The sequence below is a fragment of the Lolium rigidum genome, chromosome 2 (assembly GCF_022539505.1).
Source record: "Lolium rigidum isolate FL_2022 chromosome 2, APGP_CSIRO_Lrig_0.1, whole genome shotgun sequence".
Classification (NCBI taxonomy): domain Eukaryota; kingdom Viridiplantae; phylum Streptophyta; class Magnoliopsida; order Poales; family Poaceae; genus Lolium; species Lolium rigidum.
The window spans coordinates 57,514,549-57,586,267 of NC_061509.1; the positions used below are offsets into that span (position 1 = coordinate 57,514,549).

The window sequence follows — 71,719 nt, forward strand, 5'->3', positions numbered from 1 at the left end:
TAGGACCAAAGTTAACTATAAAAAGAACTATAACCAATTTAGTTAATTTAACAATAGATTAAGGATATAATAGAAGTCTATTGGTATAAGACAAACACTAATTCTCAATTCCTCAGCAATTAAAGGAGAACGAAACAATTAAGCAAGTAACCACCTTATCATGATAGGGGAGAATGAACCCTAGTTGGTGCATCATTTGGGTGATCACAAATATAAACCTAGTTTACAATTGAGTTTAAAACCATGTGCCATTAGGTGAATATAATTAGAAACCTAGAATTGTTCACTAGTGAAATCTTATGTTTCAACTATTGAACATAAGAGACCCTAGTGCTAAATCCTATAATTAAAACCATGTATGGTGATCAACCACTTACTCTCATAAACCAACACCAAACCTGGAGGGAGACAATACCTATCTTAGGTAATTTCAAAGATAATAACAGTGTCAACTTTACGGGGGATTGTAATAGAAATCATAAACCCTAATTGGTTGGTGCTCACATAAAATCATATGTGAACAATCAACTTCTCAAACAAGATAACAAGTCCTAATATTAACAATCTCTCAAATACTTTGAGTTCAAAGTATCAACTCTAGTCCTTCCAAAGGATTTGATTCATAATAAAAAGGCAATTAAAATGAGGATATCAATTCATGCCTATTTGCTATTTTGAATAATTCACAAGTATGTAATATAATCCAATATAAAATACATGTTCAAATAGAAGAGTGGTGTAATAGTCATTTCACTACATCTTAATGAATTAACATAATAAAAACCTGCAAGAAATACTAGAATTCAAATCTGAATTAAAACTAGACTTCAAAATAGAAAAGTAAACCAGAAAATGAAAAACAGAAATAGAAAAAAATGGGAAAGGGACTTACCTGGCCATGAAGCCCGTGGAGAAGCCTAACACTGGCCCAAGCCGGAGCCCAAGACCAGCCCAACAGCCAGGACCCAGAGCAGCCCACCGTATCGATTCACAGGGGGGACGTCGTCTTCTTCCTACGCATGGTCGACACGGCGAAGACGTGATTGAGTTCGCCGGCCACGTCCTCGTCGTCGATAAGGGCAAGCCCCGGACGCCAGCAACCATTCCAGAGCCGAGGTGAATGCCATTGGCATCCATTGCCAGTAGATGCGCCAAGATTCGCGCCCAAAACCCACACCGACATGGCCGTGTATCTCCGCCGGCCATCACAGTCGTGTCGTCGTTCCCGTCTACCTCCAGGTGCTATAAAACCGTCGGGAGAACCGCCGTGCTGCCCTAGTTCATCGCCCTCTTCTCACTACCTTCCCGGACCTCTCCATCTCTCACAACTCTCTGTGAATGTTCGCCGGTGTCGAGGACGAATCTGGCGGTAGAAGCCACCCCACGGTCCGGCGCACAGTCGTGGAGATGCGCCCGAGTCTGGTGAGCATCCTGGTGGTAGGAATCGGGAAGAGGGGATCCCAGAAGCCACCAATCCTCTATTCCCTTCCGCCGGCAATCCGCCGGAAAATGGAAATCGCCGTCGACCTCGTCTCCAATCGACTCCGGCGACCCTCTAGGAAGAATCGGGGTGAGCCCCCGCATCTCCAGCACCTCTTATTTTGTCCTAGGAGCGCCGGTAACTCTAGTTCGGAACCTCACCGGAGTTGCTCCGCCGCGGGTTGGTTTTCCGGCAATGCTCCGTTGGTCCATTCGGAAAACCACCACCACCACGGTAGTCCACGTGTAGAGGGGGTTTGGAAAAGCCTATCCGCGCGTCCCGGGGAGCCTTAAAACGGCGGCGCCGTTATCTCCTGCCCGCCGGCGTTGAGCCGCCGGCAAGGCCGACGTGGCCGGTGGGGCCCTTTCGCGTTCTTTGACCGGTCGTTGCCTGAGTGGCAACTGACCTGGTCAATGACCCCACCAGTCAGCCCCTGTAGACAGATATGAACCGGTACGTTTAGTTTTATTTTCATTTGACTGAAAATCCAGAAAATAATTTAAACTTTGCAAAATCATAGAAAATTCATTTTAACTCAGAAAAATACAAATGAGATATCAAAATGTTCCTAAAAATAAGATCTATCCAATAAAAATATAATATGAAATTTTTATTTTTAATAAAAATTTAATTATTTAATACTTATTAATTAAGTCTTTTCTTTTATTCTTAATTGAATTAAAAATTCATTAATTAGGACAACTTTCCAAATTAAATAAAAACCAGTAAATAAATAAAGAAAACATTAAAATTAATTTTATTTATTTAATATATTATTAAATCCTTATTAGAAGGATTTAAACCCTAATTAATAATTACCTTAATTATTAATTCTTTAAAAAAAACAATAAAATGTCCAATCCAATATTATTTCTAATTCAAAGTTATTAATAACTTAAACTTGATAATGAAGTTAGTAATCATAGAACTTTATGGTATATGGTAAACCCTAATTCCATATTGAATGATATTACAACCCTATCATCTCATGAGATTCCTAAAACACTAATTCCATTTAGGAACCTTAGCTCCACTAATTCTTGTGAACCTAAATTTGCTTCTAACCTAAACCCTAGGTTGGATCATGAGATCATGATATTTTCTTCCAAATCATAGAACCATAATTAGCAACTAAAGACATATCCATGTCCACTTAAAATGTAGAACCCTATCACTACAAAATTAGTATTCCATTTATACATACCCATCAAACCTAGATAATCAAATAGGGTCAATTAAGTCTAAACCCTAGTTCCTAGCATAAAGATTGTCAACCTTACTCATACCTATATAGCATCACACCAATGTGATGAACCTCATGAACAACTATACCAACTCTTGAGCATTACCTAACCATATTCCACTAAACCCTACTAGTGTTGGATACTTATCCACCATCCTATTTAGGAGTCAATTATTTCTTACTTAATAGAACCAATAGTAAAACCTAAACCACCGCAACCCTAATTGATATACTCCTTATTATTTAAGAAGTATGTTCTTCAAAAGTTATTCTTTTGAAGTAAATAAAGAATCATCATCAACCCTCGCTTATAAGGACCTATAAACCCTAGCTAGCTATCACCAATGAGATGAACCAATCTTGATAGCAACCTTGTATGAATAAGTGCTTAGGATACCTAGGCTAAACTCAACCTTACAAACCCTAGATGTCAATGAATCCAACCTTGTTAGGATCCATCTAATATCTACTCTAGAAACTAATTGAAACCATAGTACACCATAGAATCCCACAAACCTAATTATCATACTTGTTCTTTATTAAAGAACATGTTCTTCAAAAGTTATTCTTTTGAACTATATAATAAGTAACCATCAACCATGAACTATAAGACTTAAAATTGACAACTGCTCTTTACTTATTATACCACCATTTTTCCTTGATGTGTATGATTGTTACTATGCATTTTACCACTTGCTTATGATTCTAAACCAACACTAACCCGAATAAGAACCTTGTTTGTAAATCACTCTAAAAGTGCAACACACCCCGAAATAATCATTACCACCCACTAATCCTAAGTCATCGGGGTTAGGTCACGCTTAGAGCGATTGCATCTCATACTTATGCATTATTGCATATTTTCCAATCTTTTAAACATCGTCCTTACGGACGATGATGCTATTTCAGAATTTGGAGTTATTGCGCACCGAAGACCTTGACTGCATAATCTTGCAGTCAAGAAAGGCAAGTTCATCGCTTGCTCATGTCATTTGAGTATTTTTACCAAATTACTTGCAAAGTACTATGTTTATCACTATTGCATAAAAAGCAAAAACCACTATTTTCATAACTATGAATATGACTATGTGGTGGGCAATGGAACCATGGATTGTGTTGATATGGTGGAGGTTCCATTGCAAGGGTTTATATCCATCTAGGATTAAACAACAAATGTCGTCCAGATGATTCTTGTGCCGTAATACCCGTGTTAACCATAAGATCCGGAATGGGACGGAGTAGTCAAAAGTGTTTCCACCTCTCGTTCATCAACGGATGCGCTTTACCGTAGACACTTGTTTCGTCGGTGGCAAGCGGTAGGTCGGGAAGCCTTAAGTCCCCACGGCATAGTCCGTAGACACTTGTCGCTCGAAGAACAAGCGGTAGGCCGGGGAAGCCTTAAGTTCCCCACGGTATTGCGGTCTATGATGGGTTGCAGCTACCGGCGAAGGAGTTTGGTTCGATCCCAAACCGTTGTCGTGGTCGGGGTCCACCCGTGAGTGGGAATAATGGGACCGACGAGGACCCGTGGTCGGGGTATGCAACAAAGGGTGGGTGTTCGAGGTAGCGGAGGAACATGATTGACTAGGACCTTATACCGGGCCTCACACCAAAGGAAGTGTGGACGGGTTGCGCGCCCGGTTGGCACCAAGGTTAAGATCTCTTATGGGTAAAGCAACACACCTCTGCAGAGTGTAACGAATCGTGACCAGCCACTCCCGTTCCGGGTTTTGGAACTCGCGAACGCCGTCGGAAAGGAACTCCATGAAGTTCTAGTCAACCGGTGAAGGCCGACGGACATAGCTCTTCCGAATAAAAGCAACCTTTTGAAGAAATGATTACAAAAACTTGCATTGCCTATGACTTTCCGGTCTATGGCCGTAGCTAGTGCATTAAACACCTCTTTCCTAAAATGAACTTGTTGAGTACGCTCGTACTCATCCCACTCTTAAATCCCCCGCTTAGATATGGAGGCATCGAAGGAGGATCTACGAGTCAACTCGAAGACCGAGGAGTCAACAACTACTTCAAGAGACAGGACCATGTCGGGAGAGTCAAATACCACATTCAACAAGGAGAAAACCTAGATTAGCAATAGAAAGGAATTAGCTTCCTAAACCTAGCTCCTATTTAGCTAGAATCTATTCTTAGCCTCTATAGCTAGTTAAATACTCTACAAATAGAGTTCGTGATAGGCTTGGACTACGAGTCGTTCTTCTGGAGTTTATTTGCAGATTTACCTCATTGTAAAGTAGGAGGTCATGTGCTGATCTTCTCGTAATAGAGTCGGAGTTGTAATTCTATAGACATGCCTTGGACCCGCATATGTTTCTGTTGTACCACTCTGAGCGATATAATACTAGTGGAACGGTGTTTCATTGGTGTTATATCAGACTTGCATACTACACCATGCAGTGGTATGCTGGGTCACCACACCGTCCGCCGAATGGCAGGGAGGCCGGCAGCCGAAACCATGCGCCGGGGGGTGTGGAGGCCGACGGTGAGTGGCTCGGCGCCGGAGGATGGGATGGACGTGAGAGAGCTAGCCGTGGACGGGCGCCAAACAGCGAGTGACCTTGGCGGCGTGTGTGGCCACATGCGGCATGAGTAACCCATGCGGTGGTGTCGGGAGAATGTGAAATTGAGAAAAGTTTGTTATTTTAAAATTAAAGTTGAGGAAATTTGGGTGAGGAAGAAAGCTGGATTGTCCGACTTTTCTCAGTACTCCAATACCAAGAAGCACTGACATGTGGTTTTCTGTGGTTATCATTACAAAAAAAGTATTATCATCCTAATGACCAAGAGATAATAATATTTTCCATTTATTTGCAAAAAAATTGTTTGGTTACTTAGTATTTTCTTTTATGCTTTCATGCGATAAATGATTTGTTCATCCAATTTGCACCGGGAGTACTTTATGTTCACATTCTTATATTTTTATGAAAATAAAACTTCATGCTAACTCGATAGATTGATTGTGCAGGATGGCTACGAGTTGACAAAGAGATTTTTGATACACATACTCAAGTACCTTGCTAATGACATTGAAAATAACATACAGGATGTTGTGCGAGCATATATTATTCACGATCAAGAGAGCATGGATTTAATAAATAATATAAGAAATAATATGTCGGTCTCGTTGCCTTTTATAATTATTACACTAAATTATGTGATATGATCTTATGATATTTGAAATATTATGTGGTTATTTTTATATACTTAAATGTTTTTGCGCATCATTTACACTTGTAATATTTGTGAAACTACATAAAGTAGAGATCCATGTAATATTGTGACTGGCATAAGGTAGGGAGCCGTAGCGAAGCACGGGCATTCCACTAGTTTTCTTAGTACTCCTTCCTACTCATATTAAGGAGAGCTATTTTGACCCTGATGCTTATTATGGAGTGAGAGTAAAATTTCCAATTTTGAAATTGTATGTAAATTCTTCTTCTTTTTTAGAGAAGTATGTAAATTCTTCTACAGTAGGCTGTAACATATCGGAGAAATGACAAACATGGCCCGGCCCGGAAGGTCCAGTCGCACCTGCCTCCGTTGGACCAGTAGATAGACCGCCGGAATCTTTCCGCTGCCACCGGCGCCGCCGCGCCGCCATGTTCCGCCTCCGAAGCACCATGCTCAGCCGTCTCCTCTCTCCATCCTCCGCCTGCCCCGTCTCCTCTATCCAGCGCTTCCTCTCCGCCGAGGCCCCCCTCATTAGCCCAAAACCTAGCTTCGCCGTCGAGGATTACCTTGTCACCACCTGCGGCCTCACCCGAGCGCAAGCTCTCAAGGCCTCCGCGAAGCTCTCCCACCTCAAATCCCCCGCCAATCCCGACGCTGTCCTTGCCTTCCTCGACGGCGTCGGCCTCTCCAGCGCAGACGTCGCCGCCCTCGTCGCCAAAGACCCGCACTTCCTCTGCGCCAGTGTAGAGAGAACCCTGGCCCCCGTCGTCTTCCGGCTCACTAGCCACGGCCTCTCACATGCTGAGATCGCGCGCTTCGTCTCGCTCGGCCTCTCCATCTTCCGTTCTAGATCCGCCGTCTCCAATCTACCATACTACCTGTCGCTCTTCGGCTCCACCGAGAACCTCGTCCTGTTTCTCAAGCGAAGCTCCAGCCTCCTCGGAAGCAGCCTTGAGAAGGTGGTCAAGCCCAATGTCGCGTTCCTGCGGGAGTGCGGGCTAGGTGATTGTGATATTTCCAAGTTGTGCCTCTCTTCCCCATGGCTGTTCAAAATGAACCCAGAGCGCGTCCAAGCGATGGTGGAGCGCACCCAAGAGCTTGGTGCGCACCGTGGGTCGGTGATGTTCAGGCACGTGCTGAAGGCTGTTGCATTCCTTGGCGAGGAGAAGATCACGGCCAAAATGGAGTACTTGAAGAACACATTCAGGTGGTCGGATGCTGAGGTGGGCACTGCTGTTTCTGCTCTTCCAGCGATGCTGGCGAGATCTAAGGACATGCTGCGGAGGAGGTCAGAATTCCTCATCTCTGAGGTGGGGTTGGAACCAGCCTACATTGCTCGTCGCCCGGCATTGCTCTCTTATAGCTTGGAGGGCCGGCAGAGACCCCGCTTTTATGCTGTGAAGTTTCTCAAGGAAAATGGACTGCTCAAGCGTGACCCGAGCTACTATGCAATAGTCAAGGTCACCGAGAAGGTATTCATGGAGAGGTACATATTCCCTCACAAGGAAGCCGCACCACATCTCCCTGAAGACTATGCAACCGCTTGTAGAGGGGAGGTGCCTGCTAGACTCATGTTTGCATGAACCAAGAACTGGCATGGAAACTGGTAGCTGCGTATGGCACATCAAATTTCACTCTGCGTATTAGCCTGACAATTCCTGATTCGGTATTCTTGGCCTAACAGAGTGGTGGATGTTTGCTTAGTACCTTAGTTACATGTTGGTTTTGTGTTGGTAATCCAGGATGAAACCGATAAACTGATTTATGATTTCTGGTATATATATGTTCATGACAACATCCAGTGGAGAAGAAAGCATCGCACTGCTATCTTGTCCATCCTCAGGTCATATTGAAACACATATTGGAAGTAAGAGAGTGAGATCCCAGATATGGGCATTCTGCAAATGCTTTCAAGTTTCAATGAGTAGCATATCTGCACACTATATCTTTATGTTCTCAAATGGCCATTGCAGATTTGGGTGCAAAACTCAATACATTTTCCCATGAAATAAGATTTTAATTATCGCCATGAAGATGATATGAAAGTCTCCTTATGCTTTGATTCCATAGTTTCTGGCCTTCTGAACTTATGTGCTTCACAACTCAATACTTTGTTATGCTATTTGTTAACTTATGAGATGGCACCAAAATTATATCTTCTTGTTATCTACAAAATCCAGTGTTTTCATATATGGTTGTTGATTGATCTACCATAATGCTTGAGAGCTCTGGTTAGTGATATGTTGATTTGATTGGTGTTTGCAAAATCAACCTCTGTTGTTATATTAGTATTCTCATTATCTGTGGGATTTTTGGAATCTGCGGGCATGCACCTTCACTTCTTCTTGATAATTAAAGCTTCCCTGTTTTACTAGGTGCTGATTTTCTTATCTATAATTCCAAGTATTTATTCAAGTTTGTGTCCTTTTTATGTGTCAGGCTGTGGCAGCATGCATTCTGAAATCCTGAGCATTTTGTCCAGTAAGAGATAAACACTTAATAATCAAATTCTATTTGGAGATATTTCATTTTGATTCTGTTTCAACATGCAAATAACTGATAACAAAAAGTTTTGTAGATGCGACCTTTCATGCATGACATTGGAACATGGTTCGGAACGTAAGTATGCATGAGAAGATTGTGTATGAGCTGTCTATCAATTATTACTACTAGTTAGAATAGTGGAGGCATTTTATTGACTCTTGCCCAATATTAACTGTTGATATCACTGGATGCTGTCATAGTGTATAATAAGCTCCTTTTTTTTATCAAACGGTCCTGCATTGCTGCCATTGCACATTTTGCCATTTTCATTTGCACCTTGTAGCTTCATGAGATGAGACCTCCTTTTCAACCATTCCAGCTTGTCAAATTCAGCACCTATAGTTGCTAGCTTGTTCCATATGGTCATGCTGGATCTATGTGTTTTGGCACGCGTGCTCCACCTTTTTGTTGGCACATACATCTGTTACTAATAATAATTTGGCACATTTACTGATTTGCAAGGGTGAAAAAAAAAAAATCCTTGAGTCCATTTCTCAGCGACAACTTCTGGTACAGCAATCCCATCACATATCCTCTTTTGTTCTTTCTAACCCGGTCAGCAGCTTAGGCCTTTGAGAGGCCGACCAATGAGTAAACTTACAAACAAACAATAATAAACTCTAGAAGACATTAGTAGTTTTCTGTTGCTAAATAAGTAGTATCTGTGGAATCTGGTAAGCTGATCTTCTAGAATCAGCGGCAGGGGCGGACCCAGACCAAATGTTCACTGGGGGCAATTCAGCTGAGTGGGGGCAGTTCTAGTGCAAATTCCATTTTTTGCAACTTTTCCTTCAAATGCAAACAAATAACACGGGAATTTCAAAAATTTAGTGGGGGCCACTGCCTCCACTCAGCTATACATGGGTCCACCCCTGATCAGCGGTGTGCCTGCCTATCATCTGGAACCTGGAGTTTTCCTTCCATGGAATAGTAGAGAGTTGATGATAGCTGTTGGAGTTAGCTTGGTTGTTCCGGACCATTTGGAAGACGACAAATTTAGCTTGTTTTCGGCAAACTATCCTGATTATTCTAGCTACTAACTTGGTTTTACATTTTTTTCTACTGGATCACCTACTTGGTTGGGAGCCAAGCTGCGGCAGCTAGTGGCAAGTGATGTCGTTCATGGCTGGAACGTTTGTTGCTATGCTGTGCTTGGAGAATGGCTGAAGAACAATTTGGCTTTCTGCCTGCTATATGTGTATCTCTGAACTTCTTTGGACGTGGTTTGGTGAGTGCCCCTGTATGGCTGACGTTGTACCAGGAAAGCAGCTTCTGTTGGGGCAGTGGTTCAGAAATATGGAACGTGGTTTGACCTTCCAAGCTATAATAGTATGTGCTTGCAATCTTGTGAAAAATGAAACAGCATAGCGGCAGATGTTGACGTGCAGCAGTAGCAGAGGAAATTAAGAAAGAAAACACAAAAAAAAATCTGTATGGCTTGTTGCTGTACCGTTCCCATAGCAAATTAGTGTCTCCATATTGTCTTTGCCAATTTGGTATAAGGGTACATTAGTTTCATGCTACTATCAGTTGAGAACCATACCGAGCTCAAGGGCCAAATAACTGAATAAGTAGCACTAGAAGCAAAGGGCTCAGAGTTTAACCCTTCCTGGACTTGGGCCTGAGCCTTTAATTATACCTTTTCTATACCATGTCTCCATTGATGTGCCCTGCACTGGGTATGTCCATAGGAATTTTTCTTTTGTCTGAATATCTCCTTTCTTCAGTCTAATAAGTGATCCATATACATACTGGGATATTTGATCTCTATTACTCCGTATTACTTTTCATTATTGACAATGGCTGTTACACTCCATCTCGAAGATATGGCTGCTGCAATCTTATGTCAGCTTTGTTTTCCTACTGCTTTCCATTTCCCACTGATATATACTCTACTGTAACTCTTCATCCATGTGGTTCTCACTTGAGAGTTTACAACAAAGAGGTGGTTGACTGTCGGAAGTTGAAGCAACCAAGTGACCAACCACCAGCTCTCTTTGCAGGCTGGTTCTTATCATCGACATACTGATGCTTGCATTGTGTTGCCTGGACTGCCAACTAAACCAACCTGTACAAACAGTTTGGCTGGAACGTCCCTCTGTGCCCTTGGTAGCTATGTGCTCTGCCGCACCCTGATTTTGTAGCATCGCTCAAGCATGGTCCCTCTGTCCCCGACAAGGAAGACTCATACCTACAGCTTTCAAAATTTAATTAACCCTGATCGGACATTTTGACTAGTAGTAGAAAGCCGGCGGGTTATGCGCCTCGGAGATTCTACCGTTTCAAACTTGTTTGGAATATGAATCTAGCGACATCAACAACTTATATACTCACTCTGTTTGGTTTTATAAAACGTTTAGAGTCTTTTGAATAATCACTCACTTTTGTGTATCTGCGCATTTGTTTAGATCGCGCGGTTAAAAAATAGGGTTGTACCCCAATCCAGCGGCCTAAGAGCAGGTCTAACAGACCCCGTAAAAGGGGCAAACCCGTATAATAACCGCCGATTTGAGGGTTTCGCGTCTACCCGGCCGTCTAGCACGCCCCGTAAAAACGGCCCCCGCATCGATTTTTGCTGTTTTCGACTACGGGGCGGGTCGTCGCCCCCTACTTGTGCGGGGTGGGAGCGGGGATAGTGGGTGAAACCAGCATCGCCCACTCCACAGCGCGCGAAGCATTTCGCTGAAGCCAACCGCCGCCGCCGCCGACCGATCTCCTCCCCCGCGCCCTTCCCGGCCGGATCCCGCTTCCATGGACCATCCGCAAGAGCCGCCTGCCGCCGGCGATGCATCTCCTCCGCCCGCGGTGGTCGATGTCACCGTCGGAGCTGCGCCGAACGCCGGGGCGGTGTCGGCCATGATCTCCGCCACCATCCCGTCGAAGAGGAAGAGGATCCCGAAGGTATTCTTCGAAGCACCTGCGCCGGCGGCCGCGCGCAGCGCCGGCCGCGCCTTCGCCGGCCCAAGCCCCGCCGGCTGCCAAGAAGGGGGCCGAGGATGAAGACCAAGGCGGCCGGGCCGAGGGCGTCGCGCCGGCCAAGGTGCGGACAAAGGCCATCAACCGCATCGGCCTCGCGCCTCCACCGCCCTACAAGGCCACGCCCTCTCCTCCCTCCGTTCCGTCCGATGCGCCGCTCGCGCCGCCGCCATCCACCATTGACGTAGACAAGGTGTTCGATGTTGAGTCCACAACATCCTACATGGACATGCTCAACGATTCCGCGGTGAATTTGGACGCAACAAGAAGGCCAAGGAGAGGGTCAAGGTAGAACAAGAAGCAGCTAGCTTCCGGGAGAAGTTGGATCAACTCATGAAGTCCAAGGAGGCATTGACGATGAAGACGTTGGAGACCAAGCTCCTCATCACCGACAAGAAGAGTGTGGTGAAGCTTGCCAAGGTGCAAGCAAGGAAGGAGCTTGACATGAAGATGATCGCAGCCAAAGAAGCCAAGGCCATGAAGGAGCTCTTGGCCGAGGAGAGGGAAATCATGATGATGCGCACCGACGGCATGGACGAGGATCAGCTGGCGTGGTGGAAGGAGACCAAGGCGGACATCATTGCGAGGAAGAAGGCTGCGCGTCAAGCTCGTGATCAAGGTGAGTCTCCGGCGAGCGGTGGCGCCGGTGGTGATGGATCCGTTGATGGTTGATCACATTTGGGAATTCCGTGGCTTGAACATTGCCTATGATCGTGTTGTGATGTTAAAACTATGAATTATGCATCACATATTTTGGATGTGCTATGTTTGATGTGAAATTGTTGTGCAAATTGCTGTCTAAAACCCTGTTTCGAGGGGCCGGAAACTCGGACGAGCTAGCAGAGCCCGTATCTCCACCCCGTAAAACAGAATATTCTGTTTTACGGGGTGGGGATACGGGCTCTGCTAGCTCGTCCGAGTTTTTGGCCGGCGAAAACTGGATACAGGGCCCTTTACTCGTGTTATACGGGGCGAAAATATACGGGGCCTGTTAGACTTGCTCTAACGTAAGTTTTCCGGGCTGCTCACAGAGATGCAAACGCAGCTTAAATATGTGTCACGAATGTGTCTCCACGAAGACCGCACGCGTCCGCTAAAATCCAGTCTACCGCTGGAAGAGCCCTTTGCACTTGGGCACGGATGTTTGGTCTTTCTGCCGGCTAGTTGTGGGGCGGGCGGCGCTGGACAGCTTTCTACACCGCGTTAATGGCAGCGAGGCTGCGGCTTCTGCGCCAAGGCCTTGCAGACGAAGCACGCCTTAACGATAGGTTCTGGCTAGCCTTTTTCCTAGCCATTTCCTAGCCCACACTATTGCCATCGCCCTAGTAGTCACCGCCCCCTTTTTTCGACCTACACCATGGGCAAAAGGTTGGCTCTTCTGCAAAAAGAATCAAGATGGTGAGGCTAGCTCCTCATGTGGCAGCAAGAAGCCGCGACTGTACATGGCGCCTCCCATTCCTCGGGCGGAACAAGAGTGGCGCGACGAGGTCATGGACCGGCGGTTCATATTGCAACCGAATATATGCGAAGATCTGACATTCGATCTCAACTCGTATAGTTGGATCACGTTCAGGACATGGGAGTTTGACCCGCGCTGCCGAGCGGGATACCTCGTCGATGTCGGGTTCTTCAAGCGAGAAATCTTGAACGCCCTCACGGATGACGACCCTCACGGATGACGACGAGGACGACGATGAGGATTTCGGCTTCACGAGTCGGCGTTGGCTCAGTGAGATCGACTAGAACGAGATTGAGCGAGAGACGACCTCGGCTTCCGGCTTCACGAGTCGGCGCTGGCACAGGGGACACCGGTGAAACCTCCGGTGACTCCGAAGCGGGTGCAGCCCGTCTCCTGTTCCTACCCTGGCGTGGGATCCCTGGCCAGAGCCGCCGCTGGTCGCTACCATTCCTCCTCCTGCGTCGGCGGTATACCATCTGCCACCCCTGGTGCCGCACATGCCATGGGAGATAACGGAGGTCATCGACCTCATCGGTGGCGACGACCAGACGCAAGCAGATTTCGCTATGTTTTTAGATTTTCGTATTTTTTCACCAACTATGTACTCTATTGTCAATAAACATAAAAAAATATGTCGGAGGCACCCCAGACATAAACATACAATCATTTTCAAAGATCATTTCTTGAGGGCATCTCTAACGCAAAGAGGACATTGAGCGGCCGTTTGTGACCGCGCGGTCGAAAAAGCGTCTGTACCCAGACTGAGCGGCCCGACGCATAGTGTCCGACCCGTCCGTCCAGACGCAAACGTGGCCAAAATATGCGACAAGTTTGCGTCTGCGCAGTCGCGCTCGCTTCTCCCACGGGCCCGCCTGCCAGCGACCCTAGCTCGATGCGTGTTCTTAGCCGGCGAATTTAATCATATCAACTGCCGGGAATAGCCGAAATGGAGCGCAAACTCATAAATCGCCGCGTCCCTCTTCGATTTCTGCGCCGACATTCATCCCCGCTCAGTAATAACCTACGTCTGCGCATGCGGATCTCCAACCGGCCGCCTCCATTCATCCTTAACTAGCGGCGCCACGATCAACCTCTCTTTGCAATCGGACCCCGGTAGTGAGCGGAAGACGCCGGGATGGCGACATTGGTGGGATAGAACTGTCTCGCCGAGCAGCTCTAGCTCCCTACCGACGGATGACCGGGAGGTGGAGGGGGACGCCGTCACCGACGACGAGGAGGAGGAAGATGAAGAGGATGAAGAGGCCATGTTTTTCAAAATTAGTTTGAACATCTTCTTCGCAGGTTCTACGTTAAACGTTAAACGTGTTTCGAAATATCGCACTACTTTGAGTTTCAAAATCTCGGTCATTTCTATATGATGACCTGGATCAATAAAAATAGAGCACGTGGCCGGCATCGCGGGACAAAATGCGTCGGGCCGCCCCAGACGCAAACGGACAAGCTTAGCCTAGTGACTATTTCGGTGTCCGCAGCCGACGCAAACGGATGGGTAGCCGGTCGATTTTCGCGTCTCGGAGATGCCCTCGTGCGCAATCCGCAAAGAGACGTGTAAGATGAGTTTGAGCGTCCAAAATGCATCGGACGACGGCTGATAGATCGACGCACACTCGAACTGTCCCCGTACTCCCGTAGTTAGGAGACGTGTCGTCGAAGGGCTCTGCTGCGCCCATCTACAGACGTCGGGAGGTTCTAGAGCAAAGCATGAGCGAAGCAAAGCGACATCGACACACCGAGCAAAATAAACGTCGAGAGTGGTATTGGGTGGGGAGGAAGAGGAAGAGGACAAAGCAGCCAACTCGGCCAAGTGCGTCACCTGACTCGGACGCGTCCCGTCCCGTCCCGTCGCGACACCCACCACAGCACGCACCACACGGGATCCTCTGCGGCTGCGCCAAACCCGGCGACCTGCACCACGAACGTCGTTTCGCGCCACTAGCCTCGCAACACGCGTGCGCGCGCACCAGGGTGGTCGCCGCAGAGGATCCGGCGACGCTGACGCGGACGTATTTCCCTGACTGCCGGTGGTGGTGGCCCTGCTGCTCTCAAAGACCGTACGTGCTCGTGTCGCTGTACGAGTGGCCCCACGTATTCTGACCCCACCTGTCATTGGGTGTTCGGGTAGGTAATTGGGTGTCCTGTGGAGTGGATGTCCACGTGCACGGCCCGGAGGTTCCCGGAGGTCGGTGCGGATCCGAGTCAGCGCCCATTCCTCTGCGCCCGCGAATTGCCCAGAATGCCCCCGGGCTGACGTCGTGGTCCTCCTCCTCGTGCTGTCCAGCTCGCCCCGCCGACCTCGCCTTTCCCTTTGGTTCGCTCTGGTCTTTTTTTTTGAGAGAAACCACATATTTCATTAATCAAAAACCAAGTTACATAAAGCAACATATGTGGAAACTAAAAGACAAACCGGGATAAAATGATTATCCTGAATTTGCAGAGAAAATCCTAAAAGATCGGAAATACAAAACGATCCTCGAGCTTCCCGCAACCACCATAGCCGCTGGCCGCCGTCTAAATCCACCGCCGCCGAGACGAACGTAAGAAGAGACGCCGAGCCTCCACCATTGCAAGATCCAAAAAGCACCATCGCCAAAGAGGCTTTGTGAGTCGATGAACGAGCTCGCCGCAAGCAGCCGAGGCACATGTCGCCGTGGCACGTCGACCGGGGACGTCCCCGTGCCGTCTTGGACCAAGATACGCCGCCTCCCATCGACGAAGTCGGAGAAGAACGGCATATCCACCACCTCCGGACCAACATCTTCGCTCCGAAGAACCACCTCGCCTCGGCCCCGGCCGTCGTCGTGGACAACGACAAACGCCGACGACACGTCGAGAAACAGATCTCGCCAGATCTGAAGAACGGCGAGAAGACCAAGCTGCCGACCTGAAAGATCGACAAGCACACTTTGCCAACAACTCCGAGACGTCGCCGTGAAGGTCGCCGCCGGTGTGGGAGTGGAGTTGGTTCGCTCTGGTCTTGTGGCGATCAGATGCGGGTATCCGTCGTGTTCCCAAAATGCCCCTCGATCGATTGGTGGTTTATTTTCTGCCGATCGATCGTATCTGCGTCAGTGTGAACATGTACAACGGAGGGGATACGTGGGGCGTAAAAGATACACGTCGGTCCTGCGTGGTGTCGAGCGTGACATGCAGGGAAGATACGCCGGCGCTTCGTCGTGGAATCTGACGGTAGGAGGAGCAGACGGGTTTATTTGCCATGAACCTGCGGGACATTGAGGTCTCGATCTCTGTAGCCAAAGTGTCGAGGTCAGATATTGTTGGCACTACGTAGCATTGTAAGTACAAATTACCAAATCTTTCCGTAGACTTATTTGACTAACCACAATGTCTTATAATATGGAACCAAGATACTACGTAATGCCCAGGACCGTCCCGTAAAATTTGTCTTAACTTCACATTAAGCCAAGTTTCATGGGACGGAGCACAAAAAGTTTCCCCGTCATCCCATTTTGAGGACTCGCATAAATTACCCTGGATAATGCCACAATCTCTTCCACGACACAATAATATGTTGAACTACTTCAACAAGTCTACGTGTAACATATCCAACATTAGTTGTTCGTACAACAGTATCTACAACCCCTTTGCGAGCTCCATATCAAAGAAAAACCCTTGCATACATTGCTTTGAATAGGTAAATCAATCATTTGTCCTTGAGGGTCCGCCATTAATCCTGTCATACCTACTAATTGGTGTACCTGAGATGCATTTTCTCTAGCTCATAAAAAATACATTAGATAGACTGGATTAGAAGGACCTGTTATCCAAAAAATTCAAATTCATTTCTTGCTTCAAATATCCGGCACGAAGACAAATGCAAACACCTTCTTCTTTCATAACCCACTACCCTCCGACTTCTGAAAGGAGGCAACATTAATTAGTTATTGTCCCGCGTTCGATTAATTGTGATCAGAGGTAGTACTTTCTAGAATGATTTATCCAATCAGCCAGAGATGAGCATGCATTGTGTTTGCGATAACTTCTCTGCTTAATTTACCACATGACATATTTCTTGCACAATTGTCCAACCGTACATGCTACACAACATGTACATCCACGTCATGCATACTAGTTCTTGTAGGGAATTTGATAGAGCCGTGTTCTTTTTACTGAGGAAAATGTGCTAATGTTTTTTGTGCTTTCATCAAATTTAAATTTTAAATCATGATGAATTTCTTGAATTGAGGAGCTCCCCGCACCCAATTACACCCAATTAGAGATGAAACGGAAACAGGCGAAACATAGCCGTGTCACACTTGTTAGGCAAAAACATTATAAAACCCAACACAAATATGGAAACAAACGATAGCAAAAGATAAAGACAAAGAATTTCTAACAAGCGAACGTTCAGATTTTAGAACAAGCGAAGAGTTACCAGCCATTCGATTTTGAAAGTGACAGTGGATGACAACTGCTAGATCTCACACCGCCAAATACCAGGCGGCAATTCCTGACTGGTCACGCTCAACAGAACGTTCGCCTAAAATTGCAGTCTAGAATGAAAGGAGAGATTTCATACCGTTTTCATCTTCACTCCCAATTTCATACGAAGTGACAAGTGAATAATTCCACACAATGCGCGCATGATGAATGTTCATTTCGAGATATATCCATATACCGTTACTACTCCCTCTGTTTGATGAAACTTATCTAAAACATATCCAGATACTATTTACTATCTGAATAGATTTAAATTTAGATAAATCTCAAACATGTTGGAGGGATAGGACGGAGGGAGTATTACACTTTCTCCTCCACTGCCCAGAAATTTCGTGATGACGAGGATCAGGAGTAAAGAAAACCGTGGTCCAGCGTCCATGGATACGGCGGCACGCACGCTGCCGATCGAAATGGCAAACCCGTAGATATCTCCAAAAACATGTCCGAGAGACGAGCCAAACCGCTTTCCACGCCCGACTTCCTCCTTCCAGGCCAGCCACCTTTCATCCCTTCCCTTTCCTTCTTTTTCTGATTGATCGATCGACCGCCGAAAAGAGCTTTTCTTCCTTGTAGCGTCCCGCTGCACTTCACCGCCGCGGCATCTCCCTCTAAAAGCACCGCTCGCCGACGCCCACGCACGCACGTACCGGAGCTAGCCAAGCACCCACCAGACCCCGCGCGCACCGCAGCTCAGCTACCTACGATCGACCGGCGATGAAGAAGTGCGCGTCGGAGCTGGAGCTGGAGGCCTTCATCCGCTGCCGGGGCGCGCTGGCCGCCGCCGAGCAGAAGCCCGGGCACGCCGACGGCGGCGCGGACTTCGGCATCTTCTCCGCCGCCGACCTCGCTGGCTTCGGCTTCGGCGACTCGGTCAGTGTTCTTCATCGATCTTTCTCTTAAACATCCGTGTTACGAAGCACAGGAACTTTTTTTTTTTTTGAGATTCGAAGCACAGGAACTGATAGAGTTACTAGAGCTACTGTGCTACGTATTCAATTGCACAAGATAATAGTAGATGGTTTTTTTCCTTTGATGTTAGTATGCGATATGGCATCTGCAGCTTGCGTGATTCGTTCTGTATGCCAGGAATTCATTTAATCTCCTGTGATCTGTGGATCAGATGCGGCCTAGTCTTTCCTATCAGCAACATGCTTAGTAATGAAACTATATTAGGAGGTGGCGTAAGGTTCTCATGGCAAAGTTAGGTGTTGGTTTCACTATTTTTTCTTTCAGTCAAATTTTAGCCACCAACTGGAATCGTATGTTGGCTTTTCGATTCGGCCAAACACCAAAAGTTTTTTTTTTTTGAATCGCACTGAAATCAACGAAACAATTGGGCCTAGTCTTTCCTATCAGCAACATGCTTAGTAATGAAACTATATTAGGAGGTGGCGTAAGGTTCTCATGGCAAAGTTAGGTGTTGGTTTCACTATTTTTTCTTTCAGTCAAATTTTAGCCACCAACTGGAATCGTATGTTGGCTTTTCGATTCGGCCAAACACCAAAAGTTTTTTTTTTTTGAATCGCACTGAAATCAACGAAACAATTGGCAATTAATCTGAATTCTAATATATGCCATAACCAAAATCAGGTGCCGCCAAACCTTTTGTCAATTGAACCAATAATTAACTACCTGAATTTGACAAACAGTTAAATTTTGCTTGAATCTTCCATACTGCCCAGTGTCACCGGTTTTTTTTACTGAAATACAATGAATCTTCCATAGCAGGTGTCATGGATTAGTTGTAATGCTATTGTCCGAGACTTTTTTGTTGTTGTTGTAGAGCTCCACATGCAGGCGTGATTGATGACTCTAGTGAATTTGCTTTAAGCAGAACACCCTCAACGGAAGCATTCAGAACCACCTCTGGTCCCAGTCACCCAATCTCGGCGCCCGGCACCCCGCGGTCTCCACCACAATCGAGTCTCAATCTTCAATCTACGGTACATAGTTCCTCTTCCACAGTTTTTACTTAGTAGGTCCATATGGCAACTACATGAAAAGTACATTGATGTGTGCCATGCTTAAGTTGCTACTACTGAACTGCACACTGAACCAGTTGATATCAAATTTTTTGGTAGAGATCAGTGCTGCTGTATCGAAACCGGAGTTCACATGATTGCTATTTCTTGCTGATGCTCTGTTCGATATGTGTATGTTGTAGCAGCAGCGAGTCCCACGTCCGCGACCAATCTAAGTATGAAGGAGAACCAGGCTTTCGGCGGCACGAGCGGTTCGGACTCCGACAGCGAGTCGATGTTCGACATGGAGGGTGGCATGTGCGACCAGGGCACGAACCCAACGGACGTGAAGAGGATGAGACGGTACGTCAAGAAACATGAACACTTCTTTGTTCCTGATTTTTTTTTTTTTTGAGGGATCACTTGTTGTTGCTGAACTTAACTGTTAACCTTTTGAAACAATAACGGCTGTTTTGAAATGACAGGATGGTGTCGAACCGCGAATCGGCTCGGCGATCCAGGAAGAGGAAGCAAGCTCACTTGGTTGAGCTGGAGACACAGGTAAACGCTATGACTCGTGCTATTCGGAACAAAGATCCTAGTAGCAAATGTTCTTGAGTTCGTACGTTCTGAATTGCGAGTGAAATGCAGGTTGATCAGCTCCGGGGCGACAACGCGTCCATCTTCAAGCAGCTGACTGACGCCAACCAGCAGTTCACCACCGCGGTCACCGACAACCGGATCCTCAAGTCGGACGTGGAGGCCCTCAGGATGAAGGTAATCCATCAGCTCAGCTCGCGTCTCAAAAGAAATTACAGTGATCAAGCATCACACTCATCAGGTAGCCTTTATATCCGATTATCCTGTCGGTCGTTTGCAGGTGAAGCTGGCGGAGGAGATGGTGGCGCGTGGCGCGCTGTCGTGCGGGCTGGGCCACCTGGGCCTGTCCCCGGCGTCGATGAACCCGTGCCGCGTCCCGGACGTGCTGGCCGGGCTGGACTTCCTGCCCGGCGGCGCCGACGACTTCGGTAGCCTGTCCCCGGCGGAGCAGGTGCAGAGCTCGCCGATGCAGAGCATGGCCAGCTTGGAGAGTCTCGAGCACAGCAGCCGGATGCCCGGCGGCGACTCAGTCGACGTCTGGGGCTGGGACTCCCACTCCAACGGCGCCATGTCCAAGTGATCAAGCCGTCGAGATGCCGCTGTCTCGCACATCGCCAAGTTACCGGAGGAGAATATGGTCGTAGTATCCGTACTATCTCAGTATCTGTATCATCAGACTGGGAGGTGTCGTCGTGTTCTAGCTGATGAAAACTCTTGATGGACTTGAGTTTTTCAGAGTCCTCTCGTGTCGTGTCAGTGACTCTATTACCGTGCCTAGTTATTTATGTAATGGAACTTTATACTAGTACTATGTTCATGCGAAGAGACTAAACTCCGAAGCATTAATATTATGGTATTTACAAGTCGTATTTGCGAAGAGACTGAATCTACATTTTCTGAACAATTCTGCGCCACTGAACGGGAGCAAATCCGTGGCTCGTCTCATTTCAGTGTTGTGCAGCCTGATTTACAATACATCCTGGGATGCTACTGTGGATTGTTTTGAATTGACGACTCCTCGTTGTCCCTTCCCGCCATTTCGATCTCCCGTGCCCTCTGCTCCATCTCGGCCACCAGCTCGCCGTACGCCGCGGAGGCCATGCCGCCTGCCTCCGCGATGGCGCCCAACGCCGCCGCCAGCCCGACGCAGACCCTCCTCTTCCCTTCCTCCTCGTTCGGCTCCTCCTCTCCGTTGTTGCTGTTGCGCCGCCTCGCGGCTGTCGCGATGGCCGAGGCCTCCGCCGCGACGACCTCCACGGCCCGGGTCACCGCCTCGACGTCCACGGCCTCGACGGCACGCGCCCAGGACACGAGCAGGCGCGGCATGTCCTCGCCGTCCTTGACGCAGCTCCGCGCCCAGCCCCAGAGCGCCGCGGCGTAACCGCGCTGCGACTCGGCCCAGGCCTCGAACGCCGCTCGCCACCCGCGGAGCTCGGTCGCGAGCGCGCCGGCGGCCGTGGCAGCCCGCGTCGGCCCCGGTGGCGGGCCACCGACGCCTCCCTCCGCCCGGGCGGCCGACGCGGAGAGGAGCGCGCTCGCCTCGTCCGCCGTGCGCTTCATCACCCGGTGCGCGTCGCCGATCACCCGCCACATCCTCGCCAGCCCTCGGATGAGCTGCGCGAGCTGCGGCAGAAGCTCGTCGTCGCGGACGGCGGCGACTCGCCGGGACACGGCATCGACGGAGGCCAGGGAGATATTGAGCTTGGTCCGGAGGTCCCTCATGGCGGCCCTAGTCCGCTCGATCGCGAACGGCTCCGCGCCGTTGGCGTCCTGGCTCCGCAGCTGCGCGCACTTCTTCTCGTACGACAGCCGCACGCGCTCCCCTGCCTGGAAACATTTGATTTTTTAGTTCATATCTTACCTTAACTGGTTCTGAATTTCTGCTGGTTTTAGAGTTCAAATTAGAGAAGAGTGTGTCCTCGGATCCATCGTACCCTGACTTCGTCGTAGAGCTTCTTCTCCCACTCGTAGAGTCTGTCAAGGCTCTCCTTGTGGCTCTGGAAGAGCTCGAATGGCTCCGGCGAGGCTTCCCGGCCGCCGACTTGCTCGTCACCGTCCTCACCGTCGACATCCCCTCTCGGAGCAGGTGTTCGAACTGTCTACGTGCAAGATAGCAATGATCAACGCTACAGCTCTATGACATGTCCTCAATGTGTTGCTCTAGTCTGAACTCTGAAGCAGAGCAATTGACATGACAGGGGATAGTTCTTCAGAAGTTCAGATAGGAGGATCGTACCTTTCTTTTGGTAGGGGACGACCTCCAGCAGCACCGACACCTCGCCGGCGATCTCCGCGACCTTGGAGAAATGGGCCTTGATGTCCCTCATGGCCTCCGCCACGCTCGACGGCGGCCTGTCGACGTACACGGTGAAGCGGCCGGGGCTGCTCTGCTGCTCGATCTCGGCGCTGGTCATCACTCTCAGCTTGTGGATCGCATCCACCACCTTCTTCTCTTCTTCCTTCCTTGCGGCCCCTGCCTGCTCATGACCAGCCTCCTCCTTTTCTTCCTCCGACTCCTCTTCTCGATCGCCGCCATCGTTGTCATCCTCGCTTGCTTCTTCCAGCTCCGGTATCTCCTCATGTTCTTGATCAGCGTTCGCCTCTTCGACGCCGTGATTCATGTAGCGGTGGTCACGATCGGTCGGAAGGGAAGAGAAAGGGTCAATCCAGAACAAGTCCCATCCCGGAGGCAGCGGATGTGGCGATGACGGCGGCACATTGTTCGCCGGTGGATGGAAGAGCCGAGGATCCACGCCGAAGAACCCATCCACGACAGCGGTCTCGGCAGCTCCTTCCTCACCGTCCCATTGCTCAACCAGCGGATGCACCGGCGCCCCTCCTTGCATCAGGCAATTCAGGACGAAGACCTTGTTCTCCGGCGAGCACGGGTGGTGCATGCATGACGACTCATGCAGGAAGTAGAGGTGCTCGTCCTCGGCGAGGTAGTAGAAGAGCGCGAGCGAGACGCGGCGGAGGGACTGGAGGTAGGCGACGTGGGAGGAGGCCAGCAGGTTCCGCTGCGCGATCGCCTTCTTCACGAAGCTACGCCGGTCGTGGCACGCCTTCACGGCCTCCTCCTCGTCGAGCTTCTTCGACGACGAGCAGCCCATCGCTCTTGGCCGGCCAGATCGCTGCTGCCGCTGCCTTGGACGTGTGGGCGAGATCGCAAGAACAAGATTTTGTAGGAATCCATTGATGTCAGTTTCTCAAGATGCTTTGGTTCTCTTGAGCGTGTGGAAGAAACGAAGAATTTCTTGGGGAGGTAAACTGAAGTTGAAGGAAACTTGAATGAGATGAGGTTTGCAAAGAATCTCTCGCTGAGAAGAAATGGACGCAACGCTTGAAACACTGCTTCTTTCCTTAGATGCCTGTGAAATCGTACACGAGTAATATTCGAGCTTGTAGTTAATAATTCTTATTTTCATGCCGTGGCTAACCAAAGGAGGAAAAAAAACTTATCTGTTTTAGTCTTTTAGATGGTTCTAATGGTCCTGTAGAAGAAACTGATGAGATGTTTGTGGTTGCTTCTGATTTTTATAAGAAACTCTTCTCCAAAGAGGATAAAAAAATTTATCTCTTGATTCCAACTTCTGATTTTTATTTTAAATGAATTGAATATTCAAGAATCCATTATTAGTTACAGTACGAAAATTGGCATATACCATTTAAATGTTGGAACACTTCCACTCAAGTGGTAAAATACACAAAGAAATTAAATGCATGTCATTAGTATACATCATAGTATCACTTGGTTCTTTAAAGATTGTCTTACTAGATAATGATGTTATGTTTTCTGAACTCAAGGTCCCGAGTCACACCGAAGAACTCAACTACACTACCTCGTGGTTTTGGGGCAAGTCCAACGCTTCCACATGTCATTGATCACTTTCTATCAAATGTGTACAAATTACTATTAGTATCATTCCTCCGCTACACAACAAATTATTACTTTCATAATCTATGAATTGACTCTGTGATGGGCAATGGAACCATGGTATGTGTTGGTGGTGGAGGTTACATTGCAAGTGGGTATATGATCACATAGGACTAATAATACATATCGTATAGTGATTCTACCACCATATATTACGCGTTAACCATGAGATCTACCATGGCACTAGGGAAGTCAGCTCTATCTTCTTTCTTTCACATACCAAGGTACTTAATAGAGGCTAAATGTGAGTTCGGCGGTTCCACATGTGTTGAGATTGTCTTAAATTCCCCGTCTTATAGAAGAAGGGTGCTCTATTGTCTATGATGGATTGTATTGCTTACGGCCAATGGTTATGCTTGGTAATCGTAATGGTACAAAAGCGTGGGTATGCAGGATCGCGAAGAAGGGATGATTGGTTTGTATGTCATACTAGGCCTCACAGCGAGGAAATGTGGATGGGAAAGTACGTTCGGTTGGTAACAAGTATAAATATCTCTTATGGGAAAGTAACACATCTCTACACAGTGTACTGAATTGTGGCTTTTCACTATCTATTCATGGAACTACGCGAAGTTCTAGACACCCTCTGAAGACCGACGGACATATCTTTTCAAAAGAAAATCAAACTTTTTAAGAAGTTTCAACGAAAACATGCATTGGCTGGCCTAGTGCATCAGCCACCCTTTTCTTTAGTTGAAACTGTTGAATACGCCCGTACTCATCCTTTTATTCTAAACCCTTTGCTAGACTGTGATAACAATAGTGGAGACTACACCGAAGAACCCAAAGGCAGCTATGAAGTCTACTACGAGGAGCCGAATCTATCAAGAGGAGTTGAAGACATGGACTACGATGTAGTCTACGTTGTTGACAAGGGCGAGACCGAGAAGTAGAGAAAATCTCAAGTAGACGTAGATATGCCGAGCAACCTAGATCCTTACTTAAATAAGTTGTTAAGCTTCAATGGTACTTAATTTGGGTTTTCCGATGGTTTGTAAGATGTTTATACCCAAAGTTAAGTATGGGTGGTATCCTCACCGGACGGATGAGGATATCAAAGTATTTGTACACTTTTGGCTTGTAATAATACGTGTACATTTGGACCCATAATATTTCTGTTGTACCACATTGAAGAATATAATAATTTTGAAATGGTACTTTCATAAGTACTATGCCAATGACTTGCGTACTGCAACATGTAGTGGTATATGTGTTCACAGCATCGTTCACATGGAGAGAAAGGGATGTCACAAAAGTTAACAGTAGCTCGGACCTTAGACTGCGGCGGCATGCACAACCATGGCACCACAGTGGGGAGGAGGGCTAGGCGCGGCACCAAGCACGGTGCAGGGGCAGGGAGAGGGCTTTCTTAAGAATAAGAAAGAAGAATCTTATGGAAATAGCATGGAATAAGGTTTGATCCTATTCATGGGGATTCCCTAAATATCCCATTCAAAAAATCGAAATAATCGGGACTTTTTGGAGATTGGATGCAGTTACTAATTCATGATCTGGCATGTACATAATGAAAACTTCATTCTCGATTCTACGAGAATTTTTATGAAAGCGTTTCATTTGCTTCTCTTCAATGAAAGTTTCATTTTTCCAGAATGTATCCTAATTTTTGGCCTAATTCTTCTTCTGATGATTGATTCAACCTCTGATAAAAAAGATAGACCTTGGTTCTATTTCATCTCTTCAACAATTTTAGTAATAAGCATAACACCCCTATTGTTCCGATGGAGAGAAGAACCTATAATTAGCTTATCGGGAAATTTCCAAAACATTTTAATTTTTTAGATATTTTTTAATTTGGCCGACGTGTGGGTTATTTCTCAGGTTTCCATTAGCCTTAAATGTGGGTTCCATATGTTAGTTATGTGTGTATTAATTCACGATCAATTTTCCTTTGGTTTTTTTGTTGCCAATAACTATAAAAAGGCGGTGCATTTTTGTCTCATAAACGTAAAACGATACTGAACGATAAATTTGACTATCAATGTGGCGGCTTTGTGCTACACACTCCACTTTGACCAAGAATACAATAGATATGGTTGTAGAAATAAAAGCAAAATAAGTTTGATATTAAGTTGTGGAATATTTGAAATCATGGTTAAACATTAGGCTCAGTGTGATTAAATCAATAGAAAATTACACTAAACTAGAGTAGCATGTCTAAGTTAATTAATGCATACAATTTGATTTTCTTTGTCATTTTAGTGGAGGAGTTTTGACATATTTTTTTATTGGATGATGACAATTTGATAAGCTAAATATAATAGCACAATAACTAGTTTAGAAAGATTAAGAGTACTGAGCAGAAGGAAGAAATGAGTGACTGAGTCATGGGCCCGTGGGCGGAGAAATCGGTTTGTTTTCTGGCCCACCAAACCACAAAACCCTAGGGCCACCTCACAAGACTACCGCCGCGCCCACTATCCACTTCTTGTGATCTTGGCATTCACACTCACACTCTTCTCTCTCTAATGGCGCCACGCCGAGGCCCCAAATCCGGGAAACCCTCGCCGGCGGGGTCGTGGGCCATGAGCGGGCAGAAGCCACCCACCAACGTGGACTCCGCGACGGCGGCCGACGTGTGGCGCGGGTGCTGCAACCCGGACGGAGACCCGGAGCATCTGCGTACGTACATCCGCACCGAGCTCCTCCCCGCCTTCCCCGCCGTCGAGGCCGCGCGGTTCGCCTCCCTCCCCGCCCGCGACGCCGTCGACCGCATCAGCCTCCTCCCCGACGCGCTCCTGCGCAACATCGTCTCCCGCCTCTTCGTCACGGAGGCCGCCGCCACCGCCCTCCTCGCCTCGCGCTGGCGCCGGGTCTGGCTCTCCGCGCCTCTCGTCCTCAGCGACGCCTACATCAGTCCCAGCGCCGGCTCGCCGCCCATCACCGCCTCCGTCTCCTACATCCTCGAAGCGCACCCGGGGCCCTTCCGCTGCGTCCACCTCGTCTCCAGCAAGATGGGCGCGCACCGGGCCCAGCTCGCCCGCTGGCTCGACCTCCTCGCCGCCAAGGGCGTCCAAGAACTCGTCCTCCTCAATCGCCCGCTGCCGCTCGATGTGCCCCTCCCTGCCACGCTCTTCAGCGTCACCACCCTCACCCGCCTCTACATCGGCCTCTGGAAGTTCCCGGACGTGGGCATGATACCGCGCGGCACCTCCTTCCCCTATCTCCGCGAGCTCGGCATCTGCAGCGTCGTCATGGAGGACGGAGACATCGAGTCCGTCATCGCCAGAAGCCCCGTCCTGGAGGTCCTGAGCATCCAGGGAAACAACAAGGGGCTGCGCCTTCGCATCGTCAGCCAGAGCATCCGGTGCGTGCAAATTTGCGGCTCCGTTCTGGAGAGCATCACCGTGGTGAAGGCTCCACTTCTCGACAGACTCATCCTGGAGGGACCTCGGGGCAACACCGGTGGCTTCAGCACCAGAGTCCTGATTGGTGATGCCCCCAAGCTCCACGCTTTGGGGATCTTGGAGCCAGGAAATCACATTCTAGAGACCCGAGACATCGTGGTACATCTCCTGTCTAACTCTATCCATTTGTTCGTCCAACTGGTGGCGGTTCATGACTAAATGTGCGATCTTTCTTCAACTGGGATTTGGGTGCAGGCTGGGATAAAACCAACCTCACGCACCATGCTCACCAGCGTCAAGACCCTGAGTTTGAAGGTGCGTTTCGGAAACCACAATGACGTCAAGATGCTGCCCACCTTCCTCAGATGTTTTCCCAATCTGGAGAAACTCCATATTACAGTATGTGCTTTCTTACGTTTGTTCCAGTTTCCTGCAGATATTACATGAATTGTCTGTAGCCAGACTACAGATTTTATTCCATTACAGATGGTGTGTTCTGAATTTCTTATCAATAGACCTTTAGGTCAATTATCATTGACATTCTTTATCGTCTTCCTAAATTTTCCTCCTGCAAAATGTTAATCTTTCTTTGTAGTTATGCAAGCTAGTGTAAGTAGTATTTCCATCTGTTAACTTGATGATAAGACCAGCTACATGTCTAGGAATACTTGACCTTGTCAGGGGTGATCAATTATTGCTTTACAAGCTAAGCATTGTCATTTTTTCTCAGCCATCAGGTTTTCTCTTCAAAACATAAACTAGAGTACACCATTAGAGTTCTGAGTGGCAGCTACATGGCTAGTAATACTTGGCCTTGACAGGGGTGTTCAATTATAGCTTTACAAGCTAAGCATTATCATTTTTTCTCAGCCATCAGGTTTTCTCTCAAAACATAAACTAGAGTACACCATTAGAGTTCTGAGTGGCCATCTATTTCTGTTTATGTTATGCTGTTCCTCTTGGGCCACAGTGTTTACTCTGCTATTATCTTGATTTCTAATGCTTTTCTTCTTCACATCTTGTATTAAGCCTTTCTTCTTGTTGTAGTGTTTCTCATTGTGTTCATACATAGTATTAGTTAGCAGCATTTGTGCTTGTTGTAACTTGTAATAGGCAGGCAGTTCTCATTTTAGAGAGTTGCACATAAATTAGCACATTGCTACCTACAGTTTCTTGGAGGTCTGTGTGGTATACAATAATACCATATTGATGGTACTGAACAAATTGCCGAAAACCCCCAGCAGCACCCATGCTCCTTTTTTTGAAAAAAAATTAAAAACATATTTCTGTGAGTTCAAAAAATCTGAAAACAAATACACTAATACCAAATTTCGGGGGAAAATAAGTTGGATTTTGAGCTATACAAAAAAGACAAATTTCTGACAAAAATCTGAGTTTTCTTTCCCTACATACAGCGAAACTTCTACCGAAACTTCGCACAAGTATTCTGGACATGCGTATGTGTTCACGGAAGAAATTTTGTGATTTTTTGAAACACAAAAGTACATTTTTCAAACTTTTCAAAAACAGGAGCTCTAGTGCTCGGGTGTTGCAAATCTACTCTCACCAATTGCATCATATTAATTATTACAAGGTACTTGTCATGAATTACATCTGGAATTTGGTCTAGGAGAACATGTCTGGCGAAAGGTACACATGGTTAAGACCTCGACATTAGATTGTTTGTGTGATTTCTTCAAATCGGTTTCGATTGATTAGTCATTGGACCATGTTTTAGTCGCGACCGACAACAGTAGTAGGCTGAGATTTTCAGCAGTACACTGTAACTTGTTCATGTGAATGATAATCATGAGGATGTTTAGGGCACACACCAACACATCACTCCAGTTCTAGTATTTTTTTCTTGCATTATTAGGCTACTTGGCAGATGGTATACTTTTTCAGCAAGTTTCGCACTTGGAAATGTTGATTTGCCACTTGCCCACAAATCAGATACAGCTTTTATAGTGTGATACCATAATGTACAATTTTTTTTATACCAGCAGCGTTTAGTGTTGACCAACGATTGTAATTCTGAATCTCAGCTTCACAGAAAACTCTGTTGACAATATAAAGTTCTTAATAATGTTACCTTTTATAACCTGTTATTTTCAAATAGCTAATGGCAAACAACCGACCATTGTATCTGAGCTAATTCATGTGACTTTTTATTGATTTCTTGCAGTCTGGAAAATGTGATTTTGAAGCTGGCAGTGCCAGGCTCAACCTCAAGTTCTGGGAGTTGGCTAAACCCACCGAAAATGTCAAGTCGTGCATTAAGGTGTTGTCTTTCCGTGAATTCCGGGGGGAGATAGGTGAGGTTGCTTTCATCAAGTTCTTCTTCCGGAATGCGAGGGTCCTCGAGAGTGCATCGATTAGTATGGCCAATCCCAGCGTCACACCATTTTGTACTGACGAGGCATTTTCCAAAGCGTCAAAAGCTTCTGATAAAACAGCCAGTAAATCCGAGATCAATATGGTGGTTCTTGGTAGCACAGGTCCTGAAGGAGGTAGCCTCTGGAACTTTAAGAAGGGAGCCGATTACACTTTTGATGACCCTTTCTCAGCAGTGCAGATGCGTGTCACTAAAGATGGAGAGTAATCCTGCAATATCCGTGGCACTGTGGAAGTTTTCTGGATGTCAATGATGAAGCATTATCCGTGGCACGGTGGAAGTTTTTTGGATGTCAATGATAAAATAGAAATCCTGCAATATCTGATTCGCTTGCTACCCATGTCCTGACTTTGGTTGTATTGCATTGCAGACTTTGTGTTAAATTCGTGCCCTGATGTCTGGTGCGTATTAGAAATACTACTGACTGATGGTTTGCTTGTGGTGCCTGTGTCTTCTAACTTCTCGGTATATGTTTCTTCCAGCATTTTTGTCGTGGCAGCATATTTCAGCTTTGTGTTTTTTTTTTTTGTCGCATCTCGTCGTCCTGGTTGCCATTCAGATTAATCATCATCACTCATCAGAGCACTCTATAGTCTTTAGGCGTTCCCTACACAGCTGAAACAGTACTTTTGCATGTAAGTTTAGACTACAACAATTCCAACAGGCATAATCTTATGAGTTGCATGATTTTCTCTGCTGCAACGTAATGGTGAGTGTTTTGTTCTTTGCACAAAACTATAATGCCGTTTCTTTAATCTACAGTCGATTATGTTTTAAGTTAGAGATGTGGTTCATGCTGTGTTCTCATTCCGTTTACTTTTTGGAATTTAGAGGCATGTTCTCATACATCCGTTTGAGCTAGTCTTCATCTCGGTTTTGTTCCTGGAAGTTCAAATCATGTAGTGTTCATATATTTGGACCGTGAACTCTAGCCTATATTTTATTCTTGGAAATGGAGGATGGGCCCTCCACCTATGCATTGAAAATATGCATATGGATTTCTCTATTAATTTACGGGACATATAGAGAGCATACATAAAAAAAAAATCCAGATCTCCACAATAACTACAAAACATCATGTCAACGGAGCCTTATGCTCTGAAAACAACAAAATCAATACACCAACTAGAAATCAGAAACATTACATACTCGAGATGTTTTTTAAATAAAAAGAGAGTGCTCATCTAGTTTAGCAAACTCTTAGCAAGCATCTCATGTATTACCTCTGTCCATAAATAGATGTCAAAAGTTTATCTAAATTTGAATGTATCTAGACACGATTTAGTATATAGATACATCCGAATTTAAATAAATCTTTGGCATCTATTATGGACGGAGGGAGTATTTAAGTGAAAAGAGAGTGCTCATCTAGTTTAGCAGACTCTTAGCAAGCATCTCATGTATACGCTAAAATAGTTATCACCATTGTCGGTTGACGAAAATTTTCATGGTTAATATTCGTAGTATTCATCCCGCCAACGCTACCATGATGCTAAACAGCGCATCGGCCTTACGCGAGTCTATCATGTCACTTCTGCCCCTACCTTACGCGAGTCTATCATGTCACATATGACACCGAGAATCCGTTGCGCCACACCATTGAGATTGGCCGTGGTTAACAAGCCAGATGCAAACCAGTCCACCTCACAACCCCTTCAGACAATATCAGTTTCGAAAACAATACCACCAAAGGGGAGAAACGATGCTCCACGCTGCCATAATCCGATCTGAGTGATCCAGGTCTATGGTTTTCCCCAGAGCTTCCTGGACTAGGAGATGAGGATCGACATCAACAAAGAAGCTCCTATGTGATGCCTCCAAGAAGGGTATGATGCTGAGAGCGCCACCATCGACTGATCCAAGGTTCTAGGGTTTCCCCTGGAGACTCTACTTTGCGCGAAACCGATAGTCGTCCCACGCGCCGCCATGGCCTCCATCACCAACGAAGGCACCGACAACGAGACGAAGGAAGACAACCAGCCCCATTAGGAGGCACGCCGCCACCACCAAATCCAGGGCCACCGCCCTGGGAACGAACCTCCACTGCAGAAACTGTAGAGGGCTGCCATCCTCCGCGCATCATCTACCCCACACGCCGCTCCCGTTGGGGTGCTCACCCAGCATCGTGCCCACACAAGATGTGCACGGGGAAGGATAAGTGCCCGCCGCCGCAAGCGACGACTAGGCTTTGCCTAGCCGCGAGGCATGGCGACGGTGAGGTAGAGGAGGCGGGAGGGTGGGGGCTGGTTGGCTGGAATCTATGCCCAAAGCTAATGGTGAGTGTTGGGACTTCTTATGAGTTGCATGCGTTTCTCTACTGCGACGTTTTTTTTTATAAAGGGTGCTTTATTATATAAAAGGTTTAAGTATTGCATCTAGCATCTGCATAAATGAGATGCACACAGCTGACCCAATTCATGAAAGACAGTAAAAGAAAATAACTTAGGCTTTCCATAAGTAATTAATCATGGCCGAGAAACTATGAGAACACCTATGGACATGGAAGACCAATTCATAGATTATGCTGCCATTAGTGTAGGGTAAATGTATTCTCCAACTTTGTAAACACCTTCACAAAAAGGTCGCGATGCTGAGATGACCATAAACGGAATGTAGCTGTGCACCGATAGATAACCTGCATAAAAGAAGCATTTTTATATCTTGTTATTTTTATATAGCCAAAAACGACTAAATAACAGTGAGTGTTTTGTCCCTGTTATCACCAGAATTTGGCCGGATCAGAGGTGGGCCGCGATTAAGATGGGCTTGAAGAATATACCTGGAAGAAATACATGAATCGGCCTTGTATACAAAGTTTGGGCTAGTTTGCCCGTGTATCCGTAAATATAGTAGGATACGTGTTCTGCTAGATAGAATTTGGAGGGTGCACGGTTGGGATTACTCCCACGTTAGAAAGTCTACGGACTATAAATATGTATCTAGAGTTATTGAGAAAAACAACAATCACGTTCATCACAAACCAATCTAGGCGCATCGCCAACCCCTTGTTTCGAGGGTTTCTTTCGGGTAAGCATCATGCTGCCTAGATCCCATCTTGCGATCTAGGCAGTACACATTTATTCGTTGTTCATGCGCTGCTCGTGCTGAAGCCTTGTTGATGGCGAGCAACGTAGTTATCATAGATGTGTTAGGGTTAGCATTGTTTCATCGTGTCACATGCTTTCGTCCATGCAACCCTTAGATGTCTAGCCGCCCTTACACCTATCTTAGGTGTAAGGGCGGCACCTCGCTTGATCATTATTTAGTAGATCCGATCCGTTATGATTGCTCCTTGTTCTTCAAGGATTAGTTTAATATCTGCATAGTTAGGCCTTGCAAACGGGTTGAAGGATCCAGTAGCACGTAGGGTGTAGTTTGCTAGCCCTAGATGAGATGTTCCGGAGATCAACTTCATGTTGGTTTTTAGGCCTTGTCTAGGATCGGTTTATTATCACCGTGCGTGGCTGCCGTGCTCAATCACGCGTAGGATGTTCCGATTATGTGGTGAAAACCCTAAATCGTCGTAGGTCGTTTTAGCTTTATATTGATCAAGCAGGACCACCATGTGATCGTATACCTCATACGGATCATGGGTGGATCGGCTCCTTGAGCCGATTCATAGGACAACCTGAGAGCCGATCGAGGCTCGTATTTAATGTTTACGTGTATGCCATGCAGGAAACTAAGCGAAGCAAATCCATCACCTTCCTGACCAGGTATAGGTCGGTGGCACGCCCTTGCACCAAGCATCGGACGTGCGTGCCGAGGCTTTGCGGGCCGTCGCTCGAGGGACCAGGGCCAGCCGCAGCCCTCGGAGCCTCCCGGCTCTACTGTGTTGCCCGTCGCTGCTCGCCGGTGGGTTTCTGACCGCAACACATTCTGGCACGCCCGGTGGGACAGTCTTCGACATCAACCGCATCGCCATCTACATCTCGAGATGGCGGAAGGTACTCCGACCACGTACGAAGATCCGACCGAGGAGCTCAAGAAGAAGTATGACGAGGTCAAAGCTATCCTCGAAGCCGACCTCATCGGCTCTTTCCAGCAGAACCCGCTCACACGACATCAGGTGGAAAGGGTTCTCACCGAAGGCGCGCTCGATGGAGTGGACCTGTCCACCCCTTCGAAGAACGCACCAGTGTCTCGCGTCAGAGATTAATTTCATGGTAGCTCATTCGCTGCACCGCCATTCTGAGAGCCTGGTGAACACTTTGGAGCGTGTCGCCCTTCGGGTGATCCAGGAAATCATGAGGCATCAGCACTCTCCGTCAGGACCAGCTCTAGGGACTCACCAAGGAGAGATACCACTCCAGTCCCGACCACCGCTGCCGTTCGCGTTGGCAGCACCAGAAGTGCCGAGTTCACCGGCGTACGTCGTCTACAAGATCGGTGGTGACCCTAGTGATTACCAGTTCTCTTATGAGGCGCCTAAGGAGATCCCTCACGGATACACGTGCACATACGTGCCGCACCGCAAGAATCGGGCACTCATGAACCGGACCGCAACAAGCAGGGACTTCCGTAACAGCAGGAGGAACTTCCGGAACAGATCTTGAGAAGCGGACGTGGCTAGCTAAGTATGCCACTCCGACGAACCTCCGCAGCTCAACTCCCGCAGCTTGGCTCGTAGCTTGAGAAGCAAGCGTGGCTGGCTAAGTATGCCACTCCAGCGAATCTTCGTAGTTCGACTCCCGCAGCCAGCACCGCGGATCGGATCAGTACAATCTTGAGAGACCAGTTCGGCATGGTGCCGAAAACGAGGGCAATCGGCTATTCCAAGCCGTACCCCAATGAGTACGATTTGATCCCACTACCACCCAAATATCGGCTCCCTGAATTCTCCAAGTTTAGTGTGTCAGATGGCTCCAGTTCAATCGAACACGTGAGCCGATATTTGGCGCAGCTGGGCACGATCTCAGCATCAGATGAACTACGTGTGAGGTTCTTCGCACAGTCCCTCACGGGATCGGCTTTCGGGTGGTACACATCGCTGCCACCAGACTCAATCCGGACTTGGAAGCGCTTGGAAGAACAGTTCCACATGCAGTATCACTCGCAGGCTTCCGAGGCCGGCATTGCCGATCTAGCACAAGTACGACGAAGCGCGGAGAAATAGTGTCAAAATACATCCAGCCGCTTCAGACCGTTAGGAACCGATGCTATTCGGCTCGTGTGACTGAAAAAGAAGCAGTCGAGTTGGCGGTGGTGGGTCTCGCAACACCGATCAAGGATGTGGCCTCCCAAGCAGACTACCCTTCACTGGCGCATATGGTGCAGAAGCTGTCATTATATGAACAGCGCTGATGACCCACAAGTATAGGGGATCCAAGTACTAATCAATCAATAGGCATGTGTTCCATATATAGTCGTACGTGCTCGCAATGAGAAACTTGCACAACATCTTTTGTCCTACCAGCCGGTGGCAACCGGGCCTCAAGGGAAACTACTGGATATTAAGGTACTCCTTTTAATAGAGTACCGGAGCAAAGCATTAACACTCCGTGAACACATGTGATCCTCACATCACTACCATCCCCTCCGGTTGTCCCGATTTCGTCACTTCGGGGCCATTGGTTCCGGACAGACGACATGTGTATACAACTTGCAGGTAAGATCATAAACAACGAATATCTTCATGAATCAATAACATGTTCAGATCTGAGATCATGGCACTCGGGCCCTAGTGACAAGCATTAAGCATAACAAGTTGCAACAATATCATAAAAGTACCATCTACTGACACTAGGCACTATGCCCTAACAATCTTATGCTATTACATGACCAATCACATCCAATCCCTACCATCCCCTTCAGAGCTACAGCAGGAATTACTCACACATGGATGGGGGAAACATGGCTGGTCGATGGAGAGGCGTCGGTGGTGATGGTGGCGATGATCTCCTCCAATTCCCGTCCCGGTGGAGTGGCAGAACGGAGACTTCTGGCTCCCGAGACGGAGTTTCGCGATGTGGCGGCGTTCTGGAGGGTTTCTGGCGACTTCGACTTCTCTCCGTGTTTTAGGTCGAGGCCGATAAGTAGTCCGAAGGAGGGCGTCGGAGGCCGGCCGAGGGGGCCACACCATAGGGCCGCGCGGCCCCCCTAGGCCGCGCCGCCTTATGGTGTGGGGCCCTCGGGCCTCCACTTGATTTGTCCTTCTGGCTCCGTCAGTATTCTGGGAAAATAGGGTGATATGGGCACGGAGGCCTATGTGGAGCCCCGATTCAGAACTCCACCAGCTTAGTTATTTTATTTTATGTCTATGGTCATATGTGGGCCAATTAGGGTTTTTAATAATTTGAGTCGGTTTGGTTTGGGCCTGTCCAAACCAATGTAGAGAGGCCCACTAGGGCTGGCCGGCCACCCCACCTCTCATATAAGTGGAGGCACGGCTAGGGTTTAGAGTAGAACAAGTTTAGTCTAAAAGTTAGGTTATACCTAGTTGCGTGTGTTCACGTGTATCATCCCTCCGGGGGTACGGCGCTGCCGTTTATCTATACTATTATCCGCTGCGAAGGTTCTTGTGTTGATCAAGGATTGTCTAGCTCTTGGTTTGAGGCGTATCGTTCATCGATCCGTTGCTTGCTGGATTCGTTCCCTCTTCTCCAGGCTGCGTTCATCGCGTTGTTGGGAGGATTTACTACCCCAGGTTCTCGCTGTGAAAGATCGGGCATCAATCTAGGTGGATCGGCTTGGATCCACCGTATCATGTGGTATCAGCTTTCTGGGTTGCTCACGGCGAGGTGTTGTTGATCGATCTCTTTGATCGGTTTGCATCGGAGAAGTTTGGCTCTAAGATCGGAGGAGTTTGGCTCTCGGTCGAAGGAGGTTGGTTGGAGGAAGTTTGGCATTGTTTGGTGGAGTTTGGAGGTCATCCATGGCTGTTTCGGAGGTCGAAATCGCGAAAAATCGCGATCAGAATCGGGAAGAAGACGAAAATTCGCGACCAGGAAAAATCCGGTCGGAAATCCACCAACCGGGCCGATGACCGGCAGCTCGGCGTAAGCTCCGGTCCAACCGGCCGTTGACCGGGCAGCCTGGCGTAAACTCCGGTCCAACCGGGCCAGTGACCGGGCAGCCTGGCGTAAAATCCGGTCCAACCGGGCCAGTGACCGGGCAGCCTGGCGTAGAACCCGGTCAACCGGGCGCCCAACCGGGAAGTTCGCAAATTCGCAGATTTCCGGTTTTGCTCCGGTACGAGGCAGCCGATCCGGTTGGCGACCGGTCAACCGGGCCAGTGACCGGACTGGCCGGTCTGGAGGCCGGTCCAACCGGGCCCTGGGCCGGGACGGCGTCTGTTCCTGCGGTTGTTTCTCCGGCGGTTTCTCCTGCTACTGCGGTTGCTTCTTCAGCAATACTAGCTACTGCTGCTCTTGTTTCTCCGGCGATGCTCCTTGATGCTACTACTGTTGTTGCTTCCTTTGGAGACGATGTGCGTGGCATACGGTGTTCACGTGGCACGAAATCCGGTGATGTTTTCAATGATTACCTTGATATCCGCCGTTGGGAGGACGTATCGCATTCTGTGTCAGGACTACAGTGGTATTTACGTCGTTCCGCGACAAGTGAGCAGTACGAGGATTGGGAGAAGTACATGGAGTTGGGTTTCCAACGATGTCGTCGCTACAAAGGGAAGTTCACTGGGTATGATGCCTGTCTTCTAGCTCACGAGCGTGTGGATGCCGAGTTGGACATATATTGGTATGATGCCGTTGATAGAGGCGAGTATGCTTATACTTGGGCGGACTTCAAAAAGTTTCTTCGTGGTGGTTTTGGGTTACCATTGCAGCAGCGTAAGCAGATCGTCCGTAGTTGTGCATGCAATAGAGGAAGTGGACAAGTGCATAGTTCCTATTCAGGAGATTGTTCCACTACCAACAGTCACTAAGGTTGAGGTGAAATCTTCAGAGGAGAGGAAACCTGGCTCTGATACCAAGAGCACTACTGTGACTGTTGAAGAAGATGTACCATTGAGCGGGCTGAATATGCAACTCAAGAAGGTACAAGGTGATGCTTGCAAGACAGTTGACAAGGTTCAGCGGTGGAGTTTGTTTCAGACTCAGTGCTTTATCAAGGGCAAGGCTTGCAAGTTGATGGTTGATGGTGGTAGCTGTACTAATGGCATTAGCAAGGCGATGGTGGCAGCATTGGGGTTGTCTACATGGCGTCTTCCCGAACCTAAACATCTTGAGTGGTTGAATAGCTGTGGTATGTCGAAGATTACTCACAAGGTGCGTGTGCCATTTACGGTTGGTGATTATGTTGATGAGATAGATTGCGATGTGTTGCCATTGGAGGTGTGTGGATTGCTACTTGGGCGTCCTTGGCGGTATGATCGCAATGTGACACATGCTGGGCGAGCAAATACATATTCTTTTATGCATGGTGGCAAACAGCGGACTTTGAAGCCTATGGGTGATGATCATATCAAGTCCGATGTGGAGTTAGTGGTGCGTAAGGAGAAGTTGCACAAGCCTAATGTGCAACATAAGGTGCATGATGTTCCGAGCATTGATGTTGGTGATGTTTCAGCCAAGCCTGTAGATGACAAGCAAGTTCTTGTTGGTGACAAGCCGGATGAAGCTACACTTGTTGTTGATGTGGATGTTGCAGCATGTGCTACAGTTCCAGTTTGTGTTGATGCTAGTATGCAGACTGATGATGTTTGTGCTGATGATGCTTCAGTACATGTGGCGCAGATGCGCGTGGGAGGAGTGGGAGGCGAGCGCGTCAGTGGAGATGGTGGGCAGCGGCACTACCGTGCTATGAGTACTGCAGTCCAGTTTTCCGCGACACCGCGGATGCATCGAGGCAAGGATGGACGTGTGAGACATCTATGTGGCCCAGGAATTACACATCTTGTGCAGGGTCATGTGCAGCGACACAAGGTTCCATCAATACCTCGTAAGAAGAAGGAATTGGCGCCAAAGGCCAAGCTCATGTGGAGAAGAAAGGAGGCGCCAAGTGCTGTATCAAGTCGAGAAGGCCGCGAGGGAGGATGTGGTGTGGAAGGCAAGCAAGACTTGAGGACGGCGAGGACGTGTCATGTTCATATCACGTCACCTTTTCCAGAAGACCCTCACGCGTTGGGGACAACGCTTCTTGAAGGGGGGGAGGATGATATGGGCACGGAGGCCTATGTGGAGCCCCGATTCAGGACTCCACCAGCTTAGTTATTTTATTTTATGTCTATGGTCATATGTGGGCCAATTAGGGTTTTTAATAATTTGAGTCAGTTTGGTTTGGGCCTGTCCAAACCAAGGTAGAGAGGCCCACTAGGGCTGGCCGGCCACCCCACCTCTCATATAAGTGGAGGCACGGCTAGGGTTTAGAGTAGAACAAGTTTAGTCTAAAAGTTAGGTTATACCTAGTTGCGTGTGTTCACGTGTATCATCCCTCCGGGGCACGGCGCTGCCGTTTATCTATACTATTATCCGCTGCGAAGGTTCTTGTGTTCATCAAGGATTGTCTAGCTCTTGGTTTGAGGCGTATCGTTCATCGATCCGTTGCTTGCTGGATTCGTTCCCTCTTCTCCAGGCTGCGTTCATCGCGTTGTTGGGAGGATTTACTACCCCAGGTTCTCGCTGTGAAAGATCGGGCATCAATCTAGGTGGATTGGCTTGGATCCACCGTATCATAGGGCCTTCTGCATAAATTCCGAGGTTTTTCCCGAAAGTTGGATTTCTGCACAAAAACGAGACACCAGAACAGTTCTGCTGAAAACAGCGTTAGTCCGCATTAGTTGTATCCAAAATACACAAATTAGGGGCAAAACAATAGCAAAAGTGTTCGGGAAAGTAGATACGTTTTGGACGTATCAACTCCCCCAAGCTTAGCTTATTGCTTGTCCTCAAGCAATTCAGTTAACAACTGAGCGATAAAAGAACTTTCACGAACACATTTGTTCATATGATGTAAATATTCTCATGCTATGGCTAACACTTAGGCAGTTCATAATAAGATACATGCAAATAAGATCATCTAATAGCTATATCAATCATGGAGAGGCACCAACAATTAATAATAGGCATCATGAATCATGTATATAAGCAGGATTGCAATGTTCATAAAAGAGTATGATAGAGTGGTATGTCGCTTGCCCATATTTGATCAGCAAAACATAAATGCCCGGGCACCTCTGGAGTTCATAGAAAGACTAGAAGTAGTGACTGTCAAAGATAAAAGCATCAAAGTTATACCACAATCAATCATATTTTGAGACAAGCATATTATACTAAGAATGACAGTTGTGCTCTCAAGATAGTGCTCAAAGAAATAATGGAGACACAACACAAAAGTAAAATATTGACCCTTCACAGAGGGAAGCAGGGATTAACATGCGCTAGAGCTTTTCATTTGTAAAACAGGAGTAAAATTATTTTGAGAGGTGTTTGTTGTTGTCAACGAATGATAATGGGTACACCAACTACCTCGCCAACCGGACTTTCAAGAGCGGCTCCCATGAAGGACGTTATCTCTACCAAGCAAGGTAGATCATCCCTCTTCTCTTTTGTTTACACACGTATTTTAGTTTCATTATGGGCGACACTCCCCCAACCTTTGCTTACACAAGCCATGGCTAACCGAATCCTCGGGTGCCTTCCATCAATCACATACCATGGAGGAGTGTCTATTTGCAAAATTAAGTTGCTTACTGATGAATCAGAGCAAAACATGTGAAGAGAATTATTAGTGGAAGTTGATTAATCGGGGCTGGGAACCCCATTGCCAGCTCTTTTTGCAAGATTATTGGATAAGCGGATGTGCCACTAGTCCATATGAAAGTCCGTCCGAAATAAATGACAAGGTTGAAAGGTAAACACCACATACTTCCTCATGAGCTATGAAACATTAACACAAATTGAGAAGCATTTTGAAGGTTTTAAAGGTAGCACATGAGAATTTACTTGGAATGGTTTGAAATGCCATGCATAGGTATTTATGGTGGACACTCTGGAATAACTTGGTTTTCATGTGTTTGGAGGCACGAGCAGCGTTCCCGCTCAGTACAAGTGAACGCTAGCAAAAGACTAGGGAGCGACAAATCAAGAGAGCAGTAACTGTCATAATCATGCTTGCGGCAAAATAAATTAACTGAGGCATAAAAGTGATACAAGAACTCTGAAGCAATGTAAATCATCGAGGCTTAATTGACTTTTGTTCAGTCATATGCATGCATGAGCATGTGCCAAGTTAATTCAAACGAATTATTCAGAGGAGGATACCACAATATCATACCTATCTATGAATAAAACAATGCAAGCAAACATCCATGACATGCTACTCATATTAATAAATTGGAGCTAACATGAGAGATCATGAACCACTAGACTTTCTTAAATGACATATACCTCACATGAACCAACTAAGCATGCTCACATGGATGAGTATATGTACAAAAATGAAAACAAATAGAGTTCATACCAGCCTCTCACCACAATCAGATTGTCGTAGATCGTGATTATTGCCTTTTCACTTGTGTAGCTTGGATAATATGAAATGAAAACCACGCTCCAGCCACCGAAGACCATTGAACTCATAAAGAACTTTACAAAACCAAAGAAGAACAGCAAATGTTTTTGGTGTTTTCGAATTTGAGAACAAGAACAAAAGGAAACAAGCAAACAAAGCAAAATCTTTTTGGGTTTTCTTATAGCAAACTAGCAATAGCAAATAAAGCGAAACAAATGCAAGAAACCAAGATAAACAAATGATGAAGAGAAACAACAGAAATATTTTTGGTCTTTTTGTGTTTTAGGAAAGAAACAAAGCAAGAACAAGAAAATGAAAACTAAAAGAAACACAGAAAAGCAAGATGGCGTAAATCTGCCAAATCCCGACAGCAGTACAGAAATCGATTTTTACAAAAATCTTCCGTTGCTCAGCTCGAAAAGTGTTCAACTAATGAAAGTTAGATAACAACCTGGGGAACCTGCACAAAAATTGGCAGCTCAAAATAACGCTCTGGCTGTGCGCACGAATTTTTCTAGTAACAGTCCAGAATCTGTTTTCAGGCAGCACTTCCCCAAATATCATCTCCCTCTCATTAGAAAACCACTCAAAGAGACTAATCAAGTATGTACAAGTATCCAGCAACCATAATATGCAAAGAATGAGTGATGCCGGTATACCTCCCCCCAAGCTTAGGCTTTTGGCCTAAGTGGAGTTCAACCCCAGCGAGGGTCTGGGTTCCACGCCGGTGGATCATACATGTAGTAGTCATAATAAGGTACCGATGCAGAAGAAAAACGTGGGGGTTCCTCATACCCAGCTTGTGGATGCGAAGAGCTCGCTGCATCAGATGACGAATCGAGGTGTTCCTCGACCTCCTCCGTGTTGCCTCTTGCACGATGGCTTCCTTCCTCTATGTATGCATTTACTGCACTTTCCATGACCGACCAATCCTCCCTGGAATCAAGGTTAAACAGAGAAGGTGCAGGCAATCCTACTAATTTTTCAACTTTCTTAGTTATTGACCAAGATTTCTTGTAAAATGTTATTCTGTAAGACATGTTTCTCAAATTAGACGAATCAGAAACAAATTCATGCTTAATCATGGATACTATGTCAAGTTTTTCTATGGGGAGTTGAATATCAAGATGGTGAGGTTCTACATTATGCATAGCTAATAAACGAGAGGCGATGAGACCTCCACAAATTCCTACCTTCTCACGGTTAGTAGCAAGTCTGTTGGCTATCAAAGCTCCCAAGTTATAAGTCCTATTACCTTGTAATGCAGCAGCTAGAAAGGCTAGATCCTGGATAGATACTTTACTTCCATTCTTTCTTGCCAGAACGCACTTGGTAATGAAATAAGCAAAGTAACGAATAGCTGGGAAATGAATGCTACTGATTTTACCACCATCCTCTAAAAAGCTTCTTCCATGACAAATCATCTTGAAGAGGTCCAAGAATTCTTGCGGCGATCCCTTTATCTTCTCGCATGATCCCCACTGCGGCACTCTGATTGCTGCACAAAAATCATTGAATGGCAAGTTGACAGTTTTATTATAAATTTTGTACTGAACCATGGGGTTAGATTGTGACCGATTGAATTTAAAATCTTGCACTACCGACATAGTCAGTTTTGCATATTGGCATGGTTCACCATCAACAAAATCATCCAATCCTGCACGAGAGATTAGTCTTTGAACATCTTGTAAAATCCCCGCACTTCTCATAAAATCCACACATGGGTAATAAGTGGGATATACTCCTTCTTCCCGGTGAATTCTCATGACCTGTTGCACCTCCAATTCTTGTTGGTTGAGTTGGTGCCTACTCCATTCCATTTTCTGAAATTTTTCAACAAACAATATAAAACTTGATTTGGTGACATATAATTGAGGGAAACTACCATAGGAACTTGCTAGAGTACTAATCATGCATCAAAACTAGTTTCTACCACTTAGAACAAGCATGCAAGCTCACTAAACATGTTACTTACAGCAGCAAAATATGCAAGATATACTCCACCAAACAAAATTCTACTTGGATAGGCGGAGGAGTCACATACCGGAGAGCAAATGTGCCAAATTTCAGACAGAAATCTGGGTTGAGCAAAGAGATCGAAAAATCCTGAGATCTTGAGCAAAAACGCGAGTGAGAGAAAGCTGGTTCGAGTTTTTTCGGGAGAGAGAAGATGCTGGGAGAAAGAGTGAAGGAGATATGCCCTAGAGGCAATAATAAAGTAGTTATTATTTATATCTCTATGTTTATGATAAATGTTTATATGTCATGCTATAATTGTATTAACCGAAACATTAGTACATGTGTGATATGTAGACAACAAGAAGTCCCTAGTATGCCTCTTAAACTAGCTTGTTGATTAATGGATGATTAGTTTCATAATCATGAACATTGGATGTTATTAATAACAAGGTTATATCATTATATGAATGATGTAATGGACACACCCAATTAAGCGTAGCATAAGATCTCGTCATTAAGTTATTTGCTATAAGCTTTCAATACATAGTTACCTAGTCCTTATGACCATGAGATCATGTAAATCACTTATACCGGAAAGGTACTTTGATTACACCAAACACCACCGCGTAAATGGGTGGCTATAAAGGTGGGATTAAGTATCCGGAAAGTATAAGTTGAGGCATATGGATCAACAATGGGATTTGTCCATCCCGATGACTGGATAGATATACTCCGGGCCCTCTCAGTGGAATGTCGTCTAATGTCTTGCAAGCATATGAATGAGTTCATAAGAGACCACATACCACGGTACGAGTAAAGAGTACTTGTCAGAGACGAGGTTGAACAAGGTATGGAGTGATACCGAAGATCAAACCTCGGACAAGTAAAATATCGCGTGACAAAAGGAATTGGTATCGTATGTGAATGGTTCATTCGATCACTAAAAGTCATCGTTGAATATGTGGGAGCCATTATGGATCTCCGTATCCCGCTATTGGTTATTGGTCGGAGTGAGTACTCAACCATGTCCGCATAGTTCACGAACCGTAGGGTGACACACTTAAAGTTGGATGTTGAAACGGTAGTACTTGAATATGGAATGGAGTTGGAATATTTATTCAGAGTCCCGGATAAGATCCCGGACATCACGAGGAGTTCCGGAATGGTCCTGAGAATAAGATTCATATATAGGATGTCATTTTATGTGAATAAAATGTCGCGGAAGGTTCTATGGAAGGTTCTAGAAAGTTCTAGAAAAGTCCGGAAGAAACCACCAAGGAAGGTGGAGTCCACATGGGACTCCACCTCCATGGCCGGCCAACCCTAGTGGGGGAGGAGTCCCAAGTGGACTCCCCCTTAGGGGGCCGGCCACCCCCCCCCCATATGGGAGGTGGAACTCCCACCTTGGTGGGAGTCCTAGCTTGGCTAGGTTTCCCCTCCCTATGGAAGGTTTTTGGTTCGGGTCTTATTCGAAGACTTGGAGACCAACTCTTGGGGATCCACCTATATAATGAGGGGCATAGGGGAGGGGGCCGGCCACACCAAAGCCACAACCTGGCCGCCCCCCTTGAGTGGCCGGCCACCCCCTCTCCTCCATAGCTCCCGCGTGCTTTAGCGAAGCTCCGCCGGAGTTCTCCACCGCCACCGACACCACGCCGTCGTGCTGTCGGATTCAAGAGGAGCTACTACTTCCGCTGCCCGCCGGAACGGGAGGTGGACGTCGTCTTCATCAACAACCGAACGTGTGACCGAGCACGGAGGTGCTACCCGTTCGTGGCGCCGGAACCGATCGTGATCAAGATCTTCTACGCGCTTTTGCAAGCGGCAAGTGAACGTCTACCGCAGCAACAAGAGCCTCATCTTGTAGGCTTTGGAATCTCTTCAAGGGTGAGACTCGATACCCCCTCGTTGCTACCGTCTTCTAGATTGCATCTTGGCTTGGATTGCGTGTTCGCGGTAGGAAAAATTTTGTTTTCTATGCAACGTTATCCTACAAGTGGTATCAGAGCCGTGTCTATGCATAGATGGTTGCACGAGTAGAACACAATGGTTTTGTGGGCGTTGATGCTCTTGTTATCTTTAGTTGAGTACTTTGCATCTTTATGGCATAGTGGGATGAAGCGGCTCGGACTAACTTTACATGACCGCGTTCATGAGACTTGTTCCTCGTTCGACATGCAACTTGTATTGCATAAGAGGCTTTGCGGGTGTCTGTCTCTCCTACTATAGTAAAGATTCAATTTAATCTTCTATTGACAACATTAGTATCAACGTTGTGGTTCATGTTCGTAGGTAGGTTAGATCTATATCGAAAACCCTAAACCACGTAAAATATGCAAACCAAATTAGAGAGCGTCTAACTTGTTTTTGCAGGGTTTGGTGATGTGATATGGCCATAATGTGATGATGAATATGTATGAGATGATCATTATTGTATTGTGGCAACCGGCAGGAGCCTTATGGTTGTCTTTAAATTTCATGTTGAGTAGTATTTCAAAGTAGTTGTAATAGTTGCTACATGGAGGACAATCATGAAGACGGCGCCATTGACCTTGACGCTACGCCGATGATGATGGAGATCATGCCCGAAGATGATGCAGATCATGTCCGTGCTTTGGAGATGAAGATCAAAGGCGCAAGATAAAAGGGCCATATCATATCACATATGAACTGCATGTGATGTTAATCCTTTTATGCATCTTATTTTGCTTAGATCGCGACGGTAGCATTATAAGATGATCCCTCACTAAAATCTCAAGATAATAAAGTGTTCATCCTTAGTAGCACCGTTGCCAAGACTTGTCGTTTCGAAGCATCTCGTGATGATCGGGTGTGATAGAATCAACAAGTGCATACAACGGGTGCAAGACAGCTTTGCACATGCGGATACTAAGGTGGCCTTGACGAGCCTAGCATGTACAGACATGGTCTCGGAACACGTGATACCGAAAGGTAGAGCATGAATCATATGGTTGATATGATGAACACTTTGAGTGTTCGCCATTGAAATCACACCTTGTCTCGTGATGATCGGACTATGGTGTGGTGGATTTGGTTCGTGTGATCACTAAGACAATGCGAGGGATATTGTTTTGAGTGAGAGTTCACCTAGATTTTTAATTATGTTGAATTAAAATTTGAACTCAATTTGTCATAAACTTAGTCTAAACTATTGCAAATATATGTTGTAGAGATGGCGTCCCTAATCAATTTTAACCAATTCCTAGAGAAAGAAAAGCTTAAGAGCAACGGTAGCAACTTCACCGACTGGTTCCATCATGTGAGGATCTTCCTCTCTGGCGGAAATCTGCAATATGTGCTTGATGCCCGCTAGGTGACCCTCCCGCGTAAACCGAAACCGATGAAGTAAAAGTTGTTTACGCGACTCGGAAAACTCGGTACTCTCAAGTTCAGTGTGCCATCTTATGCAGTCTGGAATCCGATCTTCAAAAACGTTTTGAGCACCACGATCCTCATGAGTTGATGAAAGAGTTGAAGACTATTTTTGAGACTCGTGCGGCCGTGGAATGCTATGAAGCATCGAAACAATTTTTCAGCTGCATGATGGAAGAAGGTAGCTCCGTTAGTGAGCACATGCTCGCCATGACCGGGCATGCGAAGAAACTCGATGACTTGGGAATAGTGATTCCTAACAGATCGGGGATTAATCGTGTCCTTCAATCACCGCCACCAAGTTACAAGAACTTTGTGATGAACTACAATATGCAGTAACATGAACAAGGAGTTACCCGAACTCTTTGGCATGCTAAAAGCTGCTGAGATTGAGATCAAGAAAGAGCACCAAGTGTTGATGGTCAACAAGACCACCAGCTTCAAGAAACAGGGCAAGTCTAAGGGAAAATTCAAGAAGGGTGGCAAGAAAGCTGCCACGCCTCCTATGAAACCTAAGAACGGCCCTAAGCCCGATGCTCGAGTGTTATTACCGCAAGGAGAAGGGACACCGGAAGCGTAATTGCTCCAAGTATCCGGCTGATCTCGAAGAACGGCGTTGTCAAGAAGAAGAAAGAAGGTATATCTCGATATACATGTTATAGATGTTTATCTCACTCGGTTGTCGTTCTAGTACCTGGGTATTTGATACTCGGTTCGGTTGCTCATATCCGTAACTCGAAACAGGAACTAAAGAATAAACGAAGACTACTGAAAGATGAAGTGACGATGCGAGTTGGAAATGGATCCAAAGTCGATGTGATCGCTGTCGGCACACTTCCTCTACATCTACCTTCGGGATTAGTTTTAAGCCTAAATAATTGTTATTTTGTACCCGCGTTGAGCATGAACATTATATCTGGATCTTGTTTAATGCAAGACGGTTATTCATTCAAGTCTGAGAATAATGGTTGTTCTATTTTTATGAATAATATCTTTTATGGTCGAGCACCACAAAAGAATGGCTTATTTCTGTTAGATCTCGATAGTAGTGATACGCATATACATAACATTAATGCTAAGTGAATTAAATTGAATGATAATTCTACTTATATGTGGCACTGTCGTCTTGGTCATATTGGAGTGAAACGCATGAAGAAACTCCATACCGATGGATTACTTGAATCACTTGACTTTGAGTCACTTGATAGATGCGAAGCATGTCCGATGGGAAAAATGACTAAGACTCCATTTTCTCGGTATGATGGAGCGAGCTACCGACTTATTGAAAATCATACATACCGATGTGTGCGGACCAATGAGCGTAGCATCGCGCGGTGGTTATCGTTATGTTCTAACCTTCACGGATGATCTGAGTAGATATGGGTATATCTATTTCATGAAACATAAATCCGAAACTTTCGAGAAGTTTAAGGAATTCCAAAGTGAAGTAGAAAATCAACGTAACAAGAAGATCAAATTTCTACGATCTGATCGTGGAGGTGAATATCTGAGTTATGAGTTTGGCATGCATTTAAAGAAATGCGGAATACTTTCACAATTGACACCGCCGGGAACACCTCAACATAATGGTGTGTCCGAACGTCGTAATTGAACTCTCTTAGATATGGTTCGTTCTATGATGTCTCTTACTGATTTGCCGTTATCATTTTGGAGTTATGCATTAGAGACAGCCGCATTCACTTTAAATAGAGCACCATCAAAATCCGTAAAAACGACACCGTATGAATTATGGTTTAATAAGAAACCTAAGTCTGTCGTTCTCGAAAGTTTGGGGTTGCGAAGCCTATGTAAAGAAGTTACAACCGGACAAGCTAGAACCCAAAGCGGAGAAATGCGTCTTCATAGGATACCCTAAGGAAACTATAGGGTATACTTTCTATCACAAATCCGAAGGCAAAATATTTGTTGCTAAGAATGGAACCTTTCTTGAGAAAGAATTTCTCACTAAAGAAGTGACTGGAAGAAAAGTAGAACTCGATGAGATTGATGAATCTATACTTGTTGATCAGAGTAGCGCAGCATCGGAAGTTGTACTTCGTACCGCCTACACCGGCAACGAGAGGAAGCTAATGATAATGATCATGAAACTTCGAACGAGGAAACCACTCGAACCTTCGCAGATCGACAAGGGAACGTACCACTCCCGATTGGTTTGATCCTTGTCTAAATGTCATGATTGTGGATAACAATGATGAGGACCCCGCGACGTATGAAGAAGCGATGATGAGCCCAGATTCCAACAAATGGCAAGAAGCCATGAAATCCGAAATGGGATCCATGTATGATAACAAAGTATGGACTCTGGTAGACTTACCCGATAGCCGAAAGGTCGTCGAGAATAAATGGATCTTCAAGAGAAAAACAGATGCCGATGGTAATATTACACGTCTATAAAGCTCGACTTGTCGCAAAGGTTTCCGACAAATTCAAGGAGTTGACTACGATGAGACTTTCTCACCTGTAGCGAAGCTAAAATCTGTGAGGATTTTGTTAGCAATAGCTGCATTTTTCGATTATGAGATTTGGCGTGATGGATGTCAAAACGGCATTCCTTAATGGAGACATTGAGGAAGAGTTGTATATGGTACAACCCAAAGGTTTTGTCGATCCTAAAAATGCCGACAAAGTATGCAAACTTCAGCGTTCAATCTATGGACCGAAGCAAGCATCGAGAAGTTGGAACCGACGATTTGATAAGGTGATCAAAGACTTCGGGTTTATACAGATGTCATGGAGAGGCCCGTATTTACAAGAAAGTGAGTGGGAGCTCCGTAGCATTCCCGATATTATATGTAGATGACATATTATTGATCGGGAATGATATAGAACTATTAAGCGAGTGTTAAAGGTTATTTGAATAATAGTTTTTCAATGAAAGACCTTGGTGAAGCATCATATATATTAGGCATCAAGATTTATAGAGATAGATCAAGACGCCTAATAGGGCTATCACAGAGAGTACATATCTCGGACAAGATTCTAAAGAAGTTTAGAATGGACGAAAGTAAGAAAGGGTTCTTACCTATGTTACTGAGCAAGGTCTTGAGTAAGACTCAAGGACCGGCTACGTACGAGAAGAAAGAGAAAGGATGAGTAATATCCCCTATGCCTCGAGCAGTAGGATCTATCATGTATGCCATGCTATGTACTAGACCGGATATAGCACATGCCGTTAGTTTGACTAGCGTGATATCAAAGTGATCCAGGAATGGAACACTCGGACGAGCAGTCAAGAATATCCTCAAGTACTTGAAAAGAACTAAGGATATGTTTCTTTGTTATGGAGGTGACCAAGAGCTCGTTGTAAATGGTTACACCAATGCAAGTTGGAACACCGATCCCGATGACTCTAAGTCACGACCGGGTACGTGTTTATATTGAATGGTGCCGCAGTAAGTCTGGGCAAGCTCGAGCGCAGTGCACGGTGGCGAAGTCTTCAACAGAATCGAGTACATAGCGGCTCGGAGGCTTCATCGAAGCGGTATGGATGAAGAGGTTCATTGTAGAGCTCGGTGTGGTTCCTAGTGCATTGGACCCATTAATCATTTACCGTGATAACATGGGTGCCATCGCCAATGCACAAGAGCCAAGGTCACACAAGAGGCTGAAGCATATCAAGCTGCGTTACCACTCGATTCGCGAGTACATCGAAGATGGAGAAGTAAAGATTTGCAAAGTACACACCGATCTAAATGTAGCAGATCCGTTGACTAAAGCTCTCCCTAGGGCAAAGCATGACCAACACCCGAATGCCATGGGTGTTAGGTATATTACAATGTAATCTAGATTATTGACTCTAGTGCAAGTGGGAGACTCGAAGGAGATATGCCCTAGAGGCAATAATAAAGTAGTTATTATTTATATCTCTATGTTTATGATAAATGTTTATATGTCATGCTATAATTGTATTAACCGAAACATTAGTACATGTGTGATATGTAGACAACAAGAAGTCCCTAGTATGCCTCTTAAACTAGCTTGTTGATTAATGGATGATTAGTTTCATAATCATGAACATTGGATGTTATTAATAACAAGGTTATATCATTATATGAATGATGTAATGGACACACCCAATTAAGCGTAGCATAAGATCTCGTCATTAAGTTATTTGCTATAAGCTTTCAATACATAGTTACCTAGTCCTTATGACCATGAGATCATGTAAATCACTTATACCGGAAAGGTACTTTGATTACACCAAACACCACCGCGTAAATGGGTGGCTATAAAGGTGGGATTAAGTATCCGGAAAGTATAAGTTGATGCATATGGATCAACAAGTGGGATTTGTCCATCCCGATGACGGATAGATATACTCTGGGCCCTCTCGGTGGAATGTCGTCTAATGTCTTGCAAGCATATGAATGAGTTCATAAGAGACCACATACCACGGTACGAGTAAAGAGTACTTGTAAGGAGACGAGGTTGAACAAGGTATGGAGTGATACCGAAGATCAAACCTCGGACAAGTAAAATATCGCGTGACAAAAGGAATTGGTATCGTATGTGAATGGTTCATTCGATCACTAAAAGTCATCGTTGAATATGTGGGAGCCATTATGGATCTCCAGATCCCGCTATTGGTTATTGGTCGGAGTGAGTACTCAACCATGTCCGCATAGTTCACGAACCGTAGGGTGACACACTTAAAGTTGGATGTTGAAATGGTAGTACTTGAATATGGAATGGAGTTGGAATATTTATTCAGAGTCCCGGATAAGATCCCGGACATCACGAGGAGTTCCGGAATGGTCCGGAGAATAAGATTCATATATAGGATGTCATTTTATGTGAATAAAATGTCGCGGAAGGTTCTATGGAAGGTTCTAGAAGGTTCTAGAAAAGTCCGGAAGAAACCACCAAGGAAGGTGGAGTCCACATGGGACTCCACCTTCATGGCCGGCCAACCCTAGTGGGGGAGGAGTCCCAAGTGGACTCCTCCTTAGGGGGCCGGCCACCCCCCCATATGGGAGGTGGAACTCCCACCTTGGTGGGAGTCCTAGCTTGGCTAGGTTTCCCCTCCCTATGGAAGGTTTTTGGTTCGAGTCTTATTCGAAGACTTGGAGACCAACTCTTGGGGATCCACCTATATAATGAGGGGCATAGGGGAGGGGGCCGGCCACACCAAAGCCACAACCTGGCCGCCCCCCTTGAGTGGCCGGCCACCCCCTCCCAAACCCTAGCCGCCCCCCTCTTCTCCATAGCTCCCGCGTGCTTTAGCGAAGCTCCGCTGGAGTTCTCCACCGCCACCGACACCACGCCGTCGTGCTGTCGGATCAAGAGGAGCTACTACTTCCGCTGCCCGCTGGAACGGGAGGTGGACGTCGTCTTCATCAACAACCGAACGTGTGACCGAGTACGGAGGTGCTGCCCGTTCGTGGCGCCGGAACCGATCGTGATCAAGATCTTCTACGCGCTTTGCAAGCGGCAAGTGAACGTCTACCGCAGCAACAAGAGCCTCATCTTGTAGGCTTTGGAATCTCTTCAAGGGTGAGACTCGATACCCCCTCGTTGCTACCGTCTTCTAGATTGCATCTTGGCTTGGATTGCGTGTTCGCGGTAGGAAAAATTTTGTTTTCTATGCAACGTTATCCTACAAAGAGATGAGATAGTGGGGCAAGGAGGGGCCCACACCACAGGGTGGCGCGCCCACCTCCTTGGCCGCGCCGGCTGGTGGTGTGGCAACCTGTGGTGCCCCACAAGTCATCCTCTGGTGCTCCTAGGTGCCTCTTCGAAAAATAGGACCAACGGTATAATTTTTGTGAATTTTTGAAAACTTTGAAAAATGCACATTTCTGGGTATTAAGTTTATTATTACTGGCCAGGAATTTTTTTGAAATCTCTAAATAACTAAGGAACTTTGCAAAATAAAAGTGCTACAGCAACTAGAGCAAATGGAGGAAGAAAGAGATGTTGTTTACCTCCTCTATGCATATAAAAAGTATTTGTTAACAAGGTTGATCAAGTCTTGCCACCAAATAAATTTACATAGCATATGAAGAAATAAACCTCAAATCAATCATGTTACCTTGAATTGTATTGATATGGATCCAATCATAAGAGTTTGATATTCTTCTTTAGGCTCATATATAGGACAATCGATAGTTCCAACCTTGATAGTTCTCACATTAGAAATAGTATTAACTCCACATGCTTTTTCAATCCTCTTGGGGAAATAGACGGTGTGTTCCTTGTCATCAACATTAAAAGTGACTTTTCCTTTATTGCAATCAATAACAGCACCTGCAGTATTAAGAAAGGGTCTCCCAAGAATAATGGACATATTATCATCTTCAGGCATTTCCAACACAACAAAATCAGTTAATATCAAGCAATTATTAGTAACTTAAACAGGAACATCCTCACATATACCAACAGGAATAGCAGTAGATTTATCAGCCATTTGCAAAGATATATCAGTAGGTATCAAATTATCTAAGTAAAGTCTCTTATAAAGAGAAAAAAAGCATAACACTAACTCCCGCTCCCAAATCACATAGAGCAGTTCTAACATAATTATTCTTAATAGAACAAGGAATAGTTGGAATACCTGGGTCGCCAAGCTTCTTTGGAACCTTACCGTTAAAAGAGTAATTAGCAAGCATAGTGGAAATCTCCTCATTGGGGATTTTCCTTTTGTTAGTAACAATATCTTTCATATACTTTGAATAAGGAGGCAATTTAATAGCATCGATCAAAGGGATTTGCAAGAATAAAGGCTTCATCCAATCGCAAAATTTATTATAGTGTTCTTCTTCCTTTGATTTTAGTTTCTTAGCAGGAAAAGGCATTTGCTTTTGCACCCAAGGTTCTCTTTCATTACCATGTTTCTCGAGCAATAAAATCTTCTTTAGTGTACTTTTTATTTTTAACATGCTTTTCGAGTTCTTCTTCAACCTCTTCTTTATCGAGAGTATCATTCTTATCATTATCTTTATCATGTTCATTACCACTTTCAGTTTCAGCATCAGAAATAGAAATACTATTAGGATCATTAACAGGTTCAGAGGATTCTACAACATTTTTATGTTTCTTTTTCTTTTTCTTAGAAGGAGCTCTAGGTTCAATACGTTGAGAATCTTGTTCAATTCTTTTGGGATGCCCTTCATGATATAGAGGATCCTGGGTAGAGACACCACCTCTAGTTGTTACTTCATAAGCATGTTTTTCTTTAGCATTATTTCCTAACAAGTCATTTTGCACTTTAGTGAGTTGATCAATTTGAGTTTGAACCATATGAAAATGTTTAACAAGCATCTTAACACCATTGGAGGTTCTCTCCATAATATCATGCAATTCACTAATAGCTCGAGAATTTTCCTTTAAATGATTCTCTACTCTCATATTAAAATTTTCTTACTTAACAATATAATTGTCAAACTCATCTAAGCTGCGCGGGAGGTTTTGAATACGGAATATCTTCTCTAGTAAAGCGTTGAAGGGAGTTTACCTCAATCATGGATGAAGGGGGAATTATCTCACATATATCTTCTATGGGAGGTAGATTCTTCACTTCTTCAGATTTAATACCTTTTTCCTTAAGAGACTTCTTAGCTTCCCTCATATCTTCATCATTTAATTTAATCATACCCCTCTTCTTCAGTATCGGTGTTGGGGTTGGTTCATGTAACGGCCCCGGGTAGGACCCCCTATAGATAATTGTTTGTTCATTTTCTTTTATGCATCATCATGACATCTTGCATCATATCATTCACAAGATTTTATCAATCAAAATTATTTGAAATAAAAACTATTTGTGTTTCCCCTCTCATATGGTTTCTATATAAGAACCTCCTCTTTTCTATTCAATTAATAAAACCCTATAACAAAACTATATATTATGTTTACTATAGAACTTGGAACTTATTTTATCTTTATCTCCGCCTTTGTATTCAAATTTAAATTTTTATTTGAGTTGGTTCAAATCATGTTTGCAAACAGTTTTTAAAGGAGAAAACCCCCTAACCGCTTCCTGGGCCCTCTCTCTTCCCTGGCCTCACTCCCTCTTCTTCCGGAGCAGCCCACCAAGCCCAGCACCGGCCCTTCCATCTCAGCCCATACCCCTTCGACCCTCATGTGTCGTCTTCTCCTTTCCAGCTCATGGGGCAGGCACATCGCCTGGTGGAGGCAGTGGTCCTCCCCACCCAGCGCCAACCACTCCCTCCTCCCTCTTATCTCTTCGAGCCGAGGCTCCCCCGCAAACCCTAGACCGCCTCTCCCTCCCTCGCGCCGCCAGCGACTTTTTCCTTTCTTCTTATCTTCACCTTACACTATCAAGGGTCATGGTTACCTTACTGTAACCTTCACCACCGCACCTTCCCTCCATGGCGCCGCTGCTTCCGACCACCCCTCGCCGAGCTGAGATAACCAGAAGATCCGCCTCGTCGTCCTCTCCATCCTCCTGCAAGGAATCGAGCTGGGCCTCGCTCAATCAACGCCAAATTCGCCGATACCCATCTCTGACCGCCGGCGAAATTCGTCGATTCCGGCCGCTGGAGACCTCCCCCATCCTCTCCGACCTCATCCACGGCTCCCTGGTGATGTGCTCGCTCTTCTAGACCTCTTCCCCGTCTCGTTCTCGTCCTCGTTTATTTTTCTACCGATGTTGACCACCGGTAACCTCCGCAGGAGCTCGACGCCGGCGATGCTCCGGCGAGCCCCTGGACCCGGCACCACCACCATCAGGTTCAGCGCGTCGATCCGCACCCCCGACGCCATCTCGCCCCGTCCTGGTTCGTTCGGAATTCCCAGATCGACGCTCGACTGCGAGCTCCACCATGGCTGTTCTTCCAAGAGCTTCCGCCTTGGCCTGGTTCAAAAGGCTGCACACCTCAATTCCACCAACAGCAGATGCATCAGCCCAGTTGGTTCGTCCATTCTTCCAGAACGTGGAGATCCTGAGTTCAATTCCCACCGCTGCAACTAAGCCCATCTTTTTGTTCTGCTTCGGCCAGATCCGGCGCCTGATGGGCCTTGACCCAGATCCACCGACCCAGCCTGTCTCCCCGTGCGCCCAGCTCTTATCCGTCGCCACTTCCAGGCCAGATCCGGCCCAGAAATATCGCAGGTTCAGCCCAGTTCGTCCCAGCCCCTTTTCTGTTTTCTGGAAAATTGCAGAATATGATAAAATCTTGCAAAAATCATATCTTCTGAACCGTAATTCGAAATCAAATGTTTTCTATATGAAAGTTGATCAGAAAAACATAAGGAACATGAATATGCCATCCATTCATCTGGTTGCATCTCGCATCATGTCGCGCGTTGATAGTTATGCATGTTCACCTAACATATATGCGGAGTATTTCGGAACGCCGACTGGGTTTTCCCCACTCCGTTTAAATTTGAAGTAGCGCACCCCTGCCATGTCTTGCCATGCTAATCAACACTTAAACTTGTCGGTAGAAATGCAACTCCAACCTAACTTGTTTGTCCGGGTTCCGATCCCGCTTAATCCGAATAAGTGCATTGCATCATCTTGCTATGTCATGCATATCATCTTGATCTTGCTGTATCTTCTTTATCCGTAGTTGTAAGACTTGAATTCGTTGTTTTTCCAGCATTTGCTTCTTCCCGGATAGGATCGCGAAGTTGTGTGGTGAGATACGACAAGTTCTCCGGATGTCCCTCGTCAAGCTTTAACAGGCAAGCATTTCCCCTATACTCATGTCCCTGCAGGAGTCGCTCACCTATTTTATTTTGCCTTCTCCCTCATGCTATCCTTAAGTTGCGTTCTTGTCACGTGTCCTTTCCACTTGTTACCTTAAGCAGCCCATATTGCCACCATCACCTCCCACGGCTATTGTTTGGTTATCGAGTCTGCCTTGCGAGTCGTAGTGCATGCTAGTGCTGTTTATCTCGTTACCGTTATTGTTATCTTATCGGGTTATATGTTGGGAAGAATCATGGTTACTTTAGTTGTTGATATTTGTTTAGCGGAGGCATCGGTGGGTCAGCTGCTCGTGTTGTGACGGCTCACTTGTGTTTCCTAAATATCTTAGGACCCCGAGTTCTTGTTATCCGTTCCGAGACCGAGCGCTCTAACCACATGTGGGTATGCTTACCGGGTCTCCCTCGACCATCGCTGGAATCTACAGCTTTGTCCAGTGGCCACAACTAGTTTGGATGTTTGTTTTGTTTCTCTCGGGCGTGCAAGCTTGTTTCTTTGCGGTCAGATGATATGATATTACTTTTGGGGAAGCCGTGTTGCCTTGTAACCCCGTTGTCTCTTGCACGCTCGTAGGTGCGGTCCGCATTGTTAAGAGGTCATCCTCTAGTGGGCTCTGATCCTCTTAGCCGTTCTCGCAACAGCTAGGTCCGCGTCAGAGTTCCGATCGGGCTCCGAAACGGGTTAACTTAGTTAGGTGGCTTCCTGGACATTGTTGTAGTGAAGGAGAGTGCGAGTCGCGAAATCCACCTGTCGCAAGTGGGTTGAACGTGCGTGTGGGCACATTTGGGCACCCCTGCAGGGTTACAATCTTATCGATAAGCCGTGTCCGCGGTTATGGACGACTTGGAGCTGTATGACTCGACCATAGACAACTTACACATGTTGTTTCAATCATAATAACTTGTGTAGTAAGTTAGCACAACTCTAATAATAAATGGTTAAAACTTGACTACCGTGTGAGTGTCTTTGTAAGTACCTCTTTGCGAAGGGGGAACACATCGGTTGTGTTATGTTTGTAGAGTATAGAACTGTTAGTTTATGCGCTCTCTCACCTTCTCTGATAGACGAATGTTGTAGGGTGTCTCTATAGGTTTTTTTTAGTGCTTGTGCGCTGCCGCTTAACCCCACCATATTGCCTATGACGTTCCTCTTGCGTCCTCTAAGTCCCCTGCGTGCCTCAAGTACAAAGGACGACTGGTTGACGAATGCTTATACGTCTTAAAGTCTTGTTAAGTAAGAACCCGTACTTATTGTCGCTTCTACGGGATATAACCGGGCGGTATGAAGACATGTTCGATGAAGACGACGTTAGCAAGGTTACCCTTCCGCTTGGCACCGGCAGGGTTATGGACGCCACTGGTTATCTTCACGACTCTTAGTCCAATTTGTATCTTGTCCGTACTCGGACGTATTCGATCTTTTGTATGATTCGGATCTTTGTATGTATCTATTTGTATCTTGACTCGTTGGAGTCGTTGTTGTAATATATGTATCTTGTGGGCTCTATTGTAAATCTGTTGTAATGTTACTACTCGTGTTAATTCCTCTGGCATCACGTGTGTGATTCGTCGCGCACGTCGTGTCGGAGGGCGTGTCGGAATCGATATCGTGCGGATTTCGGCGGGATCGCTGAAATCCTCATGGTACCGGTTCCGGGGCGTCACATTTCAGGTGTAGTCCAATCATCATGATTCCGTCCTATTTTAGCCAATAATTCTTCAGCGTCGTCTGGAGTTCTTTTCCTGAAAACACAATCAGCACAACTATCCAGGTATGCTCTAGACTCAATGGTTAGTCCACTATAAAATATATCAAGTAAATCATGCTTTTCCAAATCATGGTCAGGCAGCAGTTGTAATAAGAGAGCAAAATCTCGCCCAAGCCTCGGGCAATTTCTCTCCATCTTCCTGATCAAAATTATAAATTCTCTGCAAAGCAATATGTTGAGCACTAGCAGGAAAGTATTTCCGGAAGAAAACATCAAGCAATTCTTTTGGACTTTTAATAGAATTAGGTGGCAAACTATTATACCAAGTTTTAGCGTCATTCTTTAATGAGAATGGAAATATTTTAGCAACAAAATAAGTACGCATCTTAACATCATCAGAAAACAAGCTACTCGTAGTAGATAACTCAATCATGTGTTCAACAAGCACTTTCTTTTTCGAGTACCACAAAAGGGTGTTTTCTCAACAATAGCTATATGAGATAGATCAAGAGAAAAATCATAATCTTTATCCTTAATGTTTATAGGATATGTGGCAAATTTAGGATCGAGAGACAGGTTTATATCTAACGAGCATGTTCTCGCAAGCAACTTTTTAATTTTTCTTGCATCGAGTAGTAGCATTGCATTTTTTAATAAGATCATCATTAAGCTCCACATAATCTTCATCGGGATCATCACTAGAATAATCAAGTTCAGGTGAATTAACAGGTGTAGTAGCATTAGGAGTTTCAGTATTTTCAATTTGTCTAGACCTAGCAATTGTAGCATCTAGAAAGGATCCCAATGAACCACTATCATCAAGCACAGCGGAAGCATCATCAATATTATAAGAGGAATTTTCAGATTCAGCAGACGTACCAGCATTTGAAGCTTGTGGTGGCGAAACAAGTTTACTTATCACGGATGGTGAATCAAGAGCAGCAGAGGTACTCGAGTTGTACCTTTTCTTGTAGTGGATGGTAATATGGCGACTTTAGTATCGCGAGGTTTACCCATGATGGAGAATTTGCAGCGAACAATATCAATCCAAGTGAACTTCCAAATAAAGCTATGCTCCCAGTAACGGCGCCGTGAAAATAGTATTGATGACCCACAAGTATAGGGGATCGCAACGATCTTCGCGGGAAGTAAAACCCAATTTATTGATTCGACACAAGGGAGACAAAGAATACTTGAAAGCCTTAACAGCGGAGTTGTCAATTCAGTCGCACTGGAAACGGACTTGCTCGCAAGAGTTTATCGATAGTAACAGCTTTATAGCGATAGCGATGAGCGAAATAACAGCGAGCAGAGTAACAAAGACAGCGAGTAGTGATTATAGTAAACAGCGAGATTAAAATATCGTAGGCACAGGGACGGATGAACGGGTGTTGCATGGATTAGAGAAACTCATGTAACAGTCAAAGCAGGGGCATTTGCAGATAATAATAAAACGGTATCCAAGTACTAATCAATCAATAGGCATGTGTTCCATATATAGTCGTACGTGCTCGCAATGAGAAACTTGCACAACATCTTTTGTCCTACCGATCGGTGGCAGCACGGCCTCAAGGGAAACTACTCGGATATTAAGGTACTCCTTTTAATAGAGTACCGAGCAAAGCATTAACACTCCGTGAACATATGTGATCCTCACATCACTACCATCCCTCCGGTTGTCCCGATTTCGTCACTTCGGGGCCATTGGTTCCGGACAGCGACATGTGTATACAACTTGCAGGTAATATCATAAACAACGAATATCTTCATGAATCAATAACATGTTCGGATCCGAGATCATGGCACTCGGGCCCTAGTGACAAGCATTAAGCATAACAAGTTGCAACAATATCATAAAAGTAACATCTACGGATACTAGGCACTATGCCTTAACAATCTTATGAATATTACATGACCAATCTCATCCAATCCCTACCATCCCCTTCAGGCTACAGCGGCGGAATTACTCACACATGGATGGGGGAAACATGGCTGGTTGATGGAGAGGCGTCGGTGGTGATGATGGCGATGATCTCCTCCAATTCCCCGTACCGGCGGAGTGCCAGAACGGAGACTTCTGGCTCCCGAGACGGAGTTTCGCGATGTGGCGGCGTTCGGAGGGTTTCGGCGACTTCGACTTCTCTCCGTGCGTTTTTAGGTCGAGGCCGATAAGTAGTCCGAAGGAGGGCGTCGGAGGCCGGCCGAGGGGGCCACACCATAGGGTTGCGCGGGCCCCCCTAGGCCGCGCCGCCTTATGGTGTGGGGCCCTCGGGCCTCCACTTGATTTGTCCTTCTGGCTTCGTCAGTATTCTGGGAAAATAGGACCTTCTGCATAAATTCCGAGGTTTTTCCCGAAAGTTGGATTTCTGCACAAAAACGAGACACCGAATCAGCTTCGCTGAAAACAGCGTTAGTCCGCGTTAGTTGTATCCAAAATACACAAATTAGGGGCAAAACAATACCAAAAGTGTTCGGGAAAGTAGATACGTTTTGGACGTATCAAGCGCCACCCAGAGGTGTACCAGGATAAATTCAAGCGTGCGGTGGTCCTGGTTGAGGCAGATGAAGATGAAGGCTCTGTGGGAGATCAAGAGGTAGCAGTGGCTGAATGGACTCGGGGGGCAAGCCCCATGTCCTGCAAATGGTTTAAGCCACAAGGTCCTCCAAGAGGGTTTGACTTCGACGTGACCAAGGCTGAGCAAATTTTCGACCTCTTACTTAAGGAGAAGCAGCTAAAGGTACCCGAAGGCCACAAAATCCCCACGGCGCAGGAGCCGAACGGAAAGCCATACCGCAAGTGGCATAACACGTTCACCCATACCACCAACGACCGCAGGGTGTGGCGTCGGCGGATCCAAATGGCGATAGAACAAGGGCGTCTAATTTTTAGCCGATACGCCATGAAAGTCGACACACACCCCTTCCCCGCCGTTAACATGGTGGAGTGCACTTACCCTGGGAGGTGCCAGCCAGGTTTCTCGTTCAACATCAACATGGTAGGACCTGGGCACCACTCTGGTAAGGACAAAGACGAGGGAAGCTGCTCTCATAACAAGGACAAAGAGGAAGCCGTTCCACGCGACCGGCTCCGGCACGATGGCAAGCGCTACATCACAGAGGGAGAAGTGAAGAATGTGAGATATCAGCAACCTCTCTCTGATCACCTCCTCAACAAATACGTGAGTCAGTATGACCAACGCCGACATACGACAACGGTGACGAAAGAGATCGTCTGGCTAGCAGGGACGCTAGGAGACATCGTCGGCATGATCGCGACGAGGAGAGATATGAGCGCCACGCCAAGGAAAAGTCAAGAGAGCAAGACGACGTGGATAGGCACTGGACCGTCCCTTCTTCGGACACTGCTGGGGTTCGGGAATGAGCCGATTGCCTACAATCGGCAACCGCCCGTAATGTAGACGAAGAAGAAGGATGCAGGTGACGTGTCCGTGTTCAAACGTCTAGGGCCTCTCCCGCCTCGGAACAAGCACACTGAGTCCTCTCGGGTGGAAGATCTCGAGGAGTTAGAAGACGATGATGAAGAAGAAGAAGATAAGTACCACCGGCCAAGGTGGTGCCCTGATAGACTCAGCCGTTCCCAAAAGCGTAGGGTTCAACGACTATGTGGTTTGGAGGAAGCCGAAAGGTTATACCCGCACATGTTAAGGAAGGCGCGGCCTGATCTGGCCGCAAAAATTCAGCGAACTCTGGACGAAGAAGGTCGGCCACAAAAGAAAGAGTGGTGCCCCAGACAAAGGAAAGCCGATGATGAGACATCGGCTGGCACAAACATGGTGTCCATCCTTCCGGAGGAGTTTAGTGCTCCAGGATTAGACGAAGCACCTGTGGCACAACTTGACCTGCGGCCCACGGCCGCTATCTTTGAGAAGCCACGAGAAAGAAGCTACGTACACCTGAAGGCCCCGTACTTGCGAGGTTATATCAATGGGCAGCCTCGTCAACAAGATGCTGGTGGACACCGGAGCGGCGATCAACATCATGCCATACTCCATGCTACGTCGGTTGGGACGCTCTAGCTCGGATCCGATCAAGACCAACGTTACACCGAGCGATTTCAACGACCAAGCATCCGAAGCACAAGGTGTTCCGAACGTGGATCCGACCATAGGAAGAAAAACCATCCCTACGACGTTCTTTATTGTCGATAGCAAGAGCACCTATGCTATCCTCGCTAGGGAGAGATTGGATCCACGCCAACCGTTGCATTCCATCCACGATGCACCAATGTTTAATACAGTGGGATGGAGATGAAGTAGAGGTCGTCCAAGCGGATGACTCAGCCGAGATTTCAACGGCCGGCATGAACGTTTGGGAGACGACGGGCCAAGAGCCACTCTCGGGCATCACTTTGGACGATCGCGAGCGCATCGATGTGACGAAGGACGGGGTGAGGCTGGTCTTATCCACCGGCCTGACCGTGTAACAAGAGAAAAATCTATGGACGTACGTGGCAAGGCCGATCCTTGTGATCGGCCCCAAAAAATAAAAAGGGATAATCTCGTCTTAAGCATGTCACGTAGTTATACTGAAGCAAGACCAAGATGTAAACCTTCATTGAGCAATTCAATCAACATGGAGGCCGATTCCAGCAATCGGCCAAACTTATCCTCACCATACGTTCTGCCCGTGTTCAACGTCGATCTAACGGGCGGCGGAAAAGCGGGGATACAGGTTTACGTCGGCCGATGAGTCGGAAGAAGTCAACATTGGTCATGACGGAGCCGATGTTCAAGTACGGTGCCTTGGCTAACTACGAGCCAATATCCGCAGCTACTCGACGGATTCGGCTCGGGGGCACCTAATCAGATGAACATGTGCGATACATGTGCAGTGAAATATTGGGGGCCGATAGAAAAATCAGCCACAGTAAAAAAAAGAATTTTTTTTCATAATGTACAGTCGATGCACAGACATCGACTTTAGAACTAAGAAACAAAGCCGATGCACAGCCATCGACTCTAGTACAAATTACACAGGATCTACCAGTTGTGTGTTCAAGGCGCGGGTTTCGGCCAAGTCGGTCTTCAGTTCAGCTTCGAGGCCTTCTGCTTCCTCGAGGGAGTGAACGATGAGAGCTTCCTCAGCTTCAATGAGCTGTTTTTGTTGCCCGAACCTTCTCTTCGAATACCTCCAACCCTTTGCGCAGGGTCGCCGGTTCGGCGGTCTGCTCGGATGTGTCGACTTTGGCGTCCAAGGCATCCTCGTTGCTCATTAGCCGTTGGCATTGGTCCGCAATATCGGCTTTCAACGGAAGAAGAGATGATCGGCTCCGGTGTTCTGTCGTCGGTTTGGCCAAGTTGGCCACCTTCTCAACTACACTCGTAGAAGTTGCTAGGGCCGAGTGGCGGATGGCATGGGTACCTCCTCGACTTCCCCATTGGAGGTGTCATCGATCCGCAAATGGAGAGGCTTGCGGTTCCTTGCGGGCTCTCTTTATGCATCGGCTCTCGTGCATAGGCTGCCCTGCCCCGCTCTAATGGGAGTTTGGGAAACGGGAGGTTCGATGGGTCGACCTTTTCTTGGAAGCCGACGGTGGCAAGTCCGGCTGACTCGCGTGGTGGTTTTCTCGAATTGCCCGAGCTCGAGTCTCTTCGATTGAACCGTGTGTCCTCACTAGAGTTTTCTTCGATAGAGGTTTGTAGAAGAACTACGAGTATGCTTGCGAAGCCTAGAAGGATGAATGAAATCAGCCAAAGCATGGGTGGAACTTACGTGCAAGCCTTCTTTAGCTGGAGTAGGGCTTTGGCGCCTCAGAGTCTTCCTGGCAGCTACTTTCCTCACCGCTGTTCTCGCCTTGACTGAGGCTCGGGGGGCAGCTGACCTAGTAGACACTCTGCTTTTTGAAGCCGATTTAGGTGTCATCGGCTGGCTCTGCATCACAACCTTCTTCAAAGGTGGTGAGATTTTGCAAGGGAGGACCACCGGAGCTGTTGGGAGGAATCTGAAAGGGGAGCCATCATCACCTACAGGGTCTGGACCGTCCTGTTCCTGCAAGGAGATGAAGGGACATCATCGGCAAAACTATCTAACCTGAAGGAGACTGGATTTTCAAAACAGCCGATGAACAACCATCGGCTTTAGGGTTGCGAAGTATTATGGTCAGATATTAAATTAGAGTCTGAATTTGAGGAGTGCTTGGATGACTGTCTAAATTGGTATTTGAGTCTGGCTTCATGGGTGTTTGAGGCGAAAAGTCCGATACGTTGCTATCGGTTCTTGGTGCGGCAAATGGAAGACTTGAAATTGGATAAATGGAGAGTCAAATTGGAAGAACAGATCTTATTGATTCAAAGGAACGACTTTACAAGAAAGAGCCGATGGCTCTCAAAAGGATCATCCGATGCCTAATGCACTGCTACTACTAGTCCTATGCTACTGGTCCTAGTCTAAGGGCCGTTGCTGCCCTCGTCGGTGTTGTCGTGGCTGCCGTCGGCGGGCTCCTCGTAGCTGCTGCCGTAACCTTCGGCAGGGGCCCCGTACTCCTCCTCGTCATCATCGTCGTCGTCATCATCATCCGACCCGGAGCGGAAGCGCTTCATCGGCGGGTACTCGTCGGAGGAGGTGTCCTCCTCCACTTCTTCATCCTCCTTATCGGAAGAGATGTCTTCGCCCCAGGGAGCATCATCGTCATCCTCCTCCTACGAATCCCCATCAATGAGGAAATGAAGGTTGTCCTCCCCATCGGTCAGGGATTCATCATCCTCTGACCAGACGGAGAAGTCCCAGTCCGCCTCATCCCATCGCTCCGGGGCGCGTATGTCCTCCGGCGTCGACTCGCGGGAGGAGGAATACCGGAGGAGGAAGAGGAGAAGGAGTCCATGGTGGAAGAAGGGTTTTTCGAGTACTACAGAGGAGCAGAGGATGAGGAGGGGATGAAGAAGCAAACTGCTCGATGCGGTTAAATAAAAGGGGTATAGTGGAGATTTAATGCCACTACGGTTTCCGAGGAAGTGATGTTAAAGCTATCAAATCTTGCGGAGAAGTTGATAAGGCAAGGCATCATGATGAAGGATACTGTGATCGGTTCCGCTCTGCCACGACATGACCCGACGAAGAAAAAGCGAGTGATTTTGGAATTGTCATTTCCAAAACCAGGGGGCATGTGTTATCACCGAATTTGACCGGATCGGAGGTGGGCCGCGATTAAGATGGGCTTGAAGAATATACCTGGAAGAAATACATGAATCGGCCTTGTATACAAAGTTTGGGCTAGTTTGCCCGTGTATCCGTAAATATAGTATGATACGTGTCGGTTAGATAGAATTTGGAGGGTGCACGGTTGGGATTACTCCCACGTTAGAAAGTCTACGGACTATAAATATGTATCTAGGGTTATTGAGAAAAACAACAATCACGTTCATCACAAACCAATCTAGGCGCATCGCCAACCCCTTGTTTCGAGGGTTTCTTCCGGGTAAGCATCATGCCGCCTAGATCGCATCTTGCGATCTAGGCGATGACACGTTTATTCGTTGTTCATGCGTTGCTCGTGCTGAAGCCTTGTTGATGGCGATCAACGTAGTTATCATAGATGTGTTAGGGTTAGCATTGTTTCATCGTGTCACATGCTTTCGTCCATGCAACCCTTAGTCGTCTAGCCGCCCTTACACCTATCTTAGGTGTAAGGGCGGCACCTCGCTTGATCATTATTTAGTAGATCCGATCCGTTATGATTGCTCCTTGTTCTTCAAGGGTTAGTTTAATATCTGCATAGTTAGGCCTTGCAAACGGATTGAAGGATCCAATGAGCACGTAGGGTGTAGTTTGCTAGCCGTAGATGAGATGTTCCGGGGATCAACTTCATGTTGGTTTTTAGGCCTTGTCTAGGGTCGGTTTATTATCACCGTGCGTGGCTGCCAGGCTCAATCACGCGTAGGATGTTCTGATTATGTGGTGAAAACCCTAAATCGTCGTAGGTCGTTTTAGCTTTATATTGATCAACCAGGACCACCATGTGATCGTATACCTCATACGGATCATGGGTTGATCGGCTCCTTGAGCCGATTCACAGGACAACCCGAGAGCCGATCGAGGCTCGTATTTAATGTTTACGTGTATGCCATGCGAGAAACTAAGCGAAGCAAATCCATCACCTTCCCGACCGGGTATAGGTCGGTGGCACGCCTTGCACCAAGCATCGGACGTGCGTGCCGAGGCTTTGTGGGCCGTCGCTCGAGGGACCAGGGCCAGCCGCAGTCCTGGGAGCCTCCCGGCTCTACTGTGTTGCCCGTCGCTGCTCGCCGGTGGGTTTCTGACCGCAACAGTCCCTTGCACAAAGCTATAATGGAATAATAAGATGAGTGACGGTGAGTGTTTTGTCCCTTGCACAAAGGTGAGTGTTTTGTCCCTTGCACAAAGCTATGGGAGAGACCGGTCGGGGGCAGCACTCCAATTTTGAGATGGAATAATAAGATGCGGACAATGCGCAAACATCTCTCTGGTTGGGCTGCCCATACGGCCGGTATTCTTAAAAAAGAGAAGGCTCACTTATCAAATGTAATTGATGAGCTTGAGGCTGTTGCGGAGGTTAGACAGTTGTCTACGCAAGAGATTGAACTTAAAAATTAATCAAATGCGCAGATGGCGAGTCTTCTTCGCGAGGAGGATCAAATGGTATCAACGTTCCAAAGCTCAATTCATATTGGAAGGAGATTCAAATACGCGATATTTCCATGGCTTAGCCAATGGGAGACATCGAAAAAAACGTATTCATTCTCTTATTCAAGATGAAGGGTTGATTGAAGGCCATGAGCAACTCAAATCTTACATTACTAATTATTATAAAGGTCTGTTTGGTCCTCCGGAAGAAAGCACCTTCTCTCTTAATGAGGACTTAACGGACGATATACCCCAAGTTTCTATGGAAGAAAATGGTCTACTAACCGCACCTTACCGAGGAAGAGGTTCAAAAGGCAATTTTCCAAATGAAATGCAACAAAGCACCGGGTCCTGATGGTTTTCCAGCGGAGTTTTATCAAACATTCTGGGATACGATTAAATCGGACCTTCTAGATTTGTTCAGTGACCTACACATTGGACAACTAGAATTATTTCGTCTAAATTTTGGTGAAGTAATCTTGTTACCGAAAGTTAATGAGGCGAGAAAGGATTCAACAATATAGACCTATTTGCCTTTTAAATGTAAGTTTCAAGATTTTCACGAAAGTGGCCACCATTAGACTTAATACAGTTGCGGATCATGTTGTCCAGCCATCACAGACAGCCTTTATGTAAGGAAGGAACATCCTTGATGGAGTGGCGGTCTTGCATGAGACGGTACATGAGATGCATTCTAAGAAATTACATGGGGTTATTTTAAAACTAGATTTTGAAAAGGCCTATGATAAAGTTAAGTGGTCTTTCCTACAACAGACACTCAGGATGAAAGGTTTTTCTCCAGAGTGGCGCACTCTAATAAATGATTTTGTGTATGGAGGTACTGTCGCAATCCGGGTTAATGATGACACTGGCCACTATTTCCAAACACGAAAAGGGTTACGCCAAGGGGATCCGTTATCATCGATGTTGTTTAACATTGTAGCGGATATGCTGGCTATACTCATAGAGTGGGCCAAGGTCGATGGCCGATTGAAGGAGTGATTCCACATCTCGGTTGATGGTGGTTTATCTATACTTCAATATGCCGACGATACAATTTTGTTTATGGATCATGATCTTGAAAAAGCTCAAAATCTGAAATTAATTTTGGCGGCTTTTGAGCGGTTGTCGGGATTGAAAATCAATTTCCATAAAAGCGAATTGTTCTGTTTCGGTGATGCCCAAAACGATACGGCTCCGTATACGAGTTGTTTGGTTGCATGCAAGGCCAATTTCCTATTCGTTATTTGGGTATTCCGATTCATTATCGGAGACTTACAATCGCGGAATGGAAATTAGTGGAAGAAAGATTACAAAAACGCCTTAGTAGTTGGAAAGGTAAATTGTTGTCCCCGGGAGGAAGATTGGTACTCATTAATTCGGTACTCACAAATATGGTACTGTATATGTTATCATTCTTCATCCTACCGAAAGGAATTCTGCATAAACTCGATTACTATCGATCCAGATTCTTTTGGCAAGGGGACAGCGAGAAAAAAAAATCGACTCGTTAAGTGGAGTATAGTTTGTAGTCCCAAAGATCAAGGAGGGCTTGGAGTTCATGATCTGGAGGTCAAGAATTCAGCTCTTCTGAGTAAATGGCTGTTTAAGCTACTTACTGAGGATGGAACTTGGCAAACTATTCTTCGGAGAAAGTATATCGGTTCGAAGACATTATCCCAAGTGGTTTGGAAACCCAGGGATTCTCACTACGGGCTGGTCTTATGGCGACAAAAAATGTATTCTTTCACCATGGTACTTTCTCAATCGGGAATGGAGCACGGATACGGTTATGGGAAGATGCTTGGCTAGACAATGCACCCTTAAGTGAACAGGTATCCTGCTCTGTATAGGATTGCTCGTCGCCAAGGTGATACCATTGCTACTTGTAATGGCTACCTCACCTCCGAATGTGACGTTCGGACGGGTTTTACTTGTACAAAGACTTGTGGCATGGAATACCCTAATTCAACGGCTCGGAGATATTCATTTATCACACGAACTAGACGAATTTAGATGGAACCTTCATGTAGATGGTACCTTTTCCGTAAAATCTTTCTACAATGCGATCCTTCTTTACGATTTGCCAGCTTGACAACAATAAGAAGATTTGGAAGATGAAGATACCATTAAAAATTAAAAAATTTGGATGGTATCTTCGTCGTGGGGTTATTCTCACCAAAGACAATCTTGTTAAGCGGAATTGGCATGAAAGTACACTGTGTGTTTTTTGTCATCAGGACGAAACAATCAAAAAATTATTCTTCCAGTGCCAGTTCGCGAGATCTATATGGTCTGTCATCCAAGTAGCGTCTACCTTGTATCCTCTGACTAGTGTCGCCAATGTCTTTGGCAATTGGCTTCATGGTATAGATTCAAGGTTTAAGTTGCTTCTTATGGTGGGGGCGCTAGCAGTTATCTGGGAGCTTTGGCTATGTAGAAATGACAAGATCTTTAATGACAAAAATTTCTCTTTGTTGCTGGTCATCTACAGATGTACATGTATTCTCCGTTCATGGTTACCTCTTCAGCGAGTGGAGAACCGAGACCTATTTACGGAGGTCTGTACACGGTTGAAGGCTACGGCGAGGGATACTTTTCCCTACATGGGTGGCAGCATAGTCTACGGATAGATGCCCCACCTACTCTTTAGGCGTTATATGATTCATCGTTCCGATATGTATCTCGCCTAGTTTTTATTATTTATCCTTTTGGACTTGAGATAACAAAACGGCTGTGTGCATCCTGGTTATGCAGAGGCTGGATGTAATTGCTTATTAAAGTAATAAAGCATCCTTTATTGAAAAAAAAACAAAGCTATAATGCCGTTTCTTTGATCTACAATCGATTATATGTTTTAAGTTAGAGATGTCGTTCAAGTTCTGTTCTCATTCCGTTTACTTGGGAATTTGGAGGCATGTTGTCATACATCCGTTGAGCTAGTCTTCATCTCGGTTTTGTTCCTGGAAGCTCAAATCATGTATATTGTTTATATATTTGGACCGTGAAATTTTAGCCAATATTTTCTTTTTTGAAATGGAAATGAGACCTCCAACTTCTGAATTGAAAAGATGTATATGACTTTCTGTTAATTTATTTAACAGAAAACATATAAAGAGCATACATAAAAAATCCAGGGTCTCCACACAACACTTACAACCCGGCAATAGGTGAAGATCATGTCAACATAGCCTTATGCTCCGAAAACAGTAAAATCCCTACACCAGCTAGCAACCAGAAGCATTGCATACCTGAGACAGCGGTCATCTGGTTTAGCAAACTGTAGGCAAACACCTCATGTAGATGCTAAAAAAGCCGTCACCACAGTCGAACCGCCAATTTTTTCATGGTTAATATCCGCATATTCTTCATACGGTCCTGCCGACGCCACCATGACGCCAGGCAGAGCCCCCGCCTTGTGCAGGACTATTATGTTACGTCTGACACCGAGAATCCGCTGCGCCACACCGTTGAGACTCACTGTCGTTGATGAGGCAGATGCAAACCGCTCCACCTCAGAGCCCCTTCAGCCAATATGAGTTCCATAAACAATACCCCCAAAGGGGAGAAATGACGCCCCACGCCGCCATAATCCGATCGGAGTGACCTAGATCTAGGGTTTCCCCCGGAGCTTCCCAGACTAGGAGATGAGGATCGACCGCAACAAAGAAGCTCCTAGGCGATGCCTCCAAGAAGGGTATGATGCTGACAGCGCCACCATCGACTAGTCCGAGGATCTAGGGTTTTCCTTGGAGACTCTACTTTGCGTGAAACCGATATCCGTTCCACAAGGCCTAGCGCTGCCATGTCCTCCACCACTAGCGAAGGCATCGACGAGGAGGCCAGGGAAGACGACCAACCCCGTTAGGAGGCGTGCCGCCACCACCGAATCCAGGGCCCACTGCCTGGGAACGAACCTCCACCACAGAAACTATGGAGGGCTGCCATCCTCCGCGCATTAGCTACCCCACGCACCGCTCCGCGCGAGTAAGCCATCCCGCCGGGGTGCTTGGCCAGCATCGTGCCCACACGCAATGCGCACGGGGAAGAGAAGTGTCCGCCGCTGCGAGTGATGACCAGGCTTCGCCTTTCCGCGCGGCATGGTTAATGGTGAGGTAGAGGATGCGGGAGCCCCTCTCCCCCTTCTCCGTGGGCGCCCCTCTGCGGCGCCGTAGAAGAGGAGGGGGCAGTATCCGAGTACTGCCGCAGCGCAACTGATGCCTATATACGTGCACTACACACTTGAAATCGAACCACGTTTCTGTTAAAAAAATATAAAATCCAACCAAAGGTAACTACCACTACAAATCATTAATAATGGCTAGTGAGCGATGAGCCTGAGTTAAATCTCTCGCCCTCAACAGGTACTTAAATTATCGGCCGTAATCTGCACGTATTTTTGTTTAACAAGCAAACTAGACGTTCAGCATCATCAGTTGAAATATTAATAGACTAGACGGTGTTGTTCTCAGCTCACCCCCAAGGCTAATGCATGGCTTTGTTTACCAAGAATTTATCTTCCCTACGTTCTCTCACGGCACGCAGCCTACCGCGAATATCATCACTTCAAAACACAGCCGGTACACCCCATATCTCATGTCTCCATATATATGATCCACATTACGCCCCCCAACGATCATCAAACAAGATCAACACACCCCCTCCTCCACCGCAGTTGAACTCCAGCTTCTACCACAGCCGACCATGGCTTACTCACCGGGTTTCCTCGTCGCCATCCTCGTGTGCGCCTGCGCGCTTAGCGCTCAAGCGGCGCGAGACCTGGCTGAGGATCGGTCCATTGTGGCAAGGCACGAGGAGTGGATGGCCAAGTACGGGCGTGTGTACAACGATGATGCTGAGAAAGCAAGGCGGCTCGAGGTGTTCAAGGCCAACGTCGCCTTCATCGAGTCTGTGAACTCTGGCACTGACAAGTTCTGGCTCGAGGCGAACCAGTTCGCGGATATCACCGAAGATGAGTTCAAGGCTAAATACACAGGGTATAAGGCACCGGTGGGTGGTAACAATGGAAAGACTACAGGGTTTAAGTATGCGAATGTCAGCCTCGACGCTCTCCCCACGTCTGTAGACTGGAGAACCAAAGGTGCAGTCACTCCCATCAAAGACCAAGGCCAATGTGGTAAGCTCATATTCACACAATATTTCGTAAAGTTGATCTTAGAAATAGTCTGCGCACCACTGAAATTACTGAAGTTTCCACAGTTTCAGCTATTTTTTCAGATGTCCTGAATAGTTCT

The 71,719-nt window shown here is 46.4% G+C and overlaps 4 protein-coding genes and 1 long non-coding RNA gene across 6 annotated transcripts in view; all 5 read left to right on the forward strand.

The window, feature by feature from the left end:
* Positions 1-6,340: 6,340 nt before the first annotated feature.
* Positions 6,341-7,855, forward strand: LOC124686526. Its single transcript, XM_047220457.1, has one exon. The coding sequence runs from the start codon at positions 6,341-6,343 to the stop codon at positions 7,493-7,495; it is 1,155 nt and encodes a 384-aa protein (XP_047076413.1). The 3' UTR covers positions 7,496-7,855.
* A 10,095-nt stretch (positions 7,856-17,950) lies between these two features.
* Positions 17,951-20,777, forward strand: LOC124686527 (bZIP transcription factor RISBZ4-like). 2 transcript variants are annotated; one of them, XM_047220459.1, is made up of 6 exons: positions 17,951-18,240; positions 19,205-19,313; positions 19,538-19,694; positions 19,817-19,892; positions 19,983-20,108; positions 20,212-20,777. In XM_047220459.1, the coding sequence occupies exons 1-6, from the start codon at positions 18,085-18,087 to the stop codon at positions 20,509-20,511; spliced, it is 924 nt and encodes a 307-aa protein (XP_047076415.1). In that variant the 5' UTR covers positions 17,951-18,084; the 3' UTR covers positions 20,512-20,777. The 2 variants fall into 2 exon arrangements, with proteins under 2 accessions (XP_047076415.1, XP_047076414.1); XM_047220458.1 differs by having other exon boundaries at positions 17,953-18,240; positions 19,535-19,694.
* Positions 20,778-26,339: 5,562 nt separating this feature from the next.
* On the forward strand, positions 26,340-30,106 carry LOC124686529. The gene is made up of 4 exons (XM_047220460.1): positions 26,340-26,556; positions 26,716-27,389; positions 27,486-27,629; positions 29,416-30,106. Exons 1-4 carry the CDS (start codon positions 26,352-26,354, stop codon positions 29,830-29,832), a joined length of 1,440 nt encoding a protein of 479 aa, XP_047076416.1. The 5' UTR covers positions 26,340-26,351; the 3' UTR covers positions 29,833-30,106.
* Positions 30,107-54,704: 24,598 nt separating this feature from the next.
* On the forward strand, positions 54,705-56,077 carry LOC124686530. The gene is made up of 3 exons (XR_006997855.1): positions 54,705-55,337; positions 55,425-55,537; positions 56,028-56,077. It is a non-coding gene; the product is annotated as an uncharacterized LOC124686530 (long non-coding RNA).
* A 15,091-nt stretch (positions 56,078-71,168) lies between these two features.
* LOC124689782 (senescence-specific cysteine protease SAG39-like) overlaps positions 71,169-71,719 on the forward strand; it is a 1,262-nt gene continuing 711 nt past the window's right edge. The window contains exon 1 of the mRNA XM_047223253.1: positions 71,169-71,601. Coding sequence (XP_047079209.1) covers positions 71,169-71,601 — 433 coding nt within the window. The remainder of the gene's footprint in view (positions 71,602-71,719) is intronic.

Excerpts from the sequence above, each read along its gene's own strand:
- LOC124686526 (XM_047220457.1), top strand. The coding sequence starts at position 6,341 with ATGTTCCGCCTCCGAAGCACCATGCTCAGCCGTCTCCTCTCTCCATCC.
- LOC124686527 (XM_047220458.1), top strand. The coding sequence starts at position 18,085 with ATGAAGAAGTGCGCGTCGGAGCTGGAGCTGGAGGCCTTCATCCGCTGC. Across the intron at positions 19,314-19,534 it reads GTCTCAATCTTCAATCTACG|CAGCAGCGAGTCCCACGTCC; the intron begins GTACATAGTTCC and ends TGTATGTTGTAG. Across the intron at positions 19,695-19,816 it reads GACGTGAAGAGGATGAGACG|GATGGTGTCGAACCGCGAAT; the intron begins GTACGTCAAGAA and ends TTGAAATGACAG.
- LOC124686529 (XM_047220460.1), top strand. The coding sequence starts at position 26,352 with ATGGCGCCACGCCGAGGCCCCAAATCCGGGAAACCCTCGCCGGCGGGG. Across the intron at positions 26,557-26,715 it reads CTTCCCCGCCGTCGAGGCCG|TCGTCCTCAGCGACGCCTAC; the intron begins CGCGGTTCGCCT and ends TCTCCGCGCCTC. Across the intron at positions 27,390-27,485 it reads TAGAGACCCGAGACATCGTG|GCTGGGATAAAACCAACCTC; the intron begins GTACATCTCCTG and ends ATTTGGGTGCAG.